This window comes from Lycium barbarum, chromosome 3 (assembly GCF_019175385.1).
Source record: "Lycium barbarum isolate Lr01 chromosome 3, ASM1917538v2, whole genome shotgun sequence".
Lineage (NCBI taxonomy): Eukaryota > Viridiplantae > Streptophyta > Magnoliopsida > Solanales > Solanaceae > Lycium > Lycium barbarum.
Window position 1 is genome coordinate 119,575,430 of NC_083339.1, and position 72,089 is coordinate 119,647,518.

General features: G+C 36.8%; 3 protein-coding genes and 1 pseudogene across 3 annotated transcripts; 2 read left to right on the forward strand and 2 right to left on the reverse strand.

Annotated features, from left to right (window-relative positions):
- The first annotated feature begins 13,982 nt into the window (after positions 1 to 13,982).
- LOC132631193 (uncharacterized) lies at positions 13,983 to 14,456 on the forward strand. The gene has a single exon (XM_060346788.1). The coding sequence runs from the start codon at positions 13,983 to 13,985 to the stop codon at positions 14,454 to 14,456; it is 474 nt and encodes a 157-aa protein (XP_060202771.1).
- A 7,021-nt stretch (positions 14,457 to 21,477) lies between these two features.
- On the reverse strand, positions 21,478 to 25,891 carry LOC132632060 (rust resistance kinase Lr10-like; annotated as a pseudogene).
- Positions 25,892 to 26,019: 128 nt separating this feature from the next.
- Positions 26,020 to 29,558, reverse strand: LOC132632058 (rust resistance kinase Lr10-like). Its single transcript, XM_060347852.1, has 4 exons — positions 28,614 to 29,558; positions 27,764 to 27,784; positions 27,375 to 27,407; positions 26,020 to 27,217 (listed from the first exon to the last, which is right to left on the reverse strand). Exons 1-4 carry the CDS (start codon positions 29,362 to 29,364, stop codon positions 26,133 to 26,135), a joined length of 1,890 nt encoding a protein of 629 aa, XP_060203835.1. The 5' UTR covers positions 29,365 to 29,558; the 3' UTR covers positions 26,020 to 26,132.
- Positions 29,559 to 54,416: 24,858 nt separating this feature from the next.
- Positions 54,417 to 56,757, forward strand: LOC132632057 (rust resistance kinase Lr10-like). The gene is made up of 2 exons (XM_060347851.1): positions 54,417 to 55,240; positions 55,432 to 56,757. Exons 1-2 carry the CDS (start codon positions 54,493 to 54,495, stop codon positions 56,586 to 56,588), a joined length of 1,905 nt encoding a protein of 634 aa, XP_060203834.1. The 5' UTR covers positions 54,417 to 54,492; the 3' UTR covers positions 56,589 to 56,757.
- The last annotated feature ends 15,332 nt before the right edge of the window (positions 56,758 to 72,089 follow it).

A 72,089-nucleotide genomic window follows, 5' to 3' on the forward strand; every position in this document is an offset into this window, starting at 1 on the left:
TTAATAAATCATTTGTTGGATGCTTTGTTTATTTTGCTTTATTTTGTCTATATTGTTGCTTTATATGCTTTTAAGTATTTTTATTCCTTATATGTATTTTCTGTGTAATATGTTATTACTGCTTTCCTTAAACTGGCATTCCGTTCATATTTCCTCCACTTTTGGAAAATTCACACTATCACACGTACACGCGAGGTGTGCTTAGCGCACCCGCAAATTTCTTCATAGAATCCAAATTTTAAGGGAGTTGGCGCGTGCGCGGGGGTGCCCGAATAACGGGGACCGCGTAGCCTTCTCACTCGAGCAGTCCGCTCGGGAACCTTGTGTCTAGCAAACCCATTCTTAGTCTACTTAGGGTAGAGCGAAGCCAAAACCTTGTAAGAACATGCATCATTTTAAACCTAGGAGGCTTAATACCCTTGGCGTATTAAGTTCATTAGTCAACCTTACCAAATGTCCAAAAGAGTCCATGACTCTAAGTGACACTACTCACTATCTATGTGCATTATTTGAAGGATAAATATGTGGAATATGTAGACCTAGTACTCTATAGATAAATATTTCAAGAAAAACTAACCTTTTGTTGCAGGTTGACGTGGAGCATCTAAAATTAATGTCAGAGGTTGAAGACAATTAAAAGAAATTAGTGGAGATAAAGCGTTAGATATCCTAGATCAACTTTAAATTGTATTATTAAACTGGCATGTAATAAATTTTATTTTCTTGTAAATTAGTTGTAAGAAGAGTTATGGAATGATACATAAAAGACATGTTTGTCCTTCAATGTTCGTTAGGCCTACCTCTGGCATAAAGAGGTCCCTTGCATTATAAAACGCGATGTATTATGTGCAATAATGTGTTTATATGCAATAATATTATCCTTACCGTATACTGACTCATTTTCCTTTTCTTTTTCTTGTTTTTATCTTTTTTCTTTTTAAACTTATTTTCAAAACAAAAAAGGTTGACTTGTGCTAAAGGGGAACTGGCGGAGCATCCATATTTCACACGGTCTAGAGCCAAGAAATCAGACTCTGACTCATCACTAATCGCCTGGTTAACTAAAAGGACTCGTTCTAAAATGGAGCAAAGTTTGATCAATGCAACCACTTCATCTGAGCCATCTCTTAGTTTACCAATCACGAGTGATCCCACATCCTCTAATGAACCAGAAACACATTTGGAGACCATTGCTCGTCTGGAGCGACGAGTTGCCGAACTAAGTCATATGGTACTTCATAACCGGTCATTTTCTCAAACACCGCCACATATGACTCCGTCCCAAGGGGTTCGTCAGACTTTGCCTGTGCCACCTCCATTCCCAAATTTGGACGAATTTAACCAAGCAAATTATTTCACCACTTCTCAGCCAGTTCGTTCCGAACACCTCACTCAAAATGCTCCTTTTTTATTTACAGCCACCTCTTCAAAAGCTCAACTCATACCGCCAGCACATGACACACATCAAGTTCCGCCGTTGTATACTTATACCACAGCTCCACCCATGACACAGATTCAAGGACAATGTCGCACAGATGTTGATCATTATGTCGAAGTTGAAAATGAGGCACGGTCAGTTAATGATGAAATGATAAATAGAAAGCTCAAAAGTTTGGAAGATGCCATGAGAAGTTTGTGTGGACTTGGTAGTAACCAAAGCGTGAGATATGAAGAATTATGTGCATTTCCTGAGGTAGAATTGCCACCAGGTTACAAGATTCCAAAATTTGAGAAGTTTGATGGGTCGGGGAACCCTTTCTTCCATTTGAAGGTCTATTGTGAAAAGTTGATTGGTGTGGGGAAGAATGAAGGGATAAGAGTCAAACTATTCAATCAGAGTTTGAGTGGAAAAGCCTTGGAGTGGTATTCTAAGCAAGATACAACCAAATGGCGTACTTGGGATGATTTGGCAAATGCTTTTGTGGATCACTACAAGTTTCATGTTGAGATCGCTCCTGACAGAATCTCAATTACAAAGTTGAAGAAGAAGTTCACCGAATCATTTCGAGAATATGCTATACGGTGGAGGGAAGAAGCATCTAGGGTACACCCACCCATGGAGGAGACAGAAATGGTTACTTTCTTCATTCAAGCACTAGAACCGGAATACTATGAACGTTTGGTGACAATGAGTGGAAAAACTTTTGCAGAAGTGATCAAAGCTGGGGACATGATCGAAGATGGCATTAAGACAGGGAGAATAACAAGTCTAGCAGCTTTGCAGTCTACCAGTAGGGCTATACAAACTGGTACTCTCGGAAATGGAAAGAAAAAAGAGAAAGAAGCAGCATCGGTGATGGCCTTGGGAAACACATCATACCGCCATCAACGACCACCGCGATACCAGCCTAACGCTCACCACTCACAATATTTCCAATATTCTCCACATCCCTACGACCAAGCTTTGTCATCTTACCAACCTCAATCACCACAAATATCCTACCCTGTTTACAACACACAACCAGCATATCGAGCTCCACGACCCCCAACATATCCATCTCCACCATCACAAACTCATCATCCAAACAATGCATCCGCACCTCGCCCAAATAAACCGTTCCGCAATTTCACACCATTGGGAGAACCACTGAGCGTTGTTTTCGAAAGACTGCAAGCTTCAGGCTTAGTATATCCCGTGGAAGGTAGAATTCCAGATCCATTACCCAGAAGCTTTGATCCCACTAAAACATGTGCATATCATTCGGGGGTAAAAGGCCATTCCACTGATCGTTGTTACGCATTGAAGCATAAGGTTGAGGATCTTATTGAAGCAAAACAGATCACGGTCAAACCACCAACACCAAATGTGGTTAACAATCCACTCCCGACCCATGATGGGGCCACGATAAATATGATTGGAATAGATGAAAATGTTGACGACCCAGCCGAATTTATAGTGCCTGTGGATCGTGTGGAGGATCATGATTTTGTAGCCGTTGCTTCTCCGGCTGTAGTGATAAGGGGTTGTGTGCCTGTCGAGATATTAGGAGCTTCATCAACGCCTGTGGAAGTAGTTCAAGCACCAAATCAGTTACCAGTGCTCGATACAAAAGCCGTACCATGGAATTATCAACAAACTGTGATGGAATGTCGAGGAAAGGACACGATCACTGACAAGGTTAAGACATCAGGAATGACAAGGTCTGGAAGATGCTATTCTCCAGAAGAGCTAGTTAGATTGGGGCAAGTTAAGGAAGCCAATGTACCTCCCAAAAGGGTCGTGACTGAAACCGAAGCAGAAGAATTTTTGAGGAAGATCAAGGCTAGTGAGTACTCAGTTGTGGATCAGTTGAAAAAGACCAATGCTCAAATTCCTATTCTCTCTTTGCTTTTGAGTTCAGATATGCACAGGAATGCATTGTTGAAGATCTTGAATGAAGCGTATGTTCCAAGCGAAACAACTAGTGAGGCGTTAGCTGGGATGATTGAGCGCGTACTTGACAGCCATCGAATCAGCTTCGATAATGAAGAACTGCCGCCAGAAGGATGTATGCATAACAAAGCACTCTATATAACTGTCAAGTGTCGTAACATGTTTGTGGCTAAAGTATTGATTGATGGGGGTTCTGGACTCAACATCTGTCCATTAGCAAGTCTGAAGAAGATCGGATATAATGTTAGTGAGCTCAAGACCAGTGATATGAATATTCGAGCATTTGATGGGGCTCAAAGGCGCCCTATTGGGGAAATAGAGTTGAAAGTGTTGATTGGCCCTGTTGAATTCATTATGGATTTTCAAGTACTTGATATTTCCACAACATACAACATGCTGTTAGGTAGACCGTGGATCCATTTGGCTGGGGCCGTACCATCTACTTTGCACCAAACTGTCAAATTCGAGTGGGATCAGCAACAAATATGTATACACGGAGAAGGAGACACGTCTTTCTATCTAGAGCAATCCACCCCATTCGTCGAGGCAGAAGGAGGGTTCGACGGAGCAGCTTACCACGCTTGGGAGGTTGTGAATGTCACTAAGGAGAGTGAAGTATGTCAAACTCAAGAGTTCAAAAGATCATGTGCCGCAATTATGGTTGCAAAAGAAATGGTGAGAAATGGGTACCAACCTGGATTTGGGCTAGGGAAAACACTAAATGGGCGGGTTGAGCCAGTCGTTCTCCCTACGCAACAATTTACATTCGGTTTGGGATATGAGCCAACTGAGGAAGAAGTGAAGAAAGCACGAAAAAATAAAATGAAGGAGATTGCATTGCCAAAACCTATTCCTACCATTGATCAAACTTTCTCAAAACCTTCAGATCTGATTGTTGAAGTTTCCTATGATGATATCGTGGAGGGAGTCAAGAACCTGTTCGTGGAAGATGAAAATGATCATGCTGCGATAATCAAAGACTTTGCTGAAATATTGACTTTATAGGCTGCTGAGCCAGGACCTGAGTTGCAAAATTGAACTTCTATCTTAGCCCCGGTTCGTCGGGAGTTTCAGTATTTTCAGTTTAAATTTCCTTTTGTAGTAGGCCGGAGGCATCAACTAGAACATTTAGTTCCTTTTGTCATGTTGCCTCTATGTTTTGTTACGACCTTTTTAAATTAAGATTCTGTCATTTTGTTTGAACGAACTACGTTTGGCCTGACTTCCTGTTGGATACGTAGGCAGCCCACATCGGGTTCGGCCACTTTTTCAAAATATTTCAGTGTTTTGTTGTATGAGTGGAACTACGCATGGCCTGATTTCCTTTTGGATACGTAGGCAACCCACATAGGGTTCGGCCCCTTTAAAAAAAAAAAAAAAAAAAAAAAAAAAAAAAAAAAAAAACTCAAAAGTCTTTATTTGTATCACGAACTACGTCTGGCCTGATTCCTTCGGGATACGTAGGCAACCCGAGGCGGGTTCGGCCCTTCTATCTTAAAATTTTTATCTTCAGTTTGTCCAAACATTTTGGTTCCTATAAAATACATAAGGATTTTTATACAAGACTTGGTCTTCCCACCGCTTAAATTCATGTGTCTTAGTATCTTGAAACTGGGACAAATTTTTGAAATCGGTCAAATCACTTTCAAAAAATTTTCATTACAATTTTCTCACTTTTCGATCGTTTAGAACCAAGCGTTTCCAGGACTTGAAACTGGGACAAATTTCGAAGTCGGTCAAATCACTTTCGAAAACTTTCATTATAAGTTCTTATTTTTCAATTGTCCAGAATCAAGCATCTCTAAGACTGAAACTGGGATAAATTTTTAGAAGTAGCATAAAAGTGGTCTTAAACGAAAGTCCATCCATATTTCTAAAATGTGAATAAATTCAAAAATCGAGTCTTCTTAGTCATGTTACATATTAGAGCCACTAAGTATTTCCTTTCAAAGTCATCCAAATCTCATTACTTTTATTTTCAAAATACATTTTTTTTATAACTGAAACTCCCCGGCAAAGCAAGATATGTGGTGAGACATCGAAGAACGTGGACGCGACCGAGACAAAAGTCAATTCAAGGGCCAAGTTCCCCGACATGCACAAGTCAACCAATTTTCTTTTAAACTCACAATTTTTCTTTGTTGAGACAGGTCCAATTAACATGAACACGGTGCATGTATTAAATTATGGGCGTGATAAAAAAGTTAACTTTCTTCAAAATGCAAATACTCTTCAGCGTGGATGCAAAGGTAGCTTGTGCCGAACGGTGGACGTCGTTCCACTCATCACGAAATTTCGATTGCAACAGTGGACACAAGTTCATCTTCTCAACCGAGGGCTGTAAGTATAATTCTTTTAGACCCAGCTATTGATTCTTATCACTAACAGTTGTTTTAGCTCGTGACATTCATCGATGGATCAAATACATATAATCATGGACACTGACTTTGATCACCTGTTATTGGTTAGAATTCCTCAATTTCGTCATCACTTCATACATGTTCAAATCATTATCAAATTCTTTTAGAATGAAGTATGTTAATAAGATAACAAGATCGAAATATTGCATCGTATATCAAATTGTGGGGTTAATTATAGATTTAACCCCCGTCACAATGGGACATCGAGTAAGATGTGGATATCTTTTTACAATATTATCTCTAAAGTGGACGTGGATTTACATTTATATTGTGGATACGAGTATGGGAGTGGGAGTAGAATTATATTACAAAAATATACATATAATTGTAGAAAGTGGATACAGATTTATGTTTCGAAAGTAAAAGTGAATTTATTTTTGCGCCGTATAATGCAGACGTGAAAGTAGATGTAAATTTACTGTTGTACCGTATAATACGGACGTCAAAGTCGACGTGGATTTATATTTTGTACCGTGAAATGCGGACGTAGATTTATATTTTGAACTGTGAAAGTGGACTTGGATTTATTTTTCTGCACCCTGAAAGTGGATGTGGATTTACATTTTTGCACCATGGGAAGTGGACATGATATAGGCACCCACCTTAAAATGCGGGTATTTCCAAATTCAAATTAGGCACCCACCTTAGAATGCGGGTATGTCAATTTTCAATTTTAGGCACCCACCTTAGAATGCGGGTATGTCAATTTCAATCCAGGCACCCACCTTAGAATGCGGGTATGTCAATTTCAATCTAGGCGCCCACCTTAGAATGCGGGTATGTCAATTTTCAATATAGGCGCCCACCTTAGAATGCGGGTATTTCGATTTTTAATTTAGGCGCCCACCTTAGAATGCGGGTATTTCGATTTTTAATTTAGGCACCCACCTTAGAATGCGAGTATGTCAATTTCAATCTAGGCGCCCACCTTAGAATGCGGGTATGTCAATTTCAATCAAGGCACCCACCTTAGAATGCGGGTATGTCAATTTCAATCAAGGCACCCACCTTAGAATGCGGGTATGTCAATTTCAATCCAGGCACCCACCTTAGAATGCGGGTATTTCAATGTTCAATTCAGGCACCCACCTTAGAATGCGGGTATTTCAATGTTCAATTCAGGCACCCACCTTAGAATGCGGGTATTCCAATGTTCAAATTAGGCACCCACCTTAGAATGCGGGTATTTCAATGTTCAAATTAGGCACCCACCTTAGAATGCGGGTATTTCAATGTTCAGTTCAGGCACCCACCTCCGAATGCGGGTATCTTATATTTCAGTTCAGGCACCCACCTCCGAATGCGGGTATCTTATATTTCAAGTTCAGGCGCCCACCTCCGAATGCGGGTATCTTATATTTCAAGTTCAGGCACCCACCTCCGAATGCGGGTATCTTATATTTCAGTTCAAGCATCCACCTCCGAATGTGGATTCAACTTTTGAAACAGGGGTTGCAAGTGTAACTTCTCCAACCCTGGCTTATTTACATATATTTCTTTATTGCTAACAATTGTTTTTAGCTGATGGATTTTGACAATATCAAAGTTGGCATCACACATCAAATCGTGGAACTTTTTCTTCGGCAGCGAACTGGGGCAATTCGTCGGGAAAGACAATCAGACTTCCCGACACGGGTCAAAGATCTACCTCGAACACTCGTCTCTAATCACAAGTATTCTTTTGCAATTCAATCTTCAGAATTCTCAAGTTTCTATCACAATACCCAGTGTTATCATAATTCAGCACTGAGACAATATTTTGCAAGTTTCGCGCCGATTGGGGTTCAAGTGTCGTAATTGTCCCAGAACTACACTCGACCTGATTCTCGTATAGCCCTAGATATGTAGGCAACTCAGAGACCGGAGTTCGGTCATGACCCTCTCAAATTTCCTTTAGCCGGGACAAAATAGGCTACCGAGTCAACGTCTTTGCCCGACAACTCTTTTCATCGTTACCGGGCAAAGAGGGACAAGTTGTTGACACCCAATTTTGTCCCGCCTCTCTGCCAAAATACCTATTTTTAAGCTTCTAATATTTTTTGAAAAAATAAAAATATATATATTATGTTTACTATAATTATTAGCCTCTTATCAATACCGACACTTTATTATTCTATTATAATAATTATTATTATTATTATTATTATTGTTATTCTTATTTATTAATTCACAATTCTTATCATTTCGGCATTTTTACCAGCTTACGCATTTATCTTTGCATAATTAAATAATAGTATTTATTTAGTGCGGATTTTCAAAGAAAAATAATATATATTATTACACGGCTATTATAACACCATATGATCTTATTACCCGAGTCTAATAATCACACATTTTTGGTATTAAGTAATATTTTGTCACCCTCGGTATATTCATTAATTAAAATGGGTCTTTTATTCAAATTTAAAGCCAAACTATTTCTTGCACTCGGTCCGTATTTTGACTTACCGGACCCCAAATCAAAGTCCGATTAACTCCTAATATTTTTTGGACCAGACCATATTTTTTATCTCAATTTTCAGACCAGTCCATGTTTTAATTCACTAGTCCATTTTTTAATACCCGGTCTAAAAATTGACCCGGTCCATAAATGAACCGGGTTTGACCCATTTCAGTGAAAATAAGGGGAACCCTTTTAGGGTTTCCCCTAATTTTCGTTCCCACCTCATCACCGCCGCTTCTCCCTTCCCCCATTTCCTCTCCTTCTCTGTCTTCTCCACCTCCCCATCGCCACCGCCGCGCCTCCTCATTTCCCTTCCTTCATCATCGCCTCCACCCCAACCGTTTCCCTATCCCCTTCTCTGCCACTCCCTCTCCTTTTACCCATAAAACCCTAGCCGCAACACACCCCCTCACTATCTTCGTCACACCGCACCCATCACCGACACCTCTGACACACCCCACTACTTCATCGTCCACACCCATACCTCCACTCACCCGATATCTCTGACACCCGACACCCTCGCCACTATCTCCATCTCCACCTCGTGACTTCCACTTCGTCATCGACACCCCATCAACATCCCACTCACCCCGACATCCCCGTCACAACCATCTAACACCACCACGTCTTCCTCTATCACACCCATACCCCGACACCCATGCGCATCTGCCTAAAAAAAAGAAATAAACAAAAAAAAAAACCTAAAAGGGAGGCTCTATAAGATGAACTGGGGGAGACGGAAAAGAGAGAGGAAAAAGAGAGAGGAAGAAAAGGAGTGCATTTTTTCTCTTACACAAAAAAGATCTTGAATCAAAAATCAAAAAAAACGAGGAAGATCCTGGAAATCAAAACGCCTTCAAGAAACAGAGGGAAAAGGGATTGAAACAAAATACTGAGTCGCACAAAATCCTTTGAAAGATCGAGTCCTTTAGTCACCTTTAATTCCTTGAAATACGAGCTCGATTCGCAGTTTTTTTTTGTTTGTTCTGTTTTTGCTATCGAGTCGAAATATCAAATCAATTCTTTGTTTTTCTGTCATTTACTGTGGTGTTGCTGTGAATCCGAGCATCGCAAGCTCGGATTTGGTAGTGTTCGAGTGTAGATCGAAGACTCGAAGCCTCACTTCGCTGCACCCGAAGAAGGTAATCTTTCATCCTTTCCTCCTTTTAGTTTTCTGTATTTTATTTCACTGTTATGTGATTGATATTGGTAGTTTGGTGTTAGTGTAGTTTAGTTCATATTCATGTTTGGTGTTTGTGTATGCTTAGTATAGTTTGTTTAATTATGCAGTCTTTTGCTTGGTAAATTTTTAATTGAAGGCATTATTGATATTCAGATTAAGTGTGTCTATTTTAATGTCTTATATAGTCTAGTTTAGTGTCATTGTAATCAATCTGTTTAAAGTCTGTCTAAATTTATGCTATCTTGTATTTTCTGCTCGTTTTGATTTCCCTCTGACACAGTTGTGTTAACATTGGAGTAGCTTAGGCCTTGATCCCACACTGCTATATATTGTCGTTTATTCTGTATTGGGTCACCCTCTAGTCCAACATTATTGTATGATGTCTTGCTTGTGATTAGTTGAGTTTACTTGATTTTAGACTTGTATTTGGCTTATTAAGTCGCCTGTTTTAGCTAAAGCTGTGCTATGTGATTTTGATGTTGAGCTTAATTCCTAAGATAGACAAGATATATAAAACCTTAGGGTTGGATGCTTGATGGTTCATAATGTTGGTAAAATCCTAAATGATTAATATGACTTGGTTAAGTATTAAACTAGTCAAAAAAGGGGGTTACCTGAGCAAGCTGATATGGTCTGTGTAAATATATGATTCCTATAACTCATTTCCTATAATCTAGATCTGGCTTGTGGTATCAGTAATTAGTAAAGTATGACATCCAATCAATAGAACTGAATGATTGCAAAGCTTAAGATCAGAAACTATCTTTATTAACTGATTAGGCAGAGAATAGGACTTCAGAGGGTTAATCTTATACTCTCACCAAGGATAACTGTTTTTTTGGAATTTGATATAAAAGTTAGAAGTCAAAAGGGAAAGAGTAGTCTCCAGTTAATTCCTTACTGTAGCTGTATTCTTTAAAACTTATGCGAAAGGGTGTTTTGAGTCCCGTTTGGTTTCTGTTTTGTTTTGTCTGCAGCTTTTAACTCTTTTGTCTGAAAATTGGTTTAAAATCTCATATGCATTCCTGATAAATGGCTACTCATTTAGTTAGCGGAATTTAATCTTTCATGCCCGTTGTCTGATTGGTTATATTGATGCTCCCGACACTCGTTGACTTATCTTCATCTGTTCCTCATCTAGTTTCGTTTATGGTATGATATACCTCGAAGTATACATAGTATGTGAGCCTTAGTATACATCGAGTGTATACAAGGGTTGTACATTAGTGTATACCTTTCAGGTATATCAAGTGTACTCTGAATATTAAGTGTATATCACCCTTTGCAGATGTCCAAATTCTATAAACGTCTAAGAACAATGAATGCCACACCATTTGATTTTGCCCATGTTTGAGTATTGCTTGTTTATATGTATGTAGTGGCTATTTTGCGTATGCATGGATTATACTTGAGTATATGTAATATATACATATGATCTATAGAGGTGTTTGAATTTATATTTCTACATGTTTAACCTTATTGATCATATGCTAATCCTTTTCCTTCATTTTCTTTTATGCATGAAACTCGTGTACGAGTCCGAGGACTCGTTCCTCTTCCGCATTCGATGATGGGCCAAGGCCCAAAGGACAGAATATACAGCAGCATATATTCAAAAGAAATAAATGAATTTTGGGCCAAAGCCCAATAGCGTGAACGGATCACAACAGCCTGTCTTAAAAATGGGCTGAGCCCCATTTAAATTATCTCTTCTTCTATTTTTTCTTGTGCACTTAATTTATATCATGTAACTAACTCCCCTTTTTTTTATTAGTTTGGATAAATCGTGATTAATTAGTAGGTTTAGTTTTAGTCGCGGGTAGTTAAATTTAAGTGAGGTATTAACATTAGTTTCATAAGTACCACTCCTTCCTTTTCACGTAAAATCCCTTACAATGTCTAATATTTATTATATTTAAAAAATCAATTTACAAAATAGGATGGTTATATATATATATATATATATATATATATATATATATATATATATATATGTATGTATGTATATCAAGTAAAGAGAATCATTTTATTCTTATTACCTAAACATTTCAAAACGTCGTCGATATATAAATATTAATCCAAGTATATTTTATAAACATTTTAGATTAATTTGATTATGCATATCTTGAGCTGAACATAACATAGTGAAATAAAGTCCATAAGAGAGAGAGAAAACCCATGACCTTTTGCAATTCTATATATAAAATAGTTTTGATTAAGTAAGCATATCTAATCAATTGAATTTTAAAGCTTTATTTACATTATTTTGAAATCGTTTTTGCATTCCATTCATAACAAGTCTAGATTTTCTATATCACTATACTCATATACTGTCATTTTATTCTAAGTTAAATTGGCTAGATTTTCTCTTAAAAGTCTATTTATATACAAATCATTATATTTTGCAAGTTTCACTTTAAAATAAAAATTATTATTTAAAGCTTAACAAAACATTCATGAGTCTCATTTTTGGTGGATTACTATATATTTCTTCAAGTTAGTTTAAATAACATCATTATGTTTTCTTTTCTTTCTTTAAAACCTTAATAACATTAACGACCTGTTTTTCTTACGATTTAAGCATTATATTTAATCTAAATTAATTAACCTAAATTTGGCCGGATAACCGTAGTTAACGGATTCTAAAGGATGCCTAACACCTTCCCTTTAGGATAATATAGAGCCCTTACCCAGAATCACACTGGTTAGCAGACCATTAACGGAGGTTTAGTTTTAACTTTACCTTAGTTAATATTTAGGTGTCCTAATTCACCATTAAATTAATTAGGTGGCGACTCCCTTAAAACAAACAATTAGGAATCACCAATACGTCATACTCCCTAAATCTACCCGGTTAAAATGGGGTGTGACACATGCCTTGTGCAATCCCAACACCACAATCACCTCCACCCAAAGAGCTCCACCACCCCAAACAACCAACCTTCCATTCCAAAACTCCACATTCCAAAACACCAATCGACAAACCTATCCCCAAGTTTACCAACACACCCCGAATGAGGCAATCCCTCAAGTAACCTTACAACAAACACCCCAAGCTCCACTCCAAGTTTAAACACAAGATCCCTTTCCTAACCAAAACCAATACCAACGCCTCTACTAATACCCCATGAATGAAGAGGAGTATGATGACTATCCACAAGGTAGGTGGTGGGATGATAACCAGCAAGGAGGGAGGCGTGGAGGAATGAATAACCGGGGGAGGGGAGGAAGAGGAGGTTTTGAGAGGTTTCCGGGCCATGACCCTAGATTCCAAGGTCATGTAGACTTGGGGAGGGCCTAAGGTCATGAAGACCGGGGAAGATGGCAAGATAACGAGCAGAATTTGAACACCATCAAGGTGAAACTTCCTACGTTCCAAGGGGGTAGCAATCCGGAAGAATTCCTTGAATGGAAATTGCAAAGTGAGCGCATCTTCCTCACGAACAATGTGTCCGAGGCCTTGAAGGCAAAGTATGCCCTCACTCAATTTGAGGGGTACGCTTCTACTTAGTGGGAATCTAAGAAGTTACAAAGAGCCCAACAACACATCTATGATCTCCCAACTTGGAACGACTTGATTGAGATCATAGAGACAAGGTGGCTTCCACCCACATATTACCAAAATGCACTCAAAAGGTTGTACATGTTGAAGCAAGGGTTGAAAAGTGTGGAAGCGTATTTTTATGAGTTTGAGGATTTACGGATGAAGTCCAAGATAGAAGAGCATGAGGAGTACACTATTATAAGGTTTGTAGCCAACTTGAATCGGGACATCTCTAAGCCGATGAGGCTCAAGACTTATAATAGTCTTGAAGAGGCATTCCATGACGCATCCAAGGTTAAAGCGGATCTAAAAAAAAAAGAGGTCCTACAAAGACAAAAGCAAATCGTCCTCAACTTGGAACAAAGGCAAAGAAAAGTGGAAAATTTCCACTTGGGATAAACCCAAGAGCAACATTCAAGCACCTCAAGCCAAATTTGATTACAAAGCCAAAGGTGATGACAAGGCTAAAGGAGGTAACAATTCTAACCCCAACTATAATTGACCTTCTACCATCCAATTCTTTAAGGGCCAAGGAAGAGGGCATATTGCAAGTGAGTGACCCAACCGGAGGACTTTCACAATAGTGAGGGATAGGTATCGAACCGATGATGAACATGAGGGTGGGTTGGTCATGAAGAAGAAGAGAAAGAAGTGAGTGTGAGGGTGATTCCGATGAAGAGGTTGAGATAACGTATGAAGAAGCCTTGAATCATGCTATTGTGACTAGAAGAGCCATGGAGGCTCTAGCTAGGGAAGAGAGTGATCAAAGGGAGAACTTGTTTCATGCACGATGCAAAATTGTGGATAAGGTGTGCTCATTAATCATTAATGGTGGGAGTTGCACGAATGCCGTTAGTCAATTTTTAGTTGAAAGTATGAAATTCCCCACCCGCAAGCACACTAATCCCTATAAACTCCAATGGTTTAATGAATGTGGTGAAATGAGGGTCAACAAGCAAGCCATTACCAAATTTAGCATTGGCAAGTACCAAGATTAGATTTTGTGTGATGTGGTACCCATGCAAGCTTGCCATCTATTGCTTAGAAGACCTTGGCAATTTGATGTTGATGCCCAACATAGTGGAAGAACTAACAAGTACTCATTTATGGTCAAGGGGAAGAAGTACATTCTTAACCCACTAACCCCTTACCAAGTGAGTGAGGATTATAGAGTGATGAGGGAGCTTCGGGAGAAATATCAAAGGGAAGAAAAGAAGAAGAGTAAGAGGGAGACTTTGTTGGTCATAAGTGGAGAGAAAACATCTCAAGATGGTACCAAGAAATGTTTGTTGGCCAAACCAAGTAATTTCTTAAAAGGGGTTGATGAGAAACACTTCATGGTGTGTCTTGTCAACAAGGACCTTCTCTTAAATGCTAACCAAGCTACTAGCACTTTTCCTAGTATTATATCTTCTCTTTTGCAGGAATATGAAGCATTGTTCCCGGAAGAAATGCCTGATGGCTTACCTCCTTTGAGAGGTATTGAGCACTAAATCGACTTTGTACCGGGTTCCTAAATTCCCAAAAAATCGGCTTATAGGAGCAATCAGGAAGAAACAAAAAAATTGCAAAGGCAAGTGGATGAACTTCTTAAAAAGGGGCTAGTGAAGGAGAGTCTTAGCCCGTGTGTCGTTCCGGTGATTCTTGTTCCAAAGAAAGATGGCACTTGGAGGATTTGCATTGATTGTAGAGCCGTCAACAAAATCATGGTAAAGTATCACCATCCCATTCCGAGGCTTGATGATATGTTGGATGAGCTTTATGGCTCAAATGTGTTTTCGAAGATTGATCTTAGAAGAGGCTATCACCAAATTCGAATGAGCCCCGGTGATGAGTGGAAAACGGCCTTCAAAACCAATTTTAGACTCCATAAGTGGCTTGTCATGCCATTCGAACTAAACAATGCACCTAGCACATTTATGAGGTTGATGAATCATGTCTTGAAAAACTTTATCAACAAGTTTGTGGTTGTTTATTTTGATGATATCCTTGTATATAGCAAATCAATTGAGGATCATGTAGGCCATCTGAGGCAAGTATTTGATGTCTTGTTGCGTGAGAGGTTGTTTGCTAATATCAAGAAATGCGCTTTTTGCGTTGATAAAATAGTGTTCTTGGGTTTTGTGGTGAGTGCAAATGGTGTGGAGGTTGACGAAGAAAAAGTGGAGTCTATTAGAACTTGGCCAACTCCTAAAAATGCAACCGATGTGAGGAGTTTCCATGGGTTGGCAAGTTTCTATAGAAGGTTTGTAAAGGGGTTTAGTACAATTGCCTGTCCCTTAACCGAATTGATCAAGAAAGATGTTCCGTTTGTTTGGGAGATGAGAAAGAGAAGGCGTTTCAAGAATTGAAATCCATGTTGAGTTCGTCACCATTGTTACAATTACCCAATTTTGAGAAAACTTTTGCAGTTGAGTGTGATGCTTCTAGGGTTGCATAGGTGGAGTATTAATGCAAGAAGGCAAGCCATTGGCTTACTTTAGTGAAAAGCTAAAAGGGGCATCATTGAACTACTCTACTTATGACAAAGAGTTGTATGCACTTGTGAGGATCTTGACCCATTGGCAATATTATTTGTGGCATAAGGAGTTTGTGATACGATCGGATCATGAATCCTTGAAACATTTGAAGAGCCAATCTAAGCTCAACAAGAGACATGCGAAATGGGTAGAATTGATTGAAGTTTTTCCTTATGTGATCCATTACAAAAGAGAGAAGGACAATATGGTGGCAGATGCATTATCTAGAAGGTATGTCTTGCTAAACACTATGACTTCTAGAATTATGGGATTTGAAAGCCTTAAGGGATTCTATTCTCAAGATCCCAACTTTAAGGAAATTTGTGAGGAGTTTACCCAAGGGAGGAGGGTTGATAGGTTCCAACTTGTTGATAGGTTCTTATTCAAGGATGGTAGAGTTTGTGTTCCAATGAGCTCATGGAGAGAGTTGTTCGTCAAGGAAGCACATAGTGGTGGAATGATGGGCCATTTTGGAGTGGCCAAGACATTTGACATTTTGGGTGAGCAATTCTATTGGCCCAAGATGCGACATGATGTTGAAAAGCTATGTGGTCAATGTTTGGAATGCAAGCAAGCCAAGTCCAAGACTCGGCCCCAAGGTATGTATACTCCTCTTCCTACTCCTATTGGTCCTTAGATAGACATTTCTATGGATTTTGTGTTAGATCTTCCCAGAACCAAAAGGGGTCATGATAGCATTTTTGTTGTGGTAGATAGATTCTCAAAAATGTCTTATTTTATACCATGCCATAAATGTGTTGATGCATCTCATGTAGCATCCTTGTTTGGGAATCATGTTCTTAAGTTACATGAAGTTCCCCGCACTATTGTTAGTGATAGGGATTCCAAGTTTCTTAGTCACTTTTGGAAGAGTCTTTGGGGTACACTTGGCACCAAGCTCATGTTCTCTACTTCTTGCCACCCTCAAACGGATGGTCAAACCGAAGTAGTGAATAGGACTCTAGGGAGTATGCTTAGAAGTATGATTAGAGGAAAGCCCACTTCTTGGGAGAACCGTTTACCTTTGATTGAGTTTGCTTACAATCGGTCCCTCCATTCCTCTATTGGCATGACTCCATTTGAAGTATGTTATGACTTTAATCCTTTGATTCCTTTAACCTTAACCCCTTTGGCTAGTGATGTTATTGTGAGTTTAGATGCAAAGCAAAGGGTGGCCGAAATGATGAAAATCCATACCAAGGTAAAGGAGAGCATTGACAAGGTCAACACCAAGGTAGACAAGAGACAAAATCATGGGAGAAGAAAGGTGGACTTCCAATCCGATGATTGGGTTTGGGTTCACTTCCGAAAAGAAAGGTTCCCGCAAATGCGAAAAGGAAAATTGAGTCCAAGGGGAGATGGACCATTCAAAGTGCTTGAAAAGATCAATGACAATGCCTACAAGATCGACTTTCCAAGTAAGTATAATGTTCATAATGTTTTCAATGTGAGTGATCTTTCCTCTTGTGTTGTAGGTATGCCCTTAGATTCGAGGACGGATCTTCTCCAAGAAGGGGAGGATGATATGACCCAACAAGTACAAGGCCTTTCACTAGAAGTCAAGCAAGAGAACTTCAAGAGTTGCAAACCTTGTTCATGAAAAAGGATGCCTTGGAGGAGATTGGAGAGAAGCCTTCGCGGATTTACAACGTTTGGGAGTTGGCATTGGAAGAGTTGCAAAGTGGCTAGAAGCGCAAAATGGCTAAAGTTGCAACTATGGGGCTAATATTGCAATTGGAGGTCATACTTGCAAGTTATGGGGTTAGAATGGCAATTGGAGGTCCTAATTGCAAGTTATGAGGCTTTGGATGCAATTGAAGACCCATGTGGGTATTTTGCAAAAGAGTCACTTTAGGGCCTTTTGGTGTAATAGGCATTAGTATAAATAGTTCTTTTCATCCATTTGGAAGACTTAGCTTAGATATTGTGTGAATTTATATTTTGAGAGATTTAGTTAATAGATTGTTTGTTTGGTTGATTATTGACTAAGTGTAATTTCTTAGTTGTGCATTGAATTGCAAGTTCCATTGAATTCATATTAGGTTGCTCATTTGTGGAATCACCTGAGTCCTTTCTTTGAACTCAAATTACTTAGGTTCTTAGGGTTGAATCAAATTGGGAGGGATTGGGTTTGATATACCCAATTTTGCCCATAGATTTACTATCCTTTGGGTCTAGTATCTATCCTTCTATCTCCTCTTTTCCAATTTTCCAAGTTCCTTTTATTTTCTTTTGTTGTTTTTGAATTCCTAGAGTTTCCTTAGGTTGAATCTTATCATATATAGATTGATAGATAGATAATATAAAAGACTAATTCGTTACTAAAATATATGGTAAGTAACCTATAATAATAAGTTAATTTTCATTGATAGTATAAAATTTTCATTACATTCTATTAAATTCATTTTATTATTCAATTAATAGTACTCCTCCGTCCCATTTTAATGGTCATTTTAGCCTTTTTCACATCCATTAAGAAGAAAAACACTAAATACTAGATGTAGTTTAGTGAGTTACCCTATATAATAAAGGTAGACTAATTTGTTCCTCTTAAATATTGTGCATACTTCTTTAATGTTAAGCAAATAATTGAAAAAATTACTCCCTCCGTCCATATTACTTGGTCAGTTTTCCTTTTGCACACTCCTTAAGAAATCATAAACAAAAAATATATTTTACTATCTTACCCCTATCTCTATCCAATAAATACATTCTACTCCCTCCGTTCACTTTTGCTTGTCCACTTTTGACTATGCACATCCCTTAAGAAATAATAAATGAAGTGCATAATTTACCAATGTACCCATATTAATTGGTGCATATTTTTATTGGATTTAAAAAATGATTTAAAGTGAGCATTTAATATTATGGGTAAAATAGGAAAAAAGAAATTGTCTTGTCTTAATATGCTAAAAGTGACAAGTAAAAGTGAAAATATATTTTTAGAATACTGGACAAGAAAAAGTGAACGGAAGGAGTAATCAATTTGGCTATTTTCAAGAACATTTAATACTAAGGGTAAGAGGAGAAAAATTTAATTATTTTTATCTTGGTTTTGTAAATGAACAAGTAATTTGGAACATATATTTTTAGTAATGCGGCTAACTAATATGGGACAGAGGGAGTATCAACTTTTGTGTTGAATTCCTAAAGTAACAATTAGTGAATGATAAATTTTTCCAGCTAAAACCAGTGAAAATGGGACTGAGTTAATAGTTTTGCAAGAAAGTGCTATATAATTTGACGTAGTCTTAATCTTAAGGGACACAAACACAATCATATACGACAGTACACGAGCGCGCACACGTTCACAATTAAATGTTTGTCGTTTAAGTATTTCCTTGGAAAAGTAAAGAGACAGAAACTTTTGGTATTTGATTTGAAGACTTCGGATACAAATAAAACAGAGAAACATTATGATGTGTACGGACTTTTAGGAGATACTTACGCCATCTCCAACCTTGCACTATTTTTTACACCAAATGCTATTTTGATGCAAAAAATGGTATTTTGAAGCTCCAATCTTATATTATTTTTGCACCATTTTGGTGCATGAATAGTGTTGCACCAAATTTGATGCAACACTATTCATCTACACCATTACTATACATTAATATTTTATTATTATTTTCTTATTATATAACACTTTTAATTTAACATATTATAAATTTTAATTTTTACATTTAGATTCCTAATATACCTATTCATCTACTCCATTACTATTCATTAATATATTTTTTTAATTATATAACACTTTTAATTTAACATATTATAAATTTTAATTTTTACATTTAGATTCTTAATATACCTAATTATTTTTTATGTAATATCTTTTAATATTAATTTTACATCTTAATTTTGGAGTGTAAGTTTTATAAATTAATTTTCGTATATATTATTTTTATATAAAATTGTGAGTTAATTTTATTATAAGTTATAATTGTATAAAAAAATATAACCATCACAAAAATGAAAAGTGCAAATATAAAATATAATATGTTGTTAATAATATGCCGTCACGTTTTTGGAGAAAAGAAGTACTACATGATATATTAACTACATGTTTTATAGTGCACAGCATGATAATTGAGGATGAGCGTGATCTTAATGCACCAATTCAAGATGCTTGGGAAGGTCAAATTCTAACAATAGAAATGGTAGTAGATGAAATTACCAATTTGAATAATTTTTAGCTCGACACAAAAAAATTAAGAACAAAGGTGCTCATTTTGCACTTCATAATGCATTAATAGAGCATTTATGGGAGCAACGTACTAATCATGGAAGTTGAATATTTATGTAGAAATTAAAATAAATTCTACCTTAATGTAATATTTATTTAATTATATTTTATCAATGATTTCACTTTTATTTGAATTATCCATTAATATGTATAACGTATAATATTTGCTTACAATTTATATTATTTAAAAATTTATGATATAAAATAATTTTATATTAAATGGTTATATAACAAAGGATTATGAATTACATGGGATGAATATGTAAAAAAAAAAAAAAAAAAAGGATTTGTTTTATGAAATTAAAAAAGAAAATTTAAGTTAAAGAAAATAATATAATATAGAAGAGATAGAAGAATATAAAAGGAATATTCTTTTTTGGTGTAAAAAATAATGCAATGGGTTGGAGTTAATTTGCACCATTTTAGTGTTTGCACCATTTTGGTGCAAAAAATGATGCAATGGGTTGGAGTTAATTTGCACCATTTTAGTGTTTGCACCATTTTGGTACAAAAAATGATGCAATGGGTTAGAGATGCCCTAAATTACCTTAATTTGAATAACTACTAAAACCTTTCCTGTATAAAAGTCTAGTGCATGAAAAAGTTTCTTTAGCCACACTATTTTGGCCACAATGACCCAAATGAGATAAATTCATATGATTATTTAGATCAAATTTAATAATTTATGCTTACTTAATGTCATTTCTATCTTTTCTTCTCAATGTTTATCTTAATTTAAAATTGTATAATAGAGATTATGGTGATTTTTACAGAAGTGTGGCCAAAATTGGGTCAAATTGGTGTGGTGCCACCAAATACCTATAGAAAGTCTCTCTATCTCTTTCTTTGTACTCTTTCCATTAATTATAATACCTTATGGATTTTTCACGAAGAAGTTTTTACCATCCGAGGACATTCGATCACGATGATATAACAACTATACGAAGAAGATACATCAATAAGATTCACCACGATGACCACAACTATATTTGCGAAGAAGAGTATGTGATTAAGCTTTTAATTGCAAAAGCTTCAAATATTAACCTATTGAATGACACTTTCCCATATTCTTCGGACAGGATTTATCGCGTGATCGTGAGCGACGAGAGCGGGAGAGAGTTCAGCACAAGTAGGAAAATAGGGACATCAGTGCCAGCGTGGAATGAGACTATTGAGATATGTTTCAATAGCTATCCTGTTGATCAGAAACTGAAGTTGATGGTGGTTCGCGAAAATTGCTATGACGATCCAGGGACTTCCACTGGTGAAGTTGTGGTAGGGAGGGATACAATTCCAGTGCCTGTGACGGTACAGCATGGGAAAGATAAAGTCATTAAGCTTGTGAAAATTGTTGGTGTTGAGAAGAGGGTGGAAGCACTAATTAGCCTTAAAACTTTGCTCATTACAACCATAAGAAGATGATATTATGTAGACTAGGATATTAATACAGATAGTTTGAAAAGGTTGATCGTTGATGATTTCAATTTTTTAGTCTTGATTAGTATTAGCATTTTCAATCATGTTAGTTCTTGTTTCCCTCATTTGTGATTTCAAATCACTGATAAAAGTTAGGGTTGTTTTGCTTGTTTTTTCTCTGATATAATAGTATGTTTCAGTCCATAGTCTTCCATATGCGGCGTTAGCTATGAGCTTCCCTTTTTAGTGCTCTAAATTGACAAAATATTTTCCTAAAAATAATTTTTTTGAATAACAATCAGCACTCAGCAGTCAGCAATATAATGTACATAAGCTCACAATCATTATCTTAAATTCACAGGGCCAAACAGATGCTTCTTGTCCTTTAGAAACCAATATGGTTCCTAATTTTCTTGATACAATTACACAATGCTTAGAAATCAAGATTGGTTCATTTTCTCTAACAAAATAAAAGCAATGTTGTTATCCTCGAAAAGGTTAATCACCAGCTCAAGAGAAAGAGCTTAAGTTAATTATGAACATGGTTTGTACAACATGGTGAGTTGGCCGCCTAGATATCACTGGATATTCTTATTGTCTCAATAGCATCTCCAGCATTAATCTCACGTGGAGCTATAAAAGGTCTTGGGGGATTATGCAAGAGTTCAATATCTCCTTCAAGCATTTCAACAACTTTGTTCATGGCAGGACGATCAACAGTATTCATCTGAATGCACCACGAAGCCACGATCATCTTCTTGACAAACCTCCTATCTTCCTTGCTCGCATCCTTCATCTCTATATCGTTCCCTTCATTAAGTTGGTTGTAAACCCATGTAGGAAAGTAAATTTGGCTTAAGTGGTGTGCGAACGGGCTCATGTTCTTCCTTCCGCCTGCCATTTCCATCAATAATATGCCATAGCTATATACATCGGTTTTGTATGACACCTCTCCAATATTTTTATAGAACGACTCTGGAGCCATGTGACCCATTGTACCTCTTGCTGCAGTTAGATACTATCATCTGTTGGATATAATTTCGCAAGTCCAAAGTCGGATATTTTTGGGTTGAAATATTCGTCAAGAAGAATGTTGTGAGGCTTAATATCAAAATGTAAGATCTGCATGTTACAGCCCTGATGTAAGTAGTCTATGCCACGGGCCATTCCATCAAACATATGTTTGTAACTCAGGGAAACAGTTCTTTCTTGTGGAAAAATATACTTATCTAAGGAACCATTGAGCATGAACTCAAATACCAAAGAATGTTTTGAGCCCTCGACACAGAATCCAATCAGTCGCACGACATTAACATGGTGAATCCTTCCAATTATGGAAACTTCACTGACAAATTCTTGCCCACTAGCCTTAGGTGTGTGCGTCATCTTCACTGCAACAAAAGGACCACTACACAGCTTTCTCTTTAAAGACGGTTCGATAGGCTCCTTCTCCTAGTTTTTCCTTGAACTTATTAGTCACCTTCCTAATCTCAGAGTACGAGTATTTAATTGGCAAGAGGTTGCTCTGGACTTGCAGAAAGTCTTCAATTGATTGATATATAGACAAGTGTCATCTTCTCCGTTTATACACTATTAATGCAATCAGGAATGAATCCACAGAAAAATCGGAATGACAGTAGTGAAACTGCATAATTTGAAGGAAAAATAAATGGAAGGCATTAGTAAGAAAACCGCATCAATTGGGTTTGAGTAAAAGCTTCAAAAGCAATTCCTTTTTCAGAATTCCGAGTGCGCGAAGAATGCTTATCCTCGTTGAGTAAGATAAGAAGACTCACCTATAACTATTCCACCGTAAAATATAGTAAGAACTGTCAGAATAGGCAAATGGCAAAGAAACATTACGTTAAGGCAAAAAAAAATGTATAAAGACTTGAAGGGGGATTATAATTGGAAAACATATTGCTTTAACGGCCCTCCTTCAAAGGAATGCTTAGTATAATGGAGTTATAGCACTTCAGTATCTCGCATACGTACTGCCATAGACATATATGCTGCCTGCATTGTCCAAATATAGGAATATGAGTGAAATACAGATACTACATCTTAAAACAAGTTGCTGAGAAGTGACACTTGAATTAAAGACCGTAACTGATAAGCATAAAAAGAGTGGAGAAATGAACGCAAAAGAGATCCAAATTTTCTCATAACTTCAAACAACAGACAACACAGAGAGTGGATCTAGTAACGAATGAAACTTGATCACATCTTTGGTAAGAACAACACGTTAGATTTGAAACTTGAAAGTACAGTTAAATTGCTCGGATGCTAGTTGCATCATTTAAGGAGATTTTTCTATCCTCAAATACCATATAAGTTCTACATTCATTACCACCAATTGGACTCTGAACAAACCTCAGGATTGTTGGGAAAATTTCAGAATAGTATTTTGGAGATTAGAAAGAGTATAACTTGAGGCGTGTCAAAGACACCTTTCCTTAAGGATATTCACCAGTAAAGGTGTATCCTCAGGATTCAACAGACTCTTCTAGCATAAACTAGGAGCAAAAACAAAAAGAATACCTCAAGAAGAGAACCCAACAAAGGTTAGAAAGGAAGGCGGAATAGCTTTTCTATTCTGGTCCCTACATCTAAAAGGAAATGATTTGTGTTTATATTGCTTAAAGAATCAGCATTGTTATAATGAATGAATAACTGTCATAACTCTAATAACGGCTAGGTATAAAGGCTCATTTATATGGTATTGTGACAAATTAATTTTCTGATTGGTGTGAATGTGGACATTTCCTTCATACTAATATCCAGGGGAGGAATCTGAACACTTTTTCCTTTTGAGATACCATTCTGATTTTTTTCTAACAATATTCAACCTGAGATATGGGGATTTCTATAAAACAAATAAGTCAAAAAGGGATTCCAAGTTGAACATGGTGAAATGTAAAATGCATCTTGACTTACAAGGGAGGGGAAGAACCATCCCCGTATCATCGTAGCAGCTGTCCCTGCAACCAAAGCCATCGCCTTCAGCAAAGCAGGTATCTAGCCTCGCGTCACATTCTCTGCACAAGAAGGTAAGCTTCCAAGAAAGCTCAAATCCATAACTCAGGGCACCCTCAATGCTCGATAGAGAAGTATTGTCCCCCGAGAGCCCACGAGCTGAGGCGGAGGCCACCATTTCCACTCTGCAGTTCTTTGCCAAATCCGAAATCGACATGTCCTGTCCAACGGCCACATAGCTATGACTTTGTGAATAATTTGAGGAAGAAGTCTTGTTCTGTGATCCACAGAAATTAGTCTCCACATAGCGCGAAGAATTTACAGTGGCTAAACAATTGACATATATAACGGGAATAATCGGATCGGAATCACTAAAAGTTGAGGAGCTAGGATAACTTGTGGTGAAATAATTGGGAAAAGAAGTACAGTTCCTGCTCTGATTCTCCTAACCAGGGTCAATTGCCCTTATTAAGAAATTATCATAGTTGATTTCAAGCACGTTGTATTTTCTTGAATTCAAACTTATGATAGTACGATTGTTCTGGCAATCGAGCTGGAACCTAGAATCTCCACAACTCCCGGGATCAGCTCTCAATCGAAACGGGAAATTGATGTTATGATCACCACAAGAAGAACACTGAGTAACGTTTTGGGCTTCGGATATGTTTGTGCAGATTACAAGTAGTAAAAGAGTAGCAATCCAGAGCTTTCTTTTCTTACAAACATCTTATCTGAAAATCGACTATGGTGCAATTGTTCTGTCATTTTTTCTATCATTGGTACCATGGAGCGGCCATTTCTTCCGAGAAGATTCATCATCAATATTGGAACATTCAGCATGGCAATGTCAACTGCCTAATTATGCAAAGCTGATGTTTGTTCTGGTTATAACAGCAGGATATATCAGGAAAGTCAGAAGTCAGTTCTATACTAATTTATTCTGTAATGGTACTTTCAAAAATAGTTTACATTATCCTTCGGTCAACAAAGTTGTAAAAAATATGTCTTCGGCCATTTACCCCTTCCACTATGGCCAATAAAATCCACGTGCCACCTCACCACCCTCCTCCAATACCTTTTCTTCCTGTTCCATCAAGTGATATAACGTTGAACACGTAAACACAAATACTGACACGGCACTGACGGGGCACATAAATTTTGAAAGTGTCTAAATGATCATTTTATAAATTGGAGTGTTCAACTAATAAAGTGGAGACAAGTTGAGGTGCTTACTTGTGCAAATTTGAAGGACATACTTGTCAGCTGAGGCCAAATTGAGGGACTGTTTATGTATTATGCCTAAAAATATTTCACCCAACTTCTAAATCAGTAATCCCGACCCGAATTCGCAACTCTAAACCCAGATCAAATTTAAACCCAAATCTGAAAAAAAAAAAAAAAAACACACACACACACACAAAAAAAGTTAAAAGTGGAGAATAATGAACACTTTGGAGCAACCCGTTTGTCAGAGAAGATTCATCAGGTTGCTTTCTTGAATCAATAGTTGGAGGAGGAGCAAGGCCGCGGTTAACAAGCTAATTATCCACAACTGATGTTTGATTTTGTCAGGAATTAGATAGAATCAAGGCTAAAAATCAAAAGTTTGTCTATGAGTAGTCGTTCAGTGGTTTTTTTTGTTGTTTTATTTGTCGACTGGGTTTTGCAAGTTTTAGTGCTTTGATTGGGAATTGGGCGTGATAGGAAATGGCCATTTACTTTGCTCTTCCGTCAACATATACGCCTAAGCATTTATTGCAGTGGTTTTCGAGCTATCCTGCACGCACATCAAAAGAAATCATAAGTGTTGATTTGAAGCTGAGTTATCAATTTTCAACTTACTTTATTGCCTACTAGGTCACATTCTTAGTGCTATACAGCACTAATGAAATCACTAGTGTATTTGACAAATCAATTTGATTAATTTAATTTCTTGTCCTTAGAAATCAAGATTGGTTCATGTTCTAGATAAAGTTACAACAATGCTTACAACATGGCTTGCACAACATGGTGAGTTAGACATCTAGTATTGTCTCAATAACATCCCCAACATTAATATCACGTGGAGCTATAAAAGGTCTTGGGGGCATATGCAGGAGTTCAACATCTCCTTCAAGCATTTCAACAACTTTGTTCATGGCAGGGCGATCAGCAGGCTTCATTTGTATGCACCACAAAGCCACAATCATCATCTTCTTGACAAACCACCTATCTTCCTCGCTCGCATCCTGAATCTCTATATCATTTCCTGCATTAAATTGGTCGTAAACCCATGTAGGAAAGTAAATTTGGCTTAAGTGGTCAGCAAATGGGTTCATGTTCTTCCTTCTGCCGGCCATTTCCATCAAAAGCATGCCATAACTATATACATCGGCTTTGTATGACACTCCTCCGATATTTTTATAGAACAACTCTGGAGCCATGTAACCCACTGTGCCTCTTGCTGCAGTTATACTGACGATACTATCATCTGTCGGGTACAATTTTGCAAGCCCAAAGTCAGATATTTTGGGATTGAAATTTTCATCAAGAAGAATGTTGTGAGGCTTAATATCAAAATGTAAGATCTGCATGTCACAGCCTCGATGTAGGTAGTCAATTCCACGGGCCACTCCAAGAGATATGTCGAACATTTGCTTGTAAGTCAAGGAAACAGTTCCTTCTTGCGGAACAATGTACTTGTCTAAGGAACCGTTGAGCATGAACTCATATACCAGAGCACGTTTTGAGCCCTCAACACAGAATCCAACAAGCTGCACAACATTAACATGGTGAATCCTTCCAATTGTGGAAACTTCACTGATAAATTCTTGCCCACTAGCCATATATTTGTGCATCATCTTCACTGCAACAAAAGGACCACTTCGCAGCTTTCCTTTAAAGACAGTTCCATAGGCTCCTTCTCCTAGTTTCTCCTTGAATTTATTAGTCATCTTCTTAATCACAGAGTAAGAGTACTTAATTGGCAAGAGATTGCTCTGGATTTGCAGGAAGTCTTCAATTGATTGATACATAGATAAATGTCGTCTTCTCCATTTATACACTATTAATGCAATCAGGAAAATAAATCCACAGAAAAATCGGAAGGACAGAAGTGAAACTGCATAATTTGAAAAAGAAAATGGAAGGCATTAGTAAGAAAACCACATCCATTTTCCCAGAATAAAGGGGCATGAGTAAAAGCTTCAAAGCTATTTTTTTTTTTCAGAAGAAAACCAAGAATGCTTATCTTTGTCTAGCAAGATAAGAAGACTCACCTACAACTATTCCACCGTACAATATAGTAAGAACTGTCAAAATAGGCAAATCACAAAGGAAATTATGTTAGAGGAAAAAAATTGTATAAAGACTTGAAGAGGGATAATAAACTCCGCCTGTGTGAGCTCGCTCACATTGCCGGTCCCAAGCCCGGATAAAGGAGGAGGGTTGCCGAGGGTCAATCGGAAACAGCCTCCCTACCCAGGTAGGGGTAAGGCTGCGTACATCTTACCCTCCCCAGACCCCACTATTGTGGGATTACACTGGGTAGTGACCAAGACCACTTGAAGAGGGATAATAATTGGAAGACATATTGCTTTAATGGTCTCTTTTCAAAGGAATGCTGAGTGGAATGAAGTTATAGTACTTCAGTAACTCACATACGTACCGCCATAGTAGTGAATGCTGCCTGCATTATCCAAGTATAGGAATATGAGTAAAATACAGATGCTACATCCTAAAATAAGTTGCTGAGAATTGAAACTTATAATAAAGAGGGTAACTGACAAGCATAAAAAGAGTGCAGAACTGAAAGCAAAAAAGATTCAAATTTTCTTATAACTTCAAACAACAGACCTCACAAAGAGTGGATATAGTAAATGAATGAAACTTGACAGCAACAGCATCTTTGGGAAGGAATGACGCATTAAATTTGAAACTTGAAAGTACAGTTAAATTGCTCAGATGCTAGTTGCATCATTGTAGGAGATATTTCTATCCTCAAATACCATAGAAGTTCAATATTCATTACCAGTTACCACCAATTAGACTATGAACAAACCAAATATTCAGCCTCAGATATGGGGCTTTTTATAAAACAGATAATTCGAAAAGAGATTGTTACGAAAAGGGATTGTTAGTTGAACATGGTGAAATGTAACGTTGTAAATAGCTATTGGGTCGGGTCCACCCATAAGGGATGCAAATTAGCCCGTTAGCCCATTAGCTTGTCCTCTTCCTAAACCTTAGACTATAATGTATAAATACACCAATATGGGTGTTGGAAGAAGACAGTTTTTCCATTATAATATGACGGCTAGTGTTTACACAAAATATGTTTTGCATCTCCTACAGGATATCAAGTTTGTAGAAACAAAGGAATTCATACATCTTGTGATAATTCTATTGGTGACAAGAGTCGTGGTTGCTGCAGATTCGATTCCATTAAGGAGAAACCAGTAAGTCTCCTAACTAGTAATCGGTTAAATACAACATAGTAAAGATGAATCTTGACTTACAAGGGAGGGGAAGATCCATCCCGGTGTCATCGTAGCAGCGGTGGCTGCAAGTAAAGCCGTCGCCTTCAGCAAAACAGGAGCCTTGACTTGCTTCACATTCTCTACACAAGAAGGTACGCTTCCAAGAAAGCTCAAATCCATAACTCAAGGCACCCACAATGCTCGATAGAGAAGCATTGTCCCCCGGAAGCCCACGTGCCGAGGCCCAGGCCACCATTTCCACAGTGCAATTCTCTGCCAAATCCGAAATCGACATGCCCTGTCCTATGGCCACATACCTAAGACTTTTTGAAGAAGTCTTGTTCTGTGATCCACAGAAAGTAGTCTCCACATAGCGCGAAGAATTTACAGTGGCTAAACAATTGACATATATAACGGGAATAATCGGATCGGAATCACTAAAAGTTGAGGAGCTAGGATAATTTGTGGTGAAATAATTGGGAAAAGAAGTACAGTTCCTGCTCTGATTCTCCAAACCAGGGTCAATTGCTCTTATCAAGTATTTTTCATAGTTGATTTCCAGTACGTTGTACTTTCTTGAATTCAAACTTATGATAGTACGATTGTTCTGGCAATCGAGCTGGAACCTTGAATCTCCACAGTTCCCAGGATCAGCTCTCAATCGAAAAGGAAACTTGATGTTTTGAATATCACCACAAAAAGAAGTACACTGAGTAATGTTTTGGGCTTCGGATATGGCTGTGCAGATTACTAGTATAATAGTAGCAAACCAGAGCATTCTTACAAACATCTTATCTGCAAGTCGACTATGGTGAGTTTGTTCATCGGAGGTTGCTTTCTTGAATCAATTGTTGGTAAAATTAAGGCTAAAAGTCAAAAGTTTGTCTATAATTAAACGTACTGTTTGGTTTTTTTCGACTGAGTGCTTTGACTAGGATAATACACTTGTCTATTGTTTCATAGCAGTGGTTTTGGCGCTATCTGGCACGCACGTGAGATAGAAATCGTCAATGGTTGAATTGAAGCCAAAATCTCATAATTCTGTGACTTATTTTATTGCCAACTAGGGGTGTGTTCGGTATGCGGGAAACTGTTTTCCAAACGAAAATGTTTTCCTGAAAAATGTGTTCTTAGAAAATAAGCGAATTTGTACTATTTTCTCATATTTATTTGGGTAGCAGAAAATAAGTGAATTTTTTACTTATTTTTTCATATTCGTTTAGTTGGTTAAAAAACATTTTCAGGAAAATACTCACCCAAGCCCCACAACTCCGCCCCAACCCTACCCTCACGCCCAACCCCAACCCCACTCCCCAACCCCCACCCCTAATTTTTTTTTGAAGTATTTAATTTTTTTATTTTTTGGATTTTCTAAACCACCACATCCCCCTCCCGCCCCCTCCCCCGATGTGGACCCATACCACACCAACCCCAAAACAACCCACCCCCCACCCTCAATTTTTTTTGGAGGGGATGGTGGGGTGTCGGGAAAGGGGCGTGGGGGTGGGGCAAAAAACCAAAAAAAAAAAAATCAAAAGTTTTTTTTTCAAAACAAAATTAATTTTTTTTGCCAGGGGGTGGAGCAGGGGTGGTTGGGGTGGGGTGGTGCAAAAAAAAAAAACTTTTTTTTCAAAAAAAAAAAATTTTTTTAGGAGGGTAGTGGGGATAGGGTGGGGGCAGGGTGCGTGGGGTGGGGGTAGGGTGGTGCAAAAAACCAAAAAAAAATTCAAAACTTTTTTTTCAAAATAATCTTTTTTTAAAGAGGGCGTTGGGGGTGGGGCAGGGGTGGGTAGGTTGAGGATGGGTGGGGGTGGGACAGGGGTGGGGTTTGATTGCGGGTGGAGATGGGGTGGGGTGGTGCAAAAAATAGAAAAAAATCAAAACTTTTTTTTAAATAAAATTATTTTTTTTCCAAAAGGTGGGGCAGGTATGGGTGGGTGGGGTAGGCGTGGGGCTGGGGTGGGGGAAGGGATGAGGTGATGGTCGGTGGGAGTGGTTGGGGTGGGTAGGGTGGTTGGTGGAATGCACTTATAGACTTGTTTTTCCTACTTCTATTAGGGAAATCATTTTCTCCATTGTTGAGGAACTTATTTTCCTAAAGAAAATGTTTTCCAAAATATTTGACCAAACGAACATGGAAAAATTAGAAAATGTTTTCCTCCATACCGAACACACCCTAGGTCACATCTTTTCTATATACTAGCAAGTACTATGACATATGTCCACATGGGATGAAAAAATAATTGATTAAAATGTACAAGTTATATAGTTTATGGTACAAGCATTCATTGCGTGTACAATTTGTAAAGCTTCCGGTACAAGTTGGAAAAGTTATGTTCATCCATCTTTCATGCTTATTGTTACGTCCCGTATTTTTATACATTGGACAGCCCGGATTAACTATGATAAATTAAGGCCAAGACTATTCCGGGATTTAAAGTCGGGACTTTTGACCCTTGATTTTATTTTGAGACATAAGTTATATATGAAATTGTGAGCATTGAACAATTAGGAAAAATTGGGACCACAATTCATAAAATTGGAATTAAAAATCTTGCAAAAAGGGGCACTTGGCCGTGTGGACTTGAATGGTCCCACACATTGTTGTGGCCAATTTTAATTGGTCCAACACATGTGTGGGCCATAAACAAGTGGAGATATTTTGTGGGACTTAAAAGATGACTTTCAAGTCATCTTTCTTCATTATACACTTAGCCAACAAAAAAATCAAGAAGTTGGAGAAACAAAACCCATGGCTCTCGGCCAAACCATAGAAAAACCAAATCCAAACTGAGTCGTTCCAAAATTATTTCCTTGGTACAAATCAACTATTTTGAGGTCCCTAAGTAGCGTGGAAGTGTTATTTGGGTCACCCAACTATTCGTTGTGGCCATTTGCAAACCCTAGCCTTCTTGTGGATTGAAGAAGAAAGGTGAGTTCTAATCTTGTCTATGTGTTATAAATGTTGTATGCATATTATAGTATGTCAATATGGATGAAAAATCATGAAATGTAGTATGTTGGAAGTTGGGTCGTGTATGGTGTGTGAAGTTGTGTAAATGGGTGTTGTGACTAAGTGAAGAATTAACTCTATTTAGTATGTTGATTGTTGTAGGGTGAAGAAATGAATGAGAACTATCGATGTATGTATATAGGTGGGTATGTAGCCGTGTATATAGCCTCCAATTTGTAGCAAAGAATGAATTAATATCGCTTAGCGTCGAAATGGTTGTTGTGATGACTTTTATGTTGGAAATGAGAGTTTAATGTCCCAAAATTGATATGGTAAATGTGCGGACTGATTTGGAGAATTGGTGCACTTAATGTAATCTTTAATTATGAGGACCATCAACATATGTATATGTGTAGTGTGGACAAATGTGGGTCATATAATATGTCGAAGACCGCATTAATATCGCTTAGCGTTTTAGTTGTCGCCGTTATGAATTCTAGTCGGAAATGAGCATTTTAATGACTCAAGATTGATGTTGAGATTGTGTGGGCTGATTTGCTTGCTTGTTGTGCGTTTGACGTAATTTGTATATTTATGAAAATGACATTGTTATATTGTGGATTGTTGATACAAAACATGAATTGAAATTGAGGAATGTGAAAGGAGGGCTGTTCTCGGTTTTTGGGGGTTGTTTTCGGCCACATTGGATTAAATTATCGGATTGTTGGAAAAAATTTGTGAATTGTTTAGAATGTCTTTGAATATTGTTGGTAAAGATTCGGGTTGATAATTGGATGTACGAGCGATATTGTGGCTTGAATGTAAGCCGTCGAGTTAGTTATTATGAATGTTGTTGAATGATGAAAAAGAGAGTATTAATGTAATATTGTCTTTCGAATTGATTATCGATGTTGCTAGGTTGGTTATTGTGGTTGTTGTTGTTGATTTTGAGCGAGATAAATTCTCGGGTTGGCCTATTTACAGGGGAAATGCTGCCGAATTTTCTGTAGAATTTAGAGTTAGTTTGGAATAAATAAATTGCTTAAGTGCCTATGGTTAATATTGGATATTCGTTGGCATATTTGTAGGCCTTGAGGAGCTCGAGGCGTAGATTAGGATTAACTTTAGATCGGCTAGCTTGGAGGGCGTTCGAGGTATGTAAAGCCCAATCCTTCTTTCTTTTGGCATGCCTTAGTTTTGGATAGGCTAGATTACGAGCCTTTAGGAAAATCCTATGATTCGAAATCCGAGCATGATATGATCTATATATATTCCTTGGCACTCTTATGTTTGATTTGATAAAAGTATGAACCGTTACGTCTTTGAAATAGTCGCATTCCGAACTTTGTATAGAAAGGTTTCGCTTTAAGGAATTTCGTAATTCTTGAATGCCATATCTTGCACATAAATGCTCGGATTACCTCAATATTTTTGTAGGGGTCTATATGACATATGATATGTATGTTTTCCATAGGCGGGCCCGACTCGGGTAAATGCCCGTCCGTGGGTCCCGCGACTTTCTTTCATGTAATTCGAAGAACCTTTGAAAGAATTTGTTATGACTATGATTCGATTTTCAAGTATGATCATTTTACTTATGTTTGAGTTTATGATAATGATTTTATGCATATGTCTACTCACGACTCTACTCGTGCATTCTGTTATCCCTTTCGCCGAGTCCCGGGCCGGTTCTGTTGTCGTGCTCACTTTGATATACTCCGGAGTTATGCTGTGCTTATGGTTCACCGAGCTACTCGCCAAAGAGGGTCGGGTTCCACTTATATATGATGTTATGGTGTGTATGGCATTATGCTGGGTTATGATATGTGACGGAGATTCGGAGATTTGAAACCTTTTTGGTGTGATGCTGTGTTATGGCGCCATCGACGGGCGGACGACCATATTCTTCTGTACCTTCTGCATGACTTACATATTTTTAAAGTAAACATTTTGATACGATGGATTTGTACCTATTCTCTGTACTACTATTTCGTTTATATCTCAGGTTTGCTTCTGTATATTCTGCTTTGCATACTCAGTACATATTTCGTACTAACCCCCTTTTTTCGGGGGCTGCGTTTCATGCCCGCAGGTACAAACGCACAGTTTGGTAATCCACCAGTCTAGGACACCCTCTTCTGCCGTTTGGAGTGCTCTTCTCATTTCGGAGCATACACTTTTGGTATATATATATTTTGTTCGCTATGTACGTATATATTTGCTCAGGGGTACAGCGGGGCCCTGTCCCGCCATATGTTTCTGTTGGTCTGTTTAGAGGTCTGTAGACGTATTTGTGGGTGTGTGTGCCTACTTCTGTACAGATGTGTTCGTGTGACCCTATTCGTTATGGCAGCCTTGTCGGCGTGCACTTTGTATATGTTTTGGGCCGTTGCGCCATCTGTTAGCCTTGTCGGCTTTTGATACATCTGTTAGCCTTGTCGGCTTTTGATACATTTGATAGCCTTGCCGGCTTTTTGACATATATATATATATATATATATATCCGCATACGGTAGCGTTGAGATGTGTTTGAACAGTTTGATATGGTTTTAGACGGCATATAGTATTTATGGCCGTATATGCTATTTGTGTGTGTGATTCGATTGAATAAGTACGTCAGGGTGCCCAACTAGGGTGCCAGTCACGGCCTACGGGGTTGGGTCGTGACACTTATTTCTACTACTAGCCATATATGCCCACATGTCTATTCACTTTAATTAGCCGGTCTTTAAGGTTTGTATTTTGAAAATAATTTCTAAAAATATTTTAATTGTTATTATATATAGTAACATATAGAAAATGTATTTTATGTATCATCACTTTAGTTATAATTAAAAAATGGAGTTTAAAAATTAAGAACATATGATGGCATTAAGTCTTTGAGATGGAAAGAGTCGGACTTTTTTCTCATTGTCATGACAATGAAAGTTGTTCATCAATGTGAAAAAGGAAATTACTAAGAATATTAGGGAGAATTAATAATTTGATTCTAAATTTTTTCTTTTAAATTCTTTAATATCCTATATGTATACCGACAGGTTGATATTCATTAATTAATTAACTATTCAGATCCAAAAATAAGAACCATTGTTGTATATATTGAATTTTTTAAAAGCAAAACTAATAAAATATTTTATTAAATTAATTAAAAAAATATATTATAATTTTTTATATTAACAATTATCGAGAAAAAAATTATTACAAAGAATCAAAATTACAAAGATATATGTTATATCGTAAATCACCAAATTTTAGTTCCGAAATGAAAATATAAAGTACTACATTTTATAAATGTAAAGAAACAATAATCAGAAACTGCAAAGGAGAGTAAAATAAGTAAAGTATTGACAAAGAAGGAAAACAGGGATAAAAGTCACTCGCTCCCTTCACTTTTATTTATTCACATTAACATATCAAGAAAAAGAAAACTTTCTTCTTCTTATTTTACTCTTTACATTAATTATTCATTTTCAAATCATTTTCTGAGGCTTTGAGGCTATACACCAATAAATATAAATATTATGATAAAATATATACTTCATTTATTAATTCTTAAAGAATGTAAAAAGTCAAAAGTGGACAAGTTATGTGTAGAAGAATTAAAATTGAAGTACATACGTGTATACATGAAAAGAGAATAAATACCCAAGTACTACAATATATGTCCAAGTGGGATAAAAAAGTAGTTGGTTAAAGTGTATAATTTATATAACTTTTGGAACAAATTTGCATTGCTATTTTCTGTCCTCTCTTCACGTTTAAAGTATTGTTAAAGAAGGAAAATGGAGATAAAAGTCACTCCCTCTGTTCACTTTTACTATCTATGCTACATATCGAGAGAAAGAAATTTGTGTTCTTATTATTAATTTTACCCTTCATATTAATTACTCATTTTCAAATCATTTTCTAAGGTCATTGAGACTTACACCAATAAATATGAATATTATGGTAAAATATATACTCCCTCCGTCCCATATTGCTTGTCACTTTTCCTTTTGCACACCCCTTAAGAAATCATAAATTAAAGATGTATTTTACTATCTTGCCTCTATCTCTCTCCAATAAATACATTCTAATCAAAATTGATTATTTTCAAAAACATTTATTGCTAAGGGTAAGATGGAAAAGATTTAATTAATTTTATCTTGGTTTTGTAAATGAACAAATAATTTGAACATATGGCTAAGTAATATGGGACGGAGAGGGTAAGATGGGAAAGATTTAATTAATTTTATCTTGATTTTGTAAATGAACAAGTAATTTGGACATATATTTTTAATAATGTGGCCAAGTAATATGGCACGGAGGGAGTACTGCATTTATTAAGTTTTAAAGAACGTGAAAAGTCAACAAGTCAACAAGTCTAAGTGCATGGAGGAAATAAATGTATCGGAGAATTAAATTTAAAGTGCATACGTGCATACATACGAAGAGATAAATATTTAGTACTATGACATATATCCACGTGCGATAAAAAAGTAGTTGGTTAAACTGTACAATTTATATAGCTTGTGAACAAATTTGTATTGCTGTGTCAGTCCTCTCTTCACACTTATATTTCATTTATTTACTGATTCTTAAAAAACTTGAAAAGTCAAAAGTCAACAAGTATAAGTGCATAGAGGAAATAAATGGGTCGGACATATAGATGGGTACAACATGGAATGCTCTATGTACAATTTGTTAATGCTATGTTGGTCGTCCTTTGTCACTTATGTATAATATATTAAAATAGAAGAAGTAGAAATACATGGGAAGAAAATAAATATTTAAAAACGTGAAAAGTCAAAAGCGAACAAGTAAAAGTGCACGGAGAAAATAAATATGTATCGGAGAATTAAAATTGAAGTGCACACGTGTATATATGAGAAGAGAATAAATATTCAGTACTATGGCTAGAAATACATGAGAAGAAAATAAATATTTAGCAAAAACGTGAAAAGTAACAAGTGAACAAGTAAAAGTGCACAGAGGAAATAAATATGTGTCGGAGAATTAAAATTGAAGTGCACACGTGTATACATGAGAAGAGAATAAATATTCAGTACTATGGCCTATATCCACGTGGGATTTATTATTTCTTAAAGAACGTGAAAAGTCGGCACGGAGGAAATAAATTTGTGTAGGAGAATTAAAATTGAACTGCATATGTCTATACATGAGAAGAGAATAAATATTCAGCAAGAACGTAAAAAGTCAAAAGTAAACAAGTAAAAGTGCACGGAGGAAATAAATGTGTCGAAAAATTAAAATTGAAGTGCACGCGTCTATACATGAGAAGGAAATAAATATTAAGTATTATGACATATGTCCACATCAGATAAAAAAATAGTTGGACAAAGTGTACAAGTTATATAGCTTATGGTACAAGTATTCATTGCGTGTACAAGTTGTCAAGCTCATGGTACAAGTTGACGAAGGTTATATTCTAACTATTTAGAAGAGCCAGTTAGGCTATTTCGTCGTCCGTCTCCCAATTTAATTAAAAAAAAAATTGTGGGCCCCACCCATATATATTAAAAACAACAATTAATATTAAAAAATGTGGGCCCCATAATTCTATGGTATATATATCCGTTCTAATTTAAAAAAAAAAGTTGTGAGCCCCATATATATCAAACAACAACTAATATTAAAAAATTAGTGCAAATTAATAATATCAAAAAAAAAAAAGTGCACCCCATATTAAAAAATTAAAAAATATTCATGTAATTTTCAAAGTATCTCATTAAGTCAATAATGATGGATTCATTGCTACGTGCGTATTCGTATCAAACACTAATATAATAAAGTTTTAAATACGGAGCACAAATTACAATGCTATATTAATCGTGTTTTGAACATAGTATGTCATGTATATATAAAAAATTGTGGGCCCCACCCATATATATTAAAAACAACAACTAATATAAAAAAAATTGTGGGCCCTATAATTCTATGGTATATATATATATATATTCGTTCCAATTTTTTTTTTTAAAAAGTTGTGGGCCCCATATATATCAAACAACAACTAATATTAAAAAAATAGTGCAAATTAATAATGTTAAAAAAAAAGTGCATCCCATATTAAAAAATCAAACAATATTCATGTAATTTCCAAAGTATCTCATTAAGTCAATAGTGATGGATTCATTGCCACGTGCGTATTCGTAACAAACACTAATATAATAAAGTTTTAAATATGGAACACAAACTACAATATTATATTAATCGTGTTTTGAACATAGTATTCCATGTATGTATATATATATATATATATATATATATATATATATATATATATATATATATATATATATATATATATATATATATATATATTATATGCATGAAAATAGTGCAAACTAATAATGTCCAAAAGGGTGGGCCCCATACTAAACAACACCAAGCAATATAAAAAATCAAAATTAAAAAAAAAAAAAAACTATTTAAAGCATGGGTTTAGACCCATGCTTCGTCGTCCGTTGTCCCTTAAAAAAAAAGGGTGGGCCGCATACTAAATAACACCGAGCAATAAAAAAAGGAAGAAAAAAAAGTGGAACTCACCATCTCCAAACTCATAGAAAAAAAAGTGGACCCTATATTATCAAAATCAAGCAATATCAAAAAAAAAAAAGTGAACCCCATATTAAAAAAAAATAAAATGTTAAAAAAAAAGTGTTGGCTTTGTATTCGTAGCAAACACTAATATAATAAAGTTTTAGATACGGAGCACAAACTACAATGTTATATTAATCGTGTTTTGAACATAATATATGTATATATATATATTATATGCATAAAAATAGTACAAACTAATAATGTCAAAAAAAATTGCATCCCATAAAGGGTGGACCTCATACTAAACAACATCAAGCAATATATATATATATATATAAAATATTGGAACCCACCATCTCCAAACTCACTATAAAAAAAAAAAAAAAAAAAAAGTGGACCCCATATTAACAAAATCAAACAATATCAAAATAAAAAAAGTGAAGCCTATATTAAAAATAAAAAAATAATGTCAAAAAAAAGTGCAGACTTTGTATTCGTAGTAAACACTAATATACTAAAGTTTTAGATACGGAGTATAAACTACAATGTTATATTAATCGTGTTTTGAACATAGTGTGTGTGTGTGTGTGTGTATGCATAAAAATAGTGCAAATTAATAACGTCAAAAAAAAAGTGCACTCCATATTAAAAAAATCAAACAATATTCATGTAATTTCCAAAGTATCTCATTAAGTCAATAATGATGGATTCATTGCCACGTGCGTATCAATCCATTAGTGGGAGCAAATAAAATTGCTTTACTTCAAAAAGTGAAGTAGTCAAACCATACAGTTTTCTTTCTTTTTTTATATTAGCCTGAGATCTAATCTAGATATTAAACTGTTGTATTTGCTATTCCGCCATGTCATTTATTTGTTATGTTCACTAAAATAAATATACTTAAAATATTTATATTTTAAAATAACATAGAATTTAATTAATTTTTTATTTTTATTCTTACTCTAATAAATGTGAAAAGAGATTAATGTCGTAAAAAAAAATATATCAAATGGAGATCAAATAATGAATAAGTTAAATTAGTCAAATTATAATTCTAATCGACGTTTTCTTAAAAAATCATGCAAAAGACAACATGACAAGTAAAATGAGCTAAACCGAGAATATTTACCAAAAATTAAAAAATAGTATTTCTTCGTTTAAATAGAAAATCAATTTCTACTTTGTTTCGTTTTAAACATGTAAAATGAATTTAATAATTTGAATTAGAATTATCCAAATCAAAATTTGATAAAAAATAATAAGTATTTTATACCTTTAAATTAATCGAATTAAAATTGAAAGTATCAACTGATGCTTAAATATTGCCATTGCTTTATCTCAAAGAGAGGAAAATAGTTTCCTTTTAAACAAGTCTTCTTTTTTAAAAAATATTAATAAATTTACCGATTTTGTATTCGTAGCAAACATTAATATAATAAAATCTTAGATACGGAACACAAACTATAATGTTATATTAATCGTGTTTTAAACATAATATATATATATATATATATATATATATATATATATATATATATATATATAATATAATATAATAAAATCTTAGATACGGAGCACAAACTACAATGTTATATTAATCGTTGTCACGACCCAAATCTAACACTCAGGTCGTGATCGGGCACCTTTCGGCTACCTGATCACCGTTAACCACACCTGCACACATACAACATCAACAAGTGTGAGTCTAAAAGACCCAGCAAGATCATCGACACTCTCAGCTTACCCCTGGGGCAAGTCTTTGAAATTCCTGATAATGCATAAAAGCAATTACACAGTACAAGTATATTAATTATATACAAACACTAAAGCTAAGCTAAAATCATGAAGCACAACCAAGCAGAACATGAAATACTCTAAATCTGAATCTATGCTCACGGGACATAGTACGAATTTATCTATGTCTTACCCCGTTTTCCGGAGAGAGCATTATTTACCCCCATCTTACCCGGACGAGCAATACATGAAATACACTGAATCTGAACGTATGCTCACGGGACATAGTACGTATTTGTCTATGTCTTACCCCGTCTTCTGGAGAGGGCATTATTTACCCCCATCTTACCCGGGTTACTTGAAATTCTAGCATCTATCTCTCACCGAACATCAATGGAACATGTGGAAGTATGCCCCTCTGAAGATATGATAAGTGGAACATGCATCCATTCAATACCCCTTCTAAACTTTACACTTATATAAATAGTATATATTTAAGCGAAATTACGCTAAAGGACTCATACGGTCATTACTTTAGAAACTTGGAAATTATCCAATTTAGATCATGCTTGCCCACTCACACGAACTAAATGGTTTAAATGCATACATACAATACAAACCATATGCTTTTTATGAAAAGCAAGTAAACTAAGAGTGAGTTGCCTTATAACCGGAACGCAACCTCTCCGAAAGTGCCAAATTTCCTTCAAACAAACTCCAATAGCCTCAATCTATTCAATACCATAAATAAATAGTCCAAATTAGCCTAGAAAAACTAATCCTAAAATTTTAGGGTTAGAACTAAATCTCAACATTCTATCCTTGATTCCATAATTCTTTTAAAAAGTGAAAATTCTCAATACCATTAAGAAACAATTATATAATAAATATATGTACCTAAGTATATATGTGCGTGTTTCTAGTCCCAAAATCCCAAAATACTACTAATGATGATAATAACATTAATAATAATACAAATAAAGCATAAAGAAAGAAAGGAAAAAGAAAAGAAAAGAAACCCAAAAGTGGGCGCTGTAGCATAGCACGAAATTTGGACAGAATCCATAGCAAATTTCATTCTTTTAAACCAATTATATCTCTACCCCACGACTTACCATCATTACTATAATGAATTGTTTCCCCCTAATCATTAGATCATGATTACGTCCTATTATAATTCATGTCATCCAATCCTATACATCACTACATATCTCTGCAATACCAATTCTATGTTTTCATGCTAAAAACAATAACAATACGTACCTGAATGCTTGCTTTCTTAACCAAGAGAAATAAAAAAAAATATTCCTCTGTAATGGTTCTTATAGCAGCAGCATGAACTGCCCTCTGAAATCTTTTCTACTAATACTTCTCCTCAAAAGAAACTCCCAAAAACACCTATTACCCCCTTCTAAGCCAACTGCTGCACGTGAACATTAAAGAAGTGGGCTTGGCCCACTATCTTTTCATTAACCAAATATATATAACGTCCACTAACATAAATTTGACCCTCTACTACTTATAATTAATAAACTATCTCATACATTATATGTGTAAAAGCAATATTTCTAGTAGCACATATATATTATATAAATATATTTTAATAGTACTCACTTTGATATGAAACTCATTAAAATTAGTAAACTATAATTAAGGAAACAATTTTAAAATTCACTCAGAAAATTTCGGGTTGTTACATTCTCCCTCCCTTAAATAACGTTCGTCCTCGAACGTAAGAACAACTCTTCATGTGGTCAAGGAGGAACACAGTGTCAACCTTAACCGAATTAACAAATCTCTTAGCCTACCAAAATTTGGGCAGAGTTTCCCCTATAATTATGACTAATGCCACATATATATCTGGTGTAAAACCACTAACAACAACACCAACAAACATCATAAATAATTTGACATGTATTAGGGAGTTCCGGGCGACTCCATACCATCAATCACATGCAAAATGGGGCACCAGGCGACCCCGTACCATCATCCAAAATTACAAATAAAAATATGTAACTCAAATAAGTCAACACATAAATGCGAATATATAAACGCATTATCTATTAGTTTAATCCTCGTGAAAACACATAAAGAGTATACCTGTAACCAATGCACATATGCATTGGAGCTTCTTCTCTTGACATGACTCAAGAGAAAAGCTCGGGATATCTGTCTCGAATGTCCTGCTCTGCCTCCCAAGTAGCTTCCTCACTCGGATGGTTCTTCTATAAGACTTTTACAGAAGGAATACTATTGGATCTCAGCTGGCGAACTTGCCTATCCAAAATAGCTATCGGGGCCTCCTCATAGGCTAACTTCTGACCAAGCTGAACTGCCTCATGGTCAATAACCTGAACAATATGGCTCGGGTCTCTAGAGTATTTTCGAAGCATAGAAATATAAAAAACTGGATGAACTCCTGCTAAGGACGGCGGTAAAGCCAATCTATACGCAACTGCTCCTATCCGCTTTAGGATCTCGAAAGGACCAATATATCTCGGGCTTAACTTGCCCTTCTTGCCAAATCTCATGACACCCTTCATGGGCGATACTTTCAACAATACCATATCACCCTCCATGAACTCAAGATCACGGACTCTCTTGTCCGAATAGGATTTTTGCCTGCTTTGAGCTGTCTTGAGCCGGTCTTGGATTACCTTTACCTTTTCCAAAGCTTGCTGAACCATCTCTGGACCCAAAAGTTTCCTCTCACCTGGTTCGAACCAACCAACTGGAGAACGACACCGCCTACCGTACAAAGCCTCATATGGAGCCATCTCAATACTGGAGTGGTAGCTGTTATTATAGGCGAACTCTACCAAAGGCAACTGCTCGTCCCAATGACCTCCAAAATCGATGGCACACGCCCTCAACATGTCCTCCAGGATCTGAATAACCCACTCTGACTGACCATCAGTCTGCGGATGGAATGCTGTACTGAGCTAAACCTTAGCACCCAAAGCCTTCTGAAAGGACTGCCAAAACTGAGCTGTGAACTGTGACCCTCTGTCAGAAATGATAGAAATGGGCACGCCATGCAATAGAACTATCTCACGAGTATAGATCTGTGCTAGCCGCTCTGCTGTGAATGTAGTCTGAACCGGTATAAAATGTGCGGATTTGGTAAGTCTGTCCACAATCACCCAAACTGAATCATGTCTCCTCAGAGTACGTGGCAAGCCTACCACGAAGTCCATAGTGGTTCTCTCCCACTTCCACTCGGGAATAACCAGATTCTGAGCTAACCCTCCAGGTTTCTGATGCTCATACTTAACCTGTTGGCAATTCAAACAACGAGCCACATAATCAGATATGTTTCTCTTCATCCTCATCCACCAGAAATGTTTCTTCAAGTCTTGATACATCTTTGTAGCTCCCAGATGTATGGAATAGCGAGAACTATGAGCTTCTTCCATAATAGTCTGTCTTAGGTTTCCTACATCTGGTACACATAACCTGCCATCATGCCATAACACTCCATCGGAGTCAATAGTCGCTCTCTTAGTCTGTCCCTGCTCCACTTGCTCTTTGAGCTTAAGCAACCGGTGATCCTCGAACTGTTGAGCTTTGACCTGCTCAATCAAAGAAGACTGTGCAACTATGCAAGTAAGTATCCCTCCACAAGGCGTGGCATCAAGTCTAACACCACTATTGGCCAACAGCTGAAAATCTATAGCTAAAGGTCGGATTGAGGCTGAAATAGAAGCCAAACTACCCATTGACTTCCTGCTCAAAGTATCTGCCAGTACATTAGCTTTCCCCGGATGGTACAAAATTGTCATATCATAATCCTTTAGTAACTCCAGCCATCTCCGCTGCCTCAAATTCAAATCTTTCAGCTTAAAGATATACTGAAGACTCTTGTGATCTGTAAATATCTCACATGGCTCGCCATACAAATAATACCGCCACAACTTCAAGGCAAAGACCACTACTGCTAGCTCTAAATCATGAGTCAGGTAGTTCTTCTCATGATTCTTAAGCTGTCTAGAGGCATATGTAATCACCTTGCCTCTCTGCATTAGAACACAACCTAAACCCACTCTCGAGGCATCACAATACACTGAATAGCCTCCCTCCCCAGTAGGCAAAGTCAATACTGGAGCCGAAGTCAAAGCTGTCTTGAGCTTTCGAAAGCTCAACTCACACTCCTCTGTCCACTTGAACTGGACACTCTTCTGCGTCAATCTGGTCAACGGTGCAGCTATTACTGAAAATCCTGCCACGAAGCGTCTGTAATAACCGGCTAAGCCCAGGAAACTCCTGATCTCAGTAGGAGTAGTAGGTCTAGGCCACTGCTGCACTGCATCAATCTTCTTTGGATCGACTAGAATACCATCCTTAGAAACCACGTGACCTAAAAACGCCACTGTATCTAACCAGAACTCACACTTCGAGAATTTGGCATAAAGCTTGTGTTCGTGCAACTTCTCTAACACCGCCCTCAAATGATTCTCATGCTCCAACTGGCTACGGGAGTAGACCAATATGTCATCAATGAATACTATAACAAAAGTGTCGAGAAAAGGCTTGAACACTCGATTCATAAGATCCATAAATGCTGTCGGGGCGTTAGTAAGCCCAAAGGACATGACCAAAAACTCGTAATGGCCATAACGAGTCTGAAATGCTGTCTTCGATATGTCCTCTTTCTTGATACTCAACTGATGGTAACCCGATCTCAAGTCAATCTTGGAAAAACAGACCGCACCCTGAAGCTGATCAAATAAATCATCTATACGAGGTAGTGGATACTTGTTCTTGATTGTGACTTTGTTTAATTGACTGTAGTCAATGCACATTCGCATGGAACCATCCTTCTTCTTCACAAATAATACTGGAGCACCCCAAGGTGACACACTGGGCCTGATGAAGCCCTTATCAAGCAAATCCTGAATCTGTTCCATCAGCTCCCTCAACTCGGCAGGTGCCATACGATATGAGGGAATAGAAATAGGCTGAGTCCTCGATAAAGTATTTATGCAAAACTCAATCTCTCGGGTGGGAGGCAATCCTGACAAATCTTCAGGAAATACATCTGGGTAGTCCCGTACAATCGGAATGCTGTCTATAGTCACTGTCTCAGCTCGAGTATCTCGAACCGTGGCTATAAATCCCAAACAGCCCTGGCTAATCAATTTACGGGCCCTGAAATAATAAATGATCTGCTTCTCTGGGGCGGCTGTGGTACCTTTCCACTCTAATCTCGGCTCTCCAGGTATATCAAATCTAACTATCTTGTTACGACAATCAAGTGTAGCATAACAGACTGCCAACCAATCCATACCCATGATGACATCAAAACTGACCATCTGAAGCTCGTGAAGATTCACCAAGGTCTCTGTACTCTGAATAGATACTATACAATCACGATATACTCGATCTACCACTATAGACTCCCCAACTGGGGTAGATACTAGAAAAGGTGCATCTATGTAATCGAGTACCCGCTCCAAACAAGTAGCATAAAATGGGATACATAAGAATAAGTGGATCCAGGATCCATCAAGGTAAATGCCGGATGAGAACAAACTGTGAGAATACCTGTGACTACTGCATCACATGCATCAACATCCTGTCTGGCCAAAGCAAAGAAACAGGGCTGTCCACCCACTGCCTGTGCACCCTGAGTACCCTGTCTAGCTGCTCCACGACCTGCCTGTGGTACTGATCTAGCTGGAACTGCGGCTATAGGTGGCGCCGCAATGGCACCCTGCTGTTGGGCTGCCAGTTGGACTGTGCCTACAACTCTAGGACATGCAAAAGACAAATGACCCTGCTCCCCGCAAGTATAGCATCCAGTGAAACCCCTCATACACCTGCCTGAATGGTTCTTCCCACAAGAAGAACAACGATAAGCCCTGTTCTGAAAAGAACTACGTCTCTGGTGCTGTTGCTGCCCCTACCCTTGCCGGGCTAACTGAGAACTAGGTGAGTCCTGAGAATGATTATGTGAAGCTAACTGAGGAGGTCTAGATGACCCCTTACCCTGAACACCCCTGCTCCCAGATGGAGCCAAACTGGATACCACTGATGTGCGCGACTTCTTCCCTTCTCGCTCAGTCTTGTCCTCTAAATAGTATCCCTTTCGACGCATAGCACTATCTAGAACCTGATCATAGGTAGACCTCCGCACCTCAGTAGCCAAGGCGGTACGATGGGACCCTTTCAACCCATTCACAAATCTCCTGACCCGATCCTCCTCAGTAGGAATGATCTCAAGACCATAACGAGACAACCTGGTGAATTCTGCATCATACTGTGCCACAGTCATGTCGTTCTGACGAAGCTTTTCAAACTGATCGCGCAAAGCATCACGCTGATTAGGAGGTAGAAACCTGTCCATAAAAAGTGTCACAAACTGGGCCCAAGTAAGTGGGGGCAAATTTGCACGCCTATTACGACTCAAGGTAGTCCACCATGACTCTGCCAATCCAGAAAGCTGGAAAACTGTGAAGTCAACCCGTGAGTGTGTAAAATACCCTGAGTCATCAGAATCTTCTCACACCTGTCTATGAACCTCTGGGGACCCACCGACTTTGGGGTAGCATCGAAGTTCGGTGGTCCAAAACCCATGAAAGCTTTAAGCTCATCTGTAGCACTTGTCCTCCTACCAGTAACCGAAGTTGTACCTCCTAGATGACCCGCTGGCTGTGTTACCACCTCAGCTGGTGGTGGAGCTAAACCAGGTGGTGGTGTCTGAAAATCCTGTACGACCCACTGCTCTGTGGTAAGAGTGGCTGGTGTCTGACCACCCACACCCTCCTGAGTCTGAGAAGTAGCTGGAGGCATAACTCCACCTAGACGAGGAACAATAACCTCTAAAACTGAAACCATCCTGACCAACAACTCTGGTGGTACGGAAACTGTAGCTCCCTCAACTGGGGCTGCTGCTGGTATGTCCATGACATCCTCCTCTGCCGGAAGCTCGGGTGGTGCCTGTCTGGCGGCTGGGGGTCTACCTCTAGGCATAGCAGCCTGTCGTGCTGGAGGCCGTCCTCGTGACCCGGCTCTCCCCTGTGCTACTGGTGCACCCCCTCGCCCCGCAGATGCAGAAGATCGAGTCCTAGCCATCTGTTCCAGAACAAGAAAAGGGTTAATTCCTTATTAAACTTTAATGGCACGATAAGAATTAAAAGAAGGGAATTTTTTCCTAAAATACCCAAGCAGCCCCTCGAAGATAAGTACAAACGTCTCCGTACCGATCTACAAGGCTCTACCAGGCATCTTTCCATGACTTCAAGGAAATTGAAACCTAGTGCTCTGATACCAAGTTTGTCACGACCAAAATCTGACACTCAGGCCGTGACCGGGCACCTTTCGAGCTTCTACCCATAAGGCGAACCCTCTAAGCTAATCATGCGAAAATTAACGAATAAAATGAATAATTCGCAAAGTCTCATAATATAAAGAAAAGTGCGGAAGCGAAATACAAATACTGAGTCTTGCCCATAAACCCCATGAAATGTCTAAGTCATGGAACTACTAGTCTGAATATAAAAGTACGAGACGTAGCTCGGAATACTACTAAGTCAACTAAAGAAGAAGAGGCCCCCATGATCTAATGATGGCTCACCTCCACTGAGCTGGACTAAACAAAGATGGAATGAATCAAGTATCGGCTACCTGATCACCGTTAACCACACCTGCACACATACAACATCAACAAGTGTGAGACTAAAAGACCCAGCAAGATCATCGACACTCTCAGCTTACCCCTGGGGCAAGTCTTTGAAATTCCTGATAATGCATAAAAGCAATTACACAGTACAAGTATATTAAATATATACAAACACTGAAGCTAAGCTAAAATCATGAAGCACAACCAAGCAGAACATGAAATACTCTAAATCTGAATCTATGCTCACGGGACATAGTACGAATTTATCTATGTCTTACCCCGTTTTCCGGAGAGAGCATTATTTACCCCCATCTTACCCGGACGAGCAATACATGAAATACACTGAATCTGAACGTATGCTCACGGGACATAGTACGTATTTGTCTATGTCTTATCCCGTCTTCTGGAGAGGGCATTATTTACCCCCATCTTACCCGGGTTACTTGAAATTCTAGCATCTATCTCTCACCGAACATCAATGGAACATGTGGAAGTATGCCCCTCTGAAGATATGATAAGTGGAACATGCATCCATTCAATACCCCTTCTAAACTTTACACTTACATAAATAGTATATATTTAAGCGAAATTACGCTAAAGGACTCATACGGTCATTACTTTAGAAACTTGGAAATTATCCAATTTAGATCATGCTTGCCCACTCACACGAACTAAATGGTTTAAATGCATACATACAATACAAACCATATGCTTTTTATGAAAAGCAAGTAAACTAAGAGTGAGTTACCTTATAACCGGAACGCAACCTCTCCGAAAGTGTCAAATTTCCTTTAAACAAACTCCAATAGCCTCAATCTATTCAATACCATAAATAAATAGTCCAAATTAGCCTAGAAAAACTAATCCTAAAATTTTAGGGTTAGAACTAAATCTCAACATTCTATCCTTGATTCCATAATTCTTTTAAAAAGTGAAAATTCTCAATACCATTAAGAAACAATTATATAATAAATATATGTACCTAAGTATATATGTGCGTGTTTCTAGTCCCAAAATCCCAAAATACTACTAATGATGATAATAACATTAATAATAATACAAATAAAGCATAAAGAAAGAAAGGAAAAAGAAAAGAAAAGAAACCCAAAAGTGGGCGCTGTAGCAGTGCACGAAATTTGGACAGAATCCATAGCAAATTTCATTCTTTTAAACCAATTATATCTCTACCCCACGACTTACCATCATTACTATAATGAATTGTTTCCCCCTAATCATTAGATCATGATTACGTCCTATTATAATTCATGCCATCCAATCCTATACACCACTACATATCTCTGCAATACCAATTCTATGTTTTCATGCTAAAAACAATAACAATACGTACCTGAATGCTTGCTTTCTTAACCAAGAGAAGTAAAAAAAAATATTCCTCTGTAATGGTTCTTATAGCAGCAGCATGAACTGCCCTCTGAAATCTTTTCTACTAATACTTCTCCTCAAAAGAAACTCCCAAAAACACCTATTACCTCCTTCTAAGCCAACTGCTGCACGTGAACATTAAAGAAGTGGGCTTGGCCCACTATCTTTTCATTAACCAAATATATATAACGTTCACTAACATAAATTTGACCCTCTACTACTTATAATTAATAAACTATCTCATACATTATATGTGTAAAAGCAATATTTCTAGTAGCACATATATATTATATAAATATATTTTAATAGTACTCACTTTGATATGAAACTCATTAAAATTAGTAAACTATAATTAAGGAAACAATTTTAAAATTCACTCAGAAAATTTCGGGTTGTTACAATCGTGTTTTAAACATAATATATATATATATATATAATCACTATTTAAAGACAATTACATACACATAGATGATGCATTATAATCTAAAGTATTGGGCTCGTGCGGGCCGTCTAGTAACTATATATGAGGGGCAATCTCCAAAATTTGTCGTCCCCACATTGCATTTCTAGAATTTGATTGTTTGATGATATACACGTGGCTGCTACACTGCTATTTCATTGCCTAACAATCCTACTTTTAATACACAGTTCTTTTTCTTCTTTCCATTAGATGTGGGCCTGCAAGTTTTTGTTAATCTTCTTTTTGCCCCTTACTCCATCACATTTATGGTATGGCTTTTGTACTTAAATTCAAAATAAATAGTTTTCATATAATGAAAAAGATATTAGAGTAGCTTTTTTGTTTCTTCTTTCAAATTTATCCTTTTATGATAAATTAGTTTTCCAAAATCAAGAAATTATATTAAATTGGTACTATTTAATTAAGGGTTATTTAGTGAAAATGTTTCTTACTCTTTAGGGTAAGTAATCTTTTAAGGAGTGTGCCCGACCTAAAAATACCATGTAATATGAATCGGAGGAGTATTAGATTACCCTTTACATTATTTTTATATACATTTTGATAAAATTTAGACAATTGTGGGGCCATGGTTTCGTTTTTAACTGGATTTATTAGGTCTTACTAATTACTCTCCCTTCATTTCAATTTATGTGGCATTTTTTCATTTTTGAAGAGTTAATTTTACTAAACTTTGAAGCTAAATTATATTAAATCAACTTAATATTTTAAATTAAAATTAAAGTAGTATAAATTAAGTACAATCTTAACTGATGGTTGATATTTTTAAGCATAGACTATATATGAAGAACTAAAATTATTCTTGAGGTTCATTTAATGAATTTAATTTTTTCTTAATTTCGTTTAAAATTAAGCTAAATAAGAAAATGAACTAACATAAACTCTTGCAGCATAAAATATCATGGGTGAAATTAAAACTTAATAAATACCAAAAATCTATTTTTATATAAAAATAAAGAAATTATATACTCACAAATTCACAAAATTGTCCATATGGTTTATGATTATCAGTGAGTTGTAATTATTTATATAGTTTAGCTCATGTTACTTTACAGAATGTCGAGTCTCTTGTATCTCTTTGGTATTTGATAGTTCTCTTGCTAAACTTTCTTCTCATAAATAACTTTTTGTATATAAATTATCTATTTAGTTTATTTTTTTAATATAATTATGAAGACTTATCAACAATGCATGCTTAACATGTTATCGGATTATATTAATTATGCAATAAAAAAATATGATACAAATTATGCTTCTTTAATTAATATATATATATATATATATATATATATATATATATATATATATATATATATATATATATATATATATATAAACGTGAAGAGAGGACCAACACAACAATGCAAATTTGTATCATAAGTTATATAAATTGTACAGTTTAACCAATTATTTTTTATCCTGTGTGGACATATGTCATAGTACTGAATATTTATCTTTTCTAATGTATACATGTATGCACTTCAATTTTAATTTTTCGACGCATTTATTTCCTCCGTGCACTTATACTTGTTGACTTTTGATTTTTAAGTTAAATTGTACGGTTTAACCAACTATTTTTTTATCCCACATGGACATATGTTATAATACTGAATATTTACCTCTTTTCATGTATACACGTATGCACTTTACTTTTAATTCTTCGACACATTTATTTTCTCCATGCACTTATACTTGTTGACTTTTGACTTTTCAAGTTCTTTAAGAATTAATAAATGAAGTACTCCCTCAGTTTTATATTACTTGGCCACATTACTAAACTATTTTTATATCCCACGTGGACATATGTCATAGTACTGAATATTTATTCTCTCCTCATGTATACAAATATGCACTTCAATTTTAATCTCCGACACATATTTATTTTCTCCGTGCACTTTTACTTGTTCACTTTTAACTTTTCAAGTTCTTTAAGAATTAATAAATGAAGTACTCCCTCTGTCCTATATTACTTGGCCACATTACTAAACTATTTTTATATCCCACGTGGACATATGTCATAGTACTGAATATTTATTCTCTCCTCATGTATACAAATATGTACTTCAATTTTAATCTCCGACACATATTTATTTTTTCCGTGCACTTTTACTTGTTCACTTTTAACTTTTCACGTTCTTTAAAAATTAATAAATGAAGCACTCCACATTACTAAAAATATATGTCCAAATTACTTGTTCGTTTACAAAACCAAGATAAAATTAATTAAATCTTTTTCATCTTACCCTCTCCGTCCCATATTACTTAGCCACATTACTAAAAATATATGTCCAAATTACTTGTTCATTTACAAAACCAGATAAAATTAATTAAATCTTTTCCATTTTACCCTTAGTAGTAAATGTTCTTGAAAATAGTTAATTTTGATTAGAATGTATTTATTGGATATAGATAGGGGTAAGATAGTAAAATATATCTTTTATTTATGATGTCTTAAGTGGCGTGAAAAAAAGAAAGTGGCAAGTAATATGAGATGGAGGGAGTATATATTTTACCGTAATATTCATATTTATTGGTGTAAGTCTCAATAGCCTTGGAAAATGAGTAATTAATATGAAGGTTAAAATTAACAATAAGAACAAAAATTTCATGAGTAATTAATATGAAGGTTAAAATTATCAATAAGAACAAAAATTTCTCTCTCTTGATATGTTAACGTGGACAAGTAAAAGTAAACAGAGGGAATGACTTTTATCCCCATTTTTCTTCTTTGTCAATACTTTAAACGTAAAGAGAAGACGAATGCAAATTTGTACCAAAAGTTATATAAATTGTACACTTTGACTAACTACTTTTTTATCCCGCTTGGACATATGTCATAGTATTGAGTATTGATTCCTTTCTCATGTACACACGTATGCACTTCAATTTTAATTCTCCTACACATATTTATTCCCTCCGTGCACTTTCACTTATCCACTTTTGACTTTTCATGTTCTTTAAGAATTAATAAATGAAGTATATATTTTATCATAATTTCCATATTTATTGAGGTGTAGTCTCAATAGCTTCAGAAAATGAATTGAGAATGAGTAATTAATGTGAAGGGTAAAATAAGAAGACGAAAAATTTCTTTCTCTTGATATCTTAACGTGGTCAAGTAAAAGTGAAGAGAGGGAGTGAGTTTTATCCCCATTTTCCTTCTTCGTCAATACTTTACTTATTTTGCTCTCCTTTGCATTATCTGATTATTGTTTCTTTACATTTATAAAATGTATCACTTTATATTTTCATTTCGGATTTAAAATTTGGTGATTTATGATATAACATATATATATCTTTCAAATTTTAATTTCTTTGTAACAATTCATTTTATCTATAATTGTTAATAAAACATTATAATATATTTTTAATTAATTCAAGAAAAATATTTTATTACTTTTTCTATTAAAAAATCCAATATATACAACAAATAGAAATATTAAAGATATTAAAGAATTTACAAGAAAAAATCTAGAATCAAAATATTAATTTTCCCTCATATTCTTACTAATTTTCTTTTTCACATCGATGAACAACTTTCATTGTCATGACAATGAGAAAAAGATCTGACTCTCCCCATCTCAAAGACTTAATTTCATCATATGTTTTTAACTTTAAAACTCCATTTTAAAATTATATCTATAGTGATGGTACCTAAAATACATTTTGTATAAGTTGCGACATATAATAACAATTAGAACGTTTTTAAAAGTTATTTTCAAAATACTAACCTTAAAGACTAGCTGATTAAAGTGAATAGACATATTCGGCATATGCATCGCACGGGCATGTATTGCTAGTTTAGTGATATACACCAATCATTTGTTTTGAAAAATCAATTAAATTGGTTTGATTTCTTTTTAGGGTAAAACCAACTCAAATTGAACGACCCTAGATATTCGTGAAATGATTTATTTAGTTTAGTTTCTTCAATTGAATACTATAGAAAGATGAAGAAGTTTGACTGGATTTCACTTGTATGAGTTTGTCCCAGGATTATTCATTGTTAAATTAAGAGGAACCATCGTGAAAACAAAAAAGTGGATTACTAATGGATGCGAATTGCCCTTCCTTTGCGATGGTCTTTAGTTTTTCCCCTCAAAATGTTAGGTCTTTAATTTTTACCCTTCGCATTGCAATCCCGAGTTTCGCGTAGAAATCATGAGATTCTGCGTTCGAATCTCTACTCAAGAATAAGTTTTTTAAAAAAAATCACACGCGTGTATGTCAGACTCGGCATACACTTCTTAAGGAATAATTAAAACTATGCCCGTTATGGAACAAGTATATGAATATGCGTGGATCAGAAATAACTAAAATTATGCCGGATCATGCATAATTATAAGTTCCGCCTTATAAGGCAAAGTTTATGCCTTAAGAAAAATTTCGCCTTAATGGACATACTTTTAGTTATGCCTTAATTAAAAGTTTACCCCATAAGGCATAACTAAAAGTATGTCCATTAAGGCGAAATTTTTCTTAAGCCATAACTAAAAGTTTGTCTTATAAGGCAAAATCTATGTTTTAAGGAAAAGTTATGCCTTATGGGACATACTTTTAATTATACCTTAACTAAAAGTCTGCCCCATAAGGCATAACTAAACTACGTCTTAAGGAAAGATTCTGTCTTATGAGCTTTAGTTAAGGTTTAACTAAAAGTTTGCCTATAAGGCATAAGTATGTCGAATCCGGCATAACTTTAGTTATTCCTTAACAAGTATATTCCGGATCCGGCATACACAAGACCCAAGCCTTACCTTGCTATTTTTTTTAAATTTATGCCTGAGTGGGGGGTTTGAATTCAGAACTTCAAGTATAAGATCATTTTTCGAGCGAAGGATAAAATTTAAAGACCACAAATATGAGTGATAATATTTAAACACAACCCCAAAAGAAGGGCAATCTGCGCAATTTTTTGTTATTAATTGGAAAACTTTGCCCAATCAGCCCACGGGCCACGCCACTTTCAATATGATAGAGTGGAATTATGACATTTTCAAGATAAATTAGGGGAAGTGCTATTTTAGTCGCCATGTTTAAAAGTCAAAGCTACTGAAAAATCCTACAACTAGCGTGTTGACCTTTAAGCACAATTAGTTTTCATTGCAAAGGGACCACTCTTTTGAATGATTTTTAATTGGCAACTAAGCAATTTGCAACTCAGCAACCATTGTTAGAGACTGTTGTTTCTCTTTCCAAGAGGAGAATGGTTCATATGCTTATTCACTTGTTGTTTCATCTAATTTTCTTGAGAGTAGCTGTAGGACAACTAGTAACAAACCAAGATCAATGCTTGCCAACAAGATGTGGCGACTTTGGTCCGGTTATTCGATTCCCTTTTTATCTGAAAAATCGTCAGCCAACTCACTGCGGCCACCCTGGTTTCGAACTATCTTGTACTTCAGACAATGTTACTCAATTCAAACTCCAATTTCCAGTACAGGCATCTATCAACAAGATTGACATTCCGATGTCAGCTAATGTTTCTGTTCAGGAAATTGATTACAAGTCACAGAAAATAAAATTATCAGACCTCAATGCCTCGTGTCTTCCCAGGCAGATTTCAAGCGTTAACTCGTCTGCTTCGCTGTTTACCTTTGATCAGTACGCATATGGTGGCTTCACTTTATTCAATTGTTCCTCAAACAAGACGTACTCATCGTCTTCTGATCGGATCAACTGCCTTAGTGGACCTCATTATGACGTCCTTGCTTTTCGCTCTTACTATAGTATCTCTCAGTTTCCGTCTTCTTGTACAAAGATGTACAACATTTCAGATGTTCCAAACGAGGTACTTTTTGGGCCATCAGAATATAGTCAAACACAGATTTATCTGCATTGGTCTGAACCATTTTGTGGGAATTGTGAAGATGATGGGAAGTACTGCAAGTTGAAATCTAATGGTTCAGGTAGTGAAACCGAATGTGTTGACATTCCAAAAGATCCTAGCAAAGGTACATCTTTAGAATTGATTTTCCCTTTTCAGTCTCTAAAATTGGCACATCCTTTTACCTTTCAAACTATTCTCTGAATAAGAATCAGCAACTTAACATAGAAGTGATAAACATTGGCTTAAGAGATCAAGATTGTTAGCACCTTTTTTCCAAATAGCAATTACTGCAAGCTAATAATGTTCATTTTACAGGGCCATCAAAGAGAATTGTTGTTGCAATTGTACTAGGTAGCGTGTTTGCCTTTGTGTTGATCATTCTAGCAGTCCACAAGATTGTAAAATTGAAACTAAAGAAAGAGGATCAGAAAAGGATTGAGAGGTTTTTGGAGGATTATAAAGCTCTGAGACCTACAAGATACAATTATGCAGATATTAAGAAAATCACACAGCAATTCAAGTATAAAGTAGGTCAAGGAGGCTATGGGAAAGTATATAAAGGGAAGCTATCAAATGAAATTCTTGTTGCGGTTAAGGTCCTTAACAATTTGAAGGGTGATGGGGAAGACTTCATCAATGAAGTGAGCAGCATAGGTAGAATTCACCATGTAAACGTTGTGCGCTTAGTTGGATATTGTGCTGATGGTTACAGACGAGCTCTTGTATATGAATATCTATCAAACGACACGCTTCAAAAGATCATATCATCAGGGAATGGAAGAGGGTCATCACTAGGTTGGGAGAAGATGCAAAAAATAGCTGTAGGAATCGCGAAGGGAATCGAGTATCTGCATCAAGGGTGCAATCAACGAATTGTTCACTTTGATATCAAACCACATAATATCTTGCTAGACCAAGATTTCAATCCAAAAGTTGCGGATTTTGGGCTGGCAAAGTTGTGCTCCAAGGACCAAAGTGCTGTGTCAATGACTGCTGCTCGAGGCACCATTGGCTATATTGCCCCTGAAGTTTTCTCCAGGAGCTATGGAAATGTTTCATATAAAGCAGATATTTATAGTTTCGGTATGTTGTTGCTTGATATGATTGGTGGAAGGAACAAATTTGATGATGCTGCAAATGAGGAGAACAGTAGCAGTCAGATTTACTACCCGGAGTGGATGTACAAACAACTGGAGAAAGGAGAAGAAATAACAATCCAAATTGAGAATGAAGATGAGAGCAGCATAATCAAGAAACTAGCAATTGTAGGACTTTGGTGCATTCAATGGTATCCAGCTGATAGGCCATCAATGAAAGTTGTGATTCAAATGCTAGAAGGAGAAGACATTCCCATCATGCCCCCTAATCCATTCGGTTCAATGAATTCGCCAAACATGAGGACTACTGCAGATGGAAGGCAATTTAGCAGTGATCTTGGAAGCAGTTTTGAAACTGTTGCAAGTTCGAATTGAGAAGATATGATGCATAATAGTTTTTACCACAAAGAACAGTATTAGACTGAAGATTAAAGATAATTAACACTACTAGCTAGTATGTCCTTGGTATATATTTGTATCAATTTGGTTGTTGTAACCTGTACTTGATAAAACTTTGAATAAAGTTGATTTCTCAAACAGCAAATTTACCTCACAAAACAGCAAGTGAGACTTGCAAGTTGCAATATGACCATTTGGCATGTAAAATGAGGATGACTACATATGGATAAAAGCCAACAACCAGGAGTGAGCACCTCATACATACATAGTGCCCAATAACTGGGAGTCCCCATTATACAAGACCAACTTCAATTCGCTAAACTAAGGTGCATTTCTTGTAGTCCTTCAGTAATTACAAGATGAAGTATAACACTCAAATGAGACTTGATTAAGGCGCTTCATTAAGGGATAATGGATTGGGCCCGGGGGAATTGCGGCAAACTGGACAAGAAGCGTTTAATGGAAGCCATTCATCTATGCAGTCCGCATGGAAACAGTGTTGGCATTCAGGAATGGTCCTCAAGGTCTCTTTGGGCTGATACTCGGCCAAGCATATTGGGCAGATATTATCATCGGGCTTGGGCAAACGTCGGCTCCCAACCTCCCAAACAGCTCATAACTATCTCTAAGACTTATTTATTAATAATAACTACCTTTTTTTAATTATATTTGACAGCTTAATTATTTATCAAATTACCATCTATAATTTATTTTTGTGACTGTAGTATATTTCCCTAAAAATAAGTAACTCTCTCCCACTTACCCACAATTTTTTTTTCCAAATATTTTTCTCTCACCTATCAAATCTATTTTCTCTCTCACCCCTCTTTTTCTCTTCGTTCCATCTCCTAGTCTTTTAAATTGATTTTCTCTCACCTATCAAATTTATTTTCTCCCTCACCCCTCTTTCTGTCTCTGTTGGCGCACACGGAGATTATGGAAGTAGAATTCTCTTCACAAGCAGACTCCAAGACGTGGCTTCACAAGTTAATCGCGATGACGTTCATCTCCCTCGATTCCTCTCAAAAGAAGAATGTTGAGAATTGCTCCAGTTGAAGATATTCCCAAAAGAAAGTTGTCCTTTGGAAGAACTAATTGAAATTGGATACATAATTGCAGAAAAGTGTCAAGACCTTTCTCTTTTTGTTGTTCTAGTTGCTGGACTTCTATCGAAGATAGAAAGATCTAGAGATTGTTGGGAAATGTCTGAGGTAAATTTGAGTTCAAAATAGTTGATGGACATAGTAGATATGAGCTATCAGAATTTACATCCATTCAAGTCATCCCACGCCTCTAACTAGTCCAATTGAAAGTCTTTATCTCCAGATAACGTCCTTTTTGTAGCAATATGAGAGGACTCGCTTCTTTCCCATGAGAACACCATTGATGAGAGTTGTGGAGCTTCATGCCCACCAAGTATTTGATAAAACGTTTCAGTATATTTCAGTGTATTTCTGTGTATTAACAAACAATATATTTAATTTTCAGTATATTATTTCGTTGTATTTCAATGTATTTATCTTATTTTGGTATAAATATAGTGAATGTTCCAAATATAGAGCCGATTTTTACTACACTTTGTTTTCACGACTTTTGTATTTCGCTGTATTTCAATGTATTTTTGCATTTTGTATTTCTAATTTATGAAACAGTTTCTGATATATTTCATTGTATTCGATTGTATATACGCATACTATAACTTTATATTTCTTAAAAAATTAACCATATTTCATTATATTTCAATGTATATTTTTCAGTGGTAAAAGTTGAGAGAGATTCGTAAGCTTTTATGGAAGAATAACCGTTATGCGTGATTTATGGGAAGGTTTAAATTGAATCCCATAATTTTTTTAAAAAAACTGTTCCATAAATAGGGCCTAATTTTACTCTTCAGTGATTTGTGTGAAATATGGTTACTCTCTCCTCTGCACTTTCTCTCTCCTCTGCTCTCTCCCAGATCTGCCCACCCACCACTCCGTCCGGCGACCATACGTCACCACTGTTCAGGTGACGCCGGCGACCAGGTAACGCCGGCCACTTTTCCGGCTAGATTTACTTTTCTTCTCTCTTTCCTTTTCTTCTTCTTCTCTTCTCCTTTTTTTTCCTTTTCTAATCTGCTCCTGGCGCTGCCAGTACGCCGCTGCGCCATCGCCGGCGAGTTTTTCCGGCGAGTTTTTCCGGCCAGCCCCCTCTTTCTCTCTCCTTTTCCCTTTTTCTTTTATTTTTCTTTTCTTCTTTTTCCCTCCTATTCTCTTCTCCCTTTCAGGTATTTGTGAACATTTTTCCGGCAGTGAACAGTACTCGACCGTGAACAGTGTTTTCCGGCGACAACCAGGTTTAGTTCAACTGGAGTTGGTACCTCCGGTTGCCATATTCACTATTTGTCTATACACTTGTAGTTATATTTTGCTGACTTTAGACCTTTGAATAATTTATTAGTTCATACTTATTTTCGTGGCTTTGGTTAGTGATGGTAGACTAGGGTCATGTTCTCGTTCGGGGACGGGGGCGAGGGTTAGGAGGGGTAAGTGGGTTAAAGGAGTCTCTAGGTTGAGAGTAGGGTCTTGGAACATTGGGACGTTAACGGGAAAGTCCATAGAGCTAGTTAAGATTCTTAAGAAGAGGAAGATTAATATAGCTTGTGTCCAAGAGACTAAATGGGTAGGTCCTAAAGCTAAAGAGGTAGACGGGTATAAGTTGTGGTTCTCTGGTAGGTCGAAGTATAGAAATGGGGTGGGCATTTTAGTAGATAGTGATTTAAGAGACCAGGTGGTAGAGGTTAGGAGAGCCACTGATAGGATGATGTCGATTAAAGTGGTCGTTGAAGGACTCACTTTGAACATTATTAGTGCTTATGCGCCGCAAGCGGGCTTAGGCGAGGAGGAGAAGAGGCGCTTTTGGGAGGATTTGGACGAATTAGTGGGAGACATACCGCCTACTGAGAAGTTATTCGTGGGAGGTGATTTCAATGGGCACATCGGGCCTATTTCGGGAGGTTATGATGATGTGCATGGAGGCTTTGGCTTCGGGGACAGGAATGGAGGAGGAGTCTCACTTTTGGATTTTGCAAGAGCTTTCGGGTTGGTGATAGCCAATTCGAGTTTCCCAAAGAAGGAGGAGCACTTGGTAACCTTCCGTAGTTCAGTGGCTAAGACCCAAATTGACTTTTTACTCCTTAGGAAGGACGATAAAGGTCTGTGCAAAGACTGTAAGGTCATTCCGAGCGACTATTGATAACGTCCAAATACACTCCTCAAAGAGAAAGTGTACACGGTCGTATGCAATATATTTACCCAACTATGAGTCGGGGTCGATCCCACAGGGAACAATATGCTAGGCGATTAAGAAAGTAAGGAACTTTCACCAACTACGCTAAAGCCAAACGATGGATAATATTTTGGGTTTTTGAGAAAATTATGACTAATGCGGAAATGTAAACTAACCTAGAAAGCAAGTAAAATGATCAATGGCCACAAGTTTGGATAATAGGAAATTACACTCAAGTAACGATCCAACGTATTTTATGATTTTACAACTAAGAGCGGGTTTGTGTCAATAGATAATGATTTCTCAAATCCCATTGAAAGTCTTCCAACCAAATCAATGAATTTCACTCTAAGCTTTTCCAAGCCTTAGAGTGTGATATTAGGCACAATCAATTTAATCTCAAGTAACTATCCTCTTCCGAGCTCAAGTTATTAGATGAGTTTAATGACCCAAATTCTTGTTAATTAATCTTTCCCAACCTAGATTTCCTTTTCCAAGCTCAATCTAAGTAAATGGGTGAGTCCTAGGGTTAGCTAATCCCTTTGGAAACATTCAAGAACGAGATTAATTAAATCAACAAAGACCCACTTCAATAGCAATAAAAATCATTCAATACATAAGCAAAACAAGAGTTTCATTCAACACTTTAATCATAGAATATTTCCATAAACAAGATTCAAGTGAAGAAAATAAATACTACACACTTAGATATACAATACAAAACAAGGAATTGAAGAAAGGTTTAAGAATTATCTCATTAAAGAACTCCAATCTTCTCCTCCAATGGTGTAGGTGAAAGAAACCCTAGCCTCCAAGCTTGCAAAATGGCAAAAGATGAATCATATTGCTCCCTTCTCTTTCTTTTGTAATTACCTCATTTTTTCAAGTTCCAAAAATGACAAAATATGCCCCAAATTTCAGTTTTTGCAGTTCTGCCCGTTTTTTGCAGTTCTGTCCCGTTTTTGCAAAACTGTCCACTTTTGACAGTTTTGCAAAACTGTGCAGTTTTTGTCCAATTTGGCCTCTTTTTGACTTGGTTTCTTCCGATCACTTCTAAATCACATAAACCTATAAAATGGAAGTAAACGACATTAAATGCACTATTTTTTTAATCAAAACATAGCAACAATCTAAGATTAAAGAAGAAATAAGTTGGTAAAATACCAACTTATCAACTATCTTACAACCCGACATAAGCTCTTGGTGATGGATCTAGGGATCAAGATGCCGAGGAAGAAGAGGGTCGTGGATGACCGACCTAGGATCAGATGGGGGAGTTTGACCACGACTAGTGCCGTGGAGATGGGAGAGAAATTGAAGGTTATGGGCGCCTGGGATAGCAGTGGGGATGCGACAAGTATGTGGGATAGGACGGCTAGTTGCATTAGGGCGGTAGCAAGGGAAGTGTTGGGGGTCTCGACAGGTAGTCGTGGCCAGCATCGAGGGGACTGGTGGTGGAATGGAGAAGTTCAAGGGAAGGTGGAAGCAAAGAAGGTGGCGTATGCGAAGTTGATAGAAAGCAAGGATGAGGTGGAGCAGTGGACGAATAGGGAACTTTATAAGATGGCGAGGAAGGAGGTGAAGTTGGCGGTTTCGACGGCAAAAACGGCAGCTTTTAAACGCCTTTATGCTGAACTAGAAGAGAAAGGAGGGGATCAAAAATTGTTCAAGCTAGCCAAGGCGAGGGAGAGAAAGGCACGTGATGTGGTTCAAGTGAAGTGCATCAAGGACGAGCATGGCAAAGTATTGGTAGAGGAGACTCTCATTAGACGGAGATGGCAGTCATACTTCTCCAAACTCTTAAATGAAGAAGGGGACAGAGACATTGTGTTGGGAGATCTAGAACATACTGGAAGGCGTCAAGATTTTGGGTATTGCAGGAGTATTAAGGTTGAGGAGGTTAAGGGTGCTGTTCGTAGGATGCGCAGGGGAAGAACGACCGGACCTGACGAGATTCCTGGGGAATTTTGGAAGAGTGCGGGCCCGACAGGTTTGGAGTGGCTGACTAGGTTGTTTAATGTCATCTTTAAGACGGCAATGATGCCTGAAGAATGGAGGTCGAGTGTAATGGTCCCTCTATACAAGAACAAGGGAGATATCCAGAGTTGCAACAACTATAGAGGTATCAAGCTACTAAGCCATACTATGAAAGTGTGGGAAAGGGTGGTGGAGATGAGGGTGAGGAAAGGCGTGTCTATTTCAGAGAATCAGTTCGGATTCATGCCGGGACGCTCAACTACAGAAGCCATCCATCTTGTGAGGAGACTGGTGGAGCAGTATAGGGAGAGGAAAAGGGACTTACACATGGTATTCATTGACCTAGAAAAGGCTTACGACAAAGTCCCAAGAGAAATCCTATGGAGATGCTTGGAGGCTAAAGGTGTACCTGTGGCGTACATTAGGGTGATCAAGGACATGTATGAGGGAGCCAAAACCAGGGTAAGGACAGTAGGAGGAGACTCAGAGCACTTTCCAGTTGTGATGGGGTTGCATCAAGGATCAGCTCTTAGTCCGTTCTTATTTGCCTTGGTGATGGATGGATTGACGCGGCAAATTCAAGGTGAGGTGCCATGGTGTATGCTTTTCGCGGATGACATAGTCCTGATCGATGAGACTCGTAGCGGAGTTAACGCTAAGCTGGAGGATTGGAGACAAACTCTGGAGACTAAAGGGTTTAAGCTGAGTAGGACCAAGACAGAGTACTTAGAGTGTAAGTTTAGTGAAGCACCTCAGGAGGCCGGCTTGGAAGTGAGGCTTGGTACCCAAGTCATCCAGAAGAAAAGTAGTTTCAAGTATCTTGGGTCTATTATGCAAGGCAGCGGGGAGATTGACGATGATGTCACACATCGTATTGGGGCAGGGTGGATGAAATGGAGGCTTGCTTCCGGAGTGCTATGTGACAAGAAGGTGCCACCACAACTTAAGGGAAAGTTCTACAAAGTGGTGGTTAGACCGACTATGTTGTATGGGGCGGAGTGTTGGCCAGTTAAGGTTTCTCACGTTCAAAAGATGAAAGTTGCTGAGATGAGAATGTTGAGATGGATGTGTGGCCACACCAGGAGTGACAGGATTAGGAATGAGGATATTCGGGACAAGGTGGGAGTGGCCTCGGTGGAAGACAAGATGCGAGAAGCGAGATTGAGATGGTTTGGGCATGTGAAGAGGAGAGACACGGATGCCCCAGTGCGGAGGTGTGAGAGGTTGGCCATGGATGGTTTCAGACGAGGTAGGGGTAGGCCAAAGAAGTATTGGGGAGAGGTAATTAGACACGACATGGCGCAGTTACAGCTTACCGAGGACATGACCTTAGATAGGAGGGTTTGGAGGACCCATATTAGGGTAGAAGGCTAGTAGATAGTCTCATTACCCTGCCTTATTAATAGTCGCATTATCGTAGTATAATTTCTTGTGCTCTAATTTATGCTATTATGCTATTATCTGTTATTTCCTGTGCTTTGATTATTCTATGTTATCTGTGTCGCTTGCGTTACTTCATTTCCATATCGCTTTGAATTTCTTAGCCGTATCTGACCTCTTGTTATGTTTTTATTGAGTCGAGGGTCTCTCGGAAACAGCCATCCTACCTTGGTAGGAGTAAGGTCTGCGTACACTCTACCCTCCCCAGACCCCACGTTGTGGGATTTCACTGGGTTGTTGTTGTTGTTGTTGTTGTATGGTTGGTTTAATTTGACTTACTATTTAAAAAGGAAAAAAAATATTATGTTAAAAAAATATAGCCTATTTTTTCTCTCATAATTTTTTTTTAAAAATATGTTCCAAAAACAGAGCCTAAATTTACTCTAACGTGTTTTGTATTTTGCTGTATTTCACTATATTTCAAAAATGCGAGATACAACTGAAATACAGCCAAAAGCAGCTACGAATTATAAATCTTCAACTTGTAGCTATAACTAGTTAGAAACTATTAAAAGATAGTTATTTGTGTAAGTTTTGCAATATAGTTTTGGGATAGGATTCTATCGTGGGCCCATCTAGGCCCACTAATGCAATGGGCTGTGGTGCCACGGTGGCTCCTAGTTCTAGTACTGGTTGGGCTCTCCTCCTGCAAGACGTTATCCTTCTACATACACAAAATAGAGCCCAACCAGGAATAACATTGCCGGTGCCCCAGCTCCCACATTTATAGCGTACTGCGTGCCTTTAGGTAACCCTGCAAAATATTCAAGTCAAATTCAATTAATAAATTGGTCTAACCTAAAATACAAGAGCAGAAGAAAAGCAAATAAAAGATGATTAATTTTTTATTTATTTCTATCTACCTCAGTTTTGGCACACAAAGTTATTCAATACATATATGCTAGTTAGAAGTAGCAAGTATTTAGTTGAATATTAAGAGACGCACGAACTAGCCTCATTCCATAGTTTTTTTTTTTTTTTAAAGGGTATGAATAATGGGGGCTTTGCTTTGAATTCACTCTTCTTTTCTTTATTGTTCTTTTTTCTTGTTCAACCTATTTCTTTGTCACTTTCCCTGTCAAAAAAGAAACATAAATCACATTCCACGCATGTCCTTATAACGTAGAAGAACGGCTCCGTGATTGCGTATGTGCGACTGCTGACTCACTCAAACCCATATTATATAATGCTCCAATTCCTAAGTCAAACTTTAACAGAACATATAATGCAAGGGAAAGAATTATATCCTCCTAGTATCCCAATTTACGTATTATCTTTTTCTTTTTAGTCTGTTTTAAAAAGATTGTTACATTTACTATGAAATAATGTAATTTTAATTTTCTATTTAATGAGTGTTTATAGCCACGTAAATAACATGACTATGATAAAACATAATTAAAATCGTAAAAGTGATACTATATTCTAATAATTCAAAGATAAAATGAAAACAATATAAAGTTATTGTTTCAAAAACTAAAACTAGATAACCAATTAATACTCATTAAAATACAAATAGCTAGAATAGAGTCTTCAAAATATTATCTAAACTAGAGGGATATGAAAGAAATTCTAAAACTATCTTAAAAAAGGATAAATTGAACAATGCTAAAAGAATCTTGAAGAAAAGATAGCATAAAGAAGGAAAATGCAAGAATGGAAGCATAGTAATAGCCTGTTTGGCCAAACTTCTAAAATCTGCTTATTTTGAAAAATATTTTTTTCAGAAGTACTTTTCAAAAAAATACTTTTGGTGAGAAGCAGTTTGTGTTTGACCCAATCAATCTAAAAAGCACTTTTATACAGTAATTTGTGTTTGACCAAAATTTTCAAAAGTACTTTTAAATGTCAAATTACGAATAAGGACATGAATAGATTTACTTAATAAGAATAGTATTATTAAGTTGATAAATACGTTAAATATTTATTATGAAAGACTGTGATTAAACTTTCATTTTTATTTAAGTAATATGAAAATAAAATAAAATTTACTTAATTCATTCAACGTAATTAAATATATCAAACGTCAGTCCACAAATATATGGAAAAAGAATCATCCCAAAAATCACATGTTATTATTAGGTTTAAGTAGGGTTATTGTGGTATATATAACTTCTTTTACTAAGGGTATTATTGCCAACACAAAAAATAAAAACTACTTCTGCTTCTTCTTCTGCATCTGCTTTTGGGGAAAAGCTATTTTTTTTAGCTTCTGAAAAACTGTTTCTGCTACTCCCCAAAAGTACTTATTTTTCTCCAAAAGCTTGACCAAACACCTCATGGTTATTGCAAAAAAAAAAAAAAAAAAAACTTTTGGGAGAAAATAAGCTTGGTCAAACATGCTATAAGAATTGGAGTACAAAACTCTTTGCTTTGTAGTTTGCACTTTGCATACAAATGTATAAAGTGAATCTGTTACTCTATAAACAATAAGGAGAAAAGATTACGAAATTAGGATAAACAATTAGAAAAAACTTTTGACATTTTGAGATTTTTATTTTGAGAATTTACTATGAGTTAACTTTTGAATATTTAACTTTTTTAAAAAATTATTAAACAATTTTAGCTCAAATTTGGAAAAGTTCTTGGGGCTTACGCCCCAAATTAATAAACGCCTAAAAGGTTGGGGCTTACGCCTACACGAACACTCGAAAGGTTCGGACTTACACCCCACGAGTCATATGCCCTACTTGTACGCCTCAGGGCGTTTTTGGTACGCCTTGCCCTGGACTAGCCCTGAAAACGTTATTTAAAACACTGATACTGACTACTAAGACAGTTCAAATACAAACCTTTAATTAAGCCTAAATCCCTTTTTTAATGAGACGAAACATTAAATTTTGTCCTATGGGATAATCATTTGAAACCTTTGTTTGGCCAGGGTTCAAAATTTAGAGTTCGAGGTTCAGTGTTCATGAAAGAGAGAAGTGAGGCACTTCCTCTCTCAACAATAAAAGGGGAAAGCCTCAAATTTCAGTTATCCAATTTTCGTATAAAAAAATGCCTCCTATACAAATAAAAAAAAAAAGTTACTAGTAGAAAGAAGATGAGGAAGTTCATAGGAAAGAAAAACCAAATTAATTTCAAGTATGGTCGCAGAATTTTATTTACTTAAATTGTAAAGTCATAAAAAAAAATTTGTAGCATCAAAAGAAACTCAAATTTACTATTATAGTCCCTCCTTTTCAATTTAAGTGTCCTACTTTTTTTTTTGGTTTATCCGGAAAAATGTGTTTCTTTCTATTTTTAGTAAGTTGACAATTCAAACATTCTACATGATAAGTTTATAACCACAAGATTCATAGGAAAATTTAGTACATTATACACATCTTTAATTTATGACCACAAGATTCAAAAGTCTCTCTTTATTTCTTAAACTCCGTGTTTATTCAAACTAAGACACTTAAATTGGGGGGAGGGAGTAATAATAAAATCACGAAACTATTTTTTATCACGTTAAAATAATGACAAAACTAACAAGCCTACAATAGAAAGTGAAAAAATGAATTAATTAATTGACTATTGAGTGCAAGCCAGTAAATAGATGACTATAGATAGTTCAGGTCAGCTTAATATCACAATTAAAAGGTATGTCGATGTTGCTATCAACATACCTTTAACTTTACTCGTGAAAGACTCCAATAAAACACAAGCTAATTTAGATATAGTCTATAACCGCTCCCGGCAAAATGACCCTGTAACTTTGGGAGAAGGGGCATTGTCCTATTTTCTAATTAGGAAAGCGGCACATATATAAGCAGACTAGTGATGACTTATATTAAAATGATAGAATATTTAAAGACTCTGTTAAATTTTGGCGTGCTTTATTCAAATCTTTTTAAACTATACTTCGTCCTAATTACCTCTGTGTACTTGTTTTTTTTTTTTTTAATTATAATAGTTACCCATCAATCAGTAACTAGTCCAAAACTATCCTTTCATACTTGATTTTTCTATGATTGTTACCCCATCAAAAGAAAACTACTAAAAGAATAAAAAAATCAGTAGTTGTATTTTAATGGAGGAATAGAGAAGATATATGGAAGGAGATAAAGAAATAACCATCGTAATGGCTAAATATAAAAGAAAATGATATTTTAATTTATTTTTTCACACATCATATTAATATGATTGACTATCATTTTATACTCTCATGCGCCAAACGTCATTTGAGATTACACAAAAACTAAGTATAGGGGTAGTTAGGATCAGTTACACCGATTAGTAAAACGTCAAATACGGAGAGGAATTAGGACCAACTATAGCTTAAGAGAAATCTGAATAAAGTGGCGTGTTTAGAGGTTCTTTAAGTATTGTTATGAGAAGTGAGGAAAGCATAATCTCTAGAAAAACCTCGCAAAGAAATAGAGGAAACTTCAAAAGTAAAGAAAAGGATTAATTGATGTTTGGGATATTACCGCGTTTTCGCACGGTTGTTTGGGGCACGGAAATAGTCACAAATGAGTTCTCCTCCAGCATTGGTGTTCATCATAACACATCGTCCACCACTTGACTCGCATTAACCCTTGCGAGCCGAATATCATTACTAAGATCCACCTGTTCGGTGAAATGCCGCTCTACTGGAACAGCTATAGTTCCTATCAAGTAATTATACAAGAAAAGAAACAGACAAATGATTTTTTGCAATTCCATGGTATAAAACATTGTCTTGGCTTGTAAAATGGTAGTAGTATATGTTAAAGAAGTCTTGTTTTAAATGCATGACTAAGAGTAAATAGCCGACATTGTTAATTGTTATGATAAAGGATGTCAATATCGTAAATATGTCAACGGAACAAGAGTTTTTTTTTTTTTTTGGGTCAGAAATAAGAGTAGTAATTTATTATCACAACATATACTTGGAATTTTCTCAAGGATATGTGATTGTTCTTAAAAGCGTTACTTGTTGCTCCTATGATTATTTTGCTATTCAAATAATTAATCATGAATCGTTTTTGGTCAGAAATAAGAGTAGTAATTTACTGTTAAAACAATATACTTGGAACTTTCTCAACGTTATGAGAGAGTTATTAATTATTGAAGGAAAGGATGTTGATTCTGCATCAACAACATCTGCCATGGATATGTCGATTAAAGCAAGGAAGAAAGAGAAGAAAGAGACAATAAAAATAAAGAAGCACATGACCAAGAAAAAGGCAAAGTAAAAGTGACCAAAAAGAGGCAAGTAAAAGTGTTTAGTTCAGACAAATTTACTTTGACTGAAAATGACAACAATCAACACAGACACGTGGAAGCATCTTGACCCTCCAACTCAATATTGATGGATGAAATATCAAACGTTGGATTAATGCTACAGTTGTTTATTTTGGACAGTTCTGGACAGCTTTACACAAATGATGAACATAAATGGAATATTAGTTGGTTACACATTTTGATATGTTGGATAAATAGAAATAGGACAAGTGTACATAGTACATACATTTTTCCATTTGTTTCTTTATTTTATTTGGATGTACAGTTTTGTATAAAATAGGAGCAATGCCTAATGAATAATACACAGAAAATTTCATCAATCTTTTCAAGTTCTTTCATGGTATCAGAGCAGTGAAAGCTCGATCCAATCTTGCAAATTCACACATCATTTTCTGGCCTCAGCTAAGATGGCTGAAACAGGCATCACCCCTGCAGCATCCAAAGAAGGAGAAAATGCTGTCACTATTGACATGAATCACCCATATCATCTTCATCCTTCAGATTCACCTGGGATGAACCTTATCAATGCAGTATTTGATGGCAGAGGTTTCCCAGGCTGGAGAAGATCAGTTCTAATAGCTTTATCTGCAAAGAGAAAATTGGGTTTCATCAATGGGTCATGTAAAGAGCCAGATCTGGAATCAAATGAATATGAAAGAGATTAATTCCGTCCTTATTCTCATTGATGAAATTGGTAAATATACCATAGTTACAATGTCCTAATAGGATACAAAATATACTAACCTAAATTAGAAGATTTACAAAATATTCTATGACTACATATTTACATTATTTATCACACCCCCGCAGTCGAAACGGGAGGTTTACGAACGCTGAGACTGTCCCGAAAATCCTCAAATAAGACCTGCGGCAGTCCTTTAGTGAAAATATCGGCGAGCTGATAGCGGGACGGAACATGAAGGACACGTACGTGGCCGCGGGCCACCTTCTCACAAACAAAATGGATATCCATCTCAATGTGCTTGGTGTGCTGATGTTGGACTAGATTCCCAGACAAGTAAATGGCACTGACATTATCACAATAAACCAAAGTAGCCTTAGGGACCGGACAATGTAGCTCCAAGAGCAGGTTACGTATCCAGCATGATTCAGAGACAACATTAGCAACCCCCCTATATTCTGCTTCCGCACTGGAGCGGGAAAGAGTAGGTTGGCGTTTGGATGACCAAGATATCAAATTGTCTCCCAAAAACACGCAATAACCTGACGTTGAACGTGGCGTGTCGGGACATCCCCCCCAATCAGCATCAGTATACGAAACCAAATCAGTAACTGAAGATGGATAGAGATGCAAACCATGATCAAGAGTACCCTGAATATACCGAATAATCCGTTTAAGAGCAAGCATATGCGTATCTCGAGGAGCATGCATATGAAGATAAATCTGCTGCACGGCATAAGCAATATCCGGTCTGGTGAAGGTTAGATACTGAAGAGCACCTGCAAGACTCCAGAAATGAGTGGGATCTTCACAAAGATCGCCAGAAGCGGCACTGACCTTCGGCTTAGTGTCAACCGGAGTGGAAGAAGGCTTACACGATGACATTCCTGCACGCTCAATAATCTCCGTAGCATAACTTCTTTGTGAAAGAAACATACCACCCTTGTGACGGGTCACCGCAATGCCAAGAAAATAATTCAAAGGACCTAGGTCCTTTATTGCAAATTCTGAGCCAAGAAGGGCCATAATCGAACAGCGGAGAGTATCTGAAGAAGCAGTAAGAATAATATCATCCACATATAGTAAAATGTAAGCCAAGTCGTGCCCTTTGTGTAGATGAACAATGAGTTGTCGGACCTGCTATTAACAAAACCAATGGAATAAACAAAGTCAGCAAATCTTTTATACCAAGCTGTCGGTGCTTGTTTAAGCCCATATAAGGACTTGCGCAACAATCACACATAATCGGGATGAGATGGGTCTCGAAAACCCATTGGCTGATGCATATATACTGTCTCCTTGAGCTCGCCATGAAGAAATGCATTTTTGACATCTAACTGATGAATGGGCCAATGCTTAGAGAGAGTTAGACTCAAGACAGTGCGAATCGTAGCTGGCTTTACAACCGGACTGAAAGTCTCACCACAATCAATGCCAACCTGTTGTGTTTTGCCATCACCTACAAGACGGGCTTTATGCCTCTCAAAAGCACCATTAGACTTTTCTTTATGAGTAAAAATCCACATAGACCGAATAACATTCACATTAGGTGGACGGGGTACCAACTCCCACGTCTTATTTTTAATAAGAGCATCATATTCATCATTCATGGCCAATTTCCAATTCGGGTCACGTAGCGCATCCAATGGATTACGAGGTATGGGGGACCTGGTAACTGCCGTATGTAGATTAAATGGGTGCTTGGTCTTAAATATCCCGCGCTGACTACGAGTGACCATGCGCGTTTGGGTAGGGGCTGCTGGATAGGAGGAGGAGTGGTGGAGTTTTATGGGCTGTTGGCAAGCTGGCTGGGCGTAGATGCGGGCTGGTCCAGCGTAGAGGAAGGGAGACGTTGCTGCCCAACCGAAGGTGGCGTGGGCAGCTGGCCCAGACCAGGCGGAAAACCACTGGGTAGCGGGGGAGGGGGACACGGCTGCGGTGGAGAGTGGCTGGTGGCGAGATGACGGATCACATAAGGGGAAAAACCATCATCAAGGAAGTCATACGTGGTGGGAGTGGAAGTGTGGATTTTAGAAAACGGAAATTGAGTCTCATCAAATAACACGTGACGACAAATAATGATTTTACTGGAGGATAAATCAAAACATTTGTAGCCACAATGGCTTGGTGAATATCCCAAAAAGACACATGGAGTTGACCGAGGTTGCAACTTGTGAATAGTAGTAGACGGAAAAAGGGGATAACATAAACACCCAAAGACCCGGAGATGAGAATAAGATGGTTTCCGTTGATAAAGGACTTCTAAAGGGGATTTGTGACCCAACAACTTGCTTGGTAAAATATTAAGGAGATAAGTCGCTATTTGCAATGCATGATGCCAAAAAAATGGAGGAATGAGCAAGAAGAGTTCGGATGACATTATTTATTGAACGAATTTTTCTTTCGGCTTTCCCATTTTGAGAGGATGTATGAGGACAGGAAAGACGGAAAGACATCCCATTGGACGCACAAAATTTTTCGAATTGACCATTATCATATTCCTTCCCATTATCGTATTGGACATTTTTGATAGGACGTTCAAATTGAGTAAGGATATGGGACTTAAAATCTATGAATTTTGAGTAAACATCAGATTTTCTAGCCAAAGGGAAAGTCCACAAAAAATTAGTAAAATCATCCAAGAACAAAACATAATAACGATGCCCCATAGAACTCAAAATGGGAGAAGTCCACAAATCACTATGAATAATGTCAAACGGAAATAAAGTCTCGGAAATAGAACTAGAAAAAGGCAACTTAACATGTTTACCAAGAACGCAAGAATGACAAATACTAGATGAACTAGAACTATTACATTCAATGCTTTTATAGTGCCTAAGAAAATCCAAAATAGAAGCTCCCGGGTGGCCCAAACGATCATGCCAACGCGTAGAAGACAA

What these genes read in the sequence shown, in the direction of transcription:
- LOC132631193 (XM_060346788.1), top strand. Translation starts at nt 13,983, where the DNA reads ATGCAAGCTTGCCATCTATTGCTTAGAAGACCTTGGCAATTTGATGTT.
- LOC132632058 (XM_060347852.1), bottom strand. Translation starts at nt 29,364, where the DNA reads ATGTTTGTAAGAATGCTCTGGTTTGCTACTATTATACTAGTAATCTGC. An exon ending in GATGGATCTTCCCCTCCCTT is followed by an intron (nt 27,785 to 28,613) that starts GTAAGTCAAGAT and finishes TGGATAATGCAG; the next exon opens with GCAGCATTCACTACTATGGC. An exon ending in CAGCATTCACTACTATGGCG is followed by an intron (nt 27,408 to 27,763) that starts GTACGTATGTGA and finishes CTATTTTGACAG; the next exon opens with TTCTTACTATATTGTACGGT.
- LOC132632057 (XM_060347851.1), top strand. Translation starts at nt 54,493, where the DNA reads ATGGTTCATATGCTTATTCACTTGTTGTTTCATCTAATTTTCTTGAGA. An exon ending in TCCAAAAGATCCTAGCAAAG is followed by an intron (nt 55,241 to 55,431) that starts GTACATCTTTAG and finishes TTCATTTTACAG; the next exon opens with GGCCATCAAAGAGAATTGTT.